Genomic DNA, 72,089 nt, shown 5'->3' on the forward strand with positions numbered 1-72,089 from the left:
TTTTTTGCCTGACCTGTGGTGGCACAGTGGATAAAGCATCAACCTGGAACACTTGAGGTCACCTGTTTGAAATCCTGGGTTTGCCTGGTCAAGGCACAAACGGGAGTTGATGCTTCCTGCTCCTCACCCGTATCTCTCTTTCTCTCCCTCCCCTCTCTAAAATGAGTAAAAATAAAAATTTTATTATTATTTTTTACTAGCAAGTATTTTACTCTGCTAACTCAATAACAGAAGTTAATTTTTGCTGCCTTAATACAGTATTTCCTTTGAACCATAAAGCAGCTTAACATCATGAACCAATATGCTAGTAAAACAACAAAAAATACTGAAATCTTTTGCTATTTTACCTTAAATACTCACTTTTTAAATTTTTTATCAAAAAATAAAGAATACAATTGTACTTAGAACTAAAAGTCTATTAGAATCCGGTGTATTTACATTGTAATTCTGATTGATAAATTTTATACACCCATGGATAATAAATTCAAGATACTATTGACCAATCTTCTAAAAACATATTTTCTACAACACAGTTGTTTATGAAACTTTTTTTCCAAAGGAATAAATATCAACTGTTTCTGTAATTTAAATGAAATTTGTGTTATTCCTGCTATCATTTTAGTCATTCATAAATCTCTACTCAGCTTTTCTCTTTGATAATTTAAGACAATATATTTTATCAAGAATATTATTTTAAACACCTTCTTGTTTTCCATGGAGAAGAGTAAGAAAGAAATGTACTTAAAGTAGAGATATTTTACTTGAAATTTAAATGTTGCTGAGAGTTTTGGTTCGGTATTCTTATTCAACAAAAATAAGCCACATATAGCAATAGATAAAATAATAAGGCAGCTAAATATAAGTTATACTTGAGTATTAAGGGTATTTTCATTTCCCCTTCCCCCAGGTGCCTAGAAATTTTTTCCAAAGACAAAATGCTGATTAAACTATAATATCCTAGGTGGAACTAACAGTAGCAATGGCTGAAAGATAAATGATGACACTTTACCCATTATATTTTCATTGAACCTGAAAGATATGAACTAATTAGTTAATTGTGAACATTTTAAAGGCATCAAATATAGTATTTCCTTGTTAATTATTTGATTTTAATGAAGCATGTTTCTGTACTTAAAGTTTTACTAGAAAGAAAAAAGAAAAATACTAGATATCTAACCTAAAAGGATCAGCAACGGACATGTTTAAAACTGCATGTACTATATGTTAACAGCTTTCTTTTAAAACCACCAATATTATGAAAGTCTCTAGAATTATTCATGCACATGCCTTTGGTCAGTTACCTATTGCTGGCACAACTGCTGACCATCAGAGAACCTAAAAGCTAGCCAATTGGTCAGCCTTATATGAGCAAATTGTGAAAAGAAATTGAGCCCCCCCCAAAAAAAAAAAATGTGCTGTGTAAGTTCAGGAAAAGTCCTCCACCTCAATTTGTGTGCTCTAGGACTCAGTTCCCATGCCAGGGAACTACAGACCTTTGCACTTAAACAGACCATTAAAAACTTTTTAAATTAAATTTTTGGGGGTGACATAGGCTAATAAAATTATATAGGTCTCAGGGGTACAATTCTATAATACGGTATCTGTTTATTGCATTGTGTGTTCACCACCCCAAGTCAAGTCTCCTTCCATCACCATTTACGCCTCCTTTATCCTCTCCTACCTCTCCCCACCCCCTTTCCTTCTCGTAGTTGCCATACTATTGTAATGCGGTTAAAATTTTTTAAAACCAGAATTTAAACCAAAGAGAGGCAAACACTTTAAGACAGATATTTGTTGTAAAGTTTTTTAAATCTACTCTCTCACAATTACCTAAATAGTGAAAAAGTTCTGGATGACTGGAATACATAATAGAAAGTTTCAACTAGCAGAGCTAAGCATGACTTATGCTAAATTTATGGCTGACAAGTAGCAGCAATATATATTTGCCACCTGGATATTATCATTTTTCAAAAGCTCTCAAGTTGGAGTTTTAATTTCCTCTTGGTTCTCATTAGGGTAGATGTACCTTTTAATGGACATTAACAAAAATCAGAGATTACTATACTTTACTTTAAAACACAAATTTTCAAATTTTTATAATTTCTCTCTTTACAACATCAGAATCTATTAACACATCAAAATTACCTGCTAAGAAGGGGATAAATATATTCTTTATTTCTTAAGAACCAGAAATAAAAGTAATCTATGAGGAGTATTTGCCCCATGTAAACCCACAAATTGAAAAATATAAGCAAAACAAGGGAACATTAACTCAATATAGGGAGAAAAGGCAATACCCAATGACAAATTCTCAAAAGCATTTAGGACACAGTTTAAAATTTAGCAAAAAAGAAAGTTCAATTCTTTCATTAGACTGAATTAATGACTGAGTTACATACTCAACAGCTTAAAAATATATTGTAGTGCCTGACTGGTGGTGACACAGTAGATAGAACATTGACCTGGGACGCTGAGAACCTAGATTCAAAACCCCAAGGTTGCCGGCTTGAGTATGGAATTATTAACATGATCCCCTGGTCACTGGCTTGAGCCCAAAGGTCACTGACTTGAAGCCCAAGGTCTCTGGCTTGAGCAAGGGGTCACTGGATCGGCTGCAGTCCACCAGTCAAGGCACATATGAGAAGCAATCAATGAACAATTAAAGTGATGCAACTACGAGTTGATGTTTCTCATCTCTCTCCCTTCCTGTCTGTCTCTCTCTGTCTCTCTATCTCTTGTCTCTCTCTCCCCGTCTTTCTCTCTCCCTAAATATACAATAACATAGAAAATGGTAAATTGATGATTTGATTGCTACTTAGAAGTACAAAACACTTTCTTAAAGATAAGAACTTCAGCTGCATTGTGATAAGCAAGCCAGTTTAATTATTTCCTTTTCTCTGCTATAAACTACCAGATTAGCTAGTGGCTAGAAATAATTGACAGATGTGGAATATCTTTTTGTAAAACACTTTTGTAAACAGAATGTTTGTGCTGAAAATGAAATAGGTAGTAACTACGACTGACTATGAACACAGCAACTTCTAAATAGTATTTCTTTGCCTTTAAGATTAAAAATAAAGTTCTTTCTGCCCTATGAACTAACAGGATTTTTATATTGTTTGTTTCTTAAATTAAAACTACAGCCATCAGCTCAATGGGGAATAGTTTATAGGAGGAAAGTAAAAATCTCATATTTTTCACCACTTAGGTATTTCCACATCTTTCAGGATCTGACCATGAATTTATTCATTTATGCAACAAATATTTTTTGAGCACCTACTATGAATGAGATAAATAAGAATAAGAAATAAGTAAAAAAATATGTTTTAATGGACTTTTTACCTTTAAAAACTCACTAAGATTTATTTATTTATTTTGAAAGATGTAAGGAAATTAGTTTGGAGAAAAAAAGAAAGAGTTATATTATTCTACATTAGAGAACTAGTTCATAAATATTTTATATTCATATCTATTTCCATTTATGGGAAAAATTATTTGTAGAGTACATTGTTTAATGTCTGTGTCAACCACTTGCCTGGAAGAATCAAGGGATCAGGAAGGTCTGTGTCTGTCCTGTCCATCAGTGTGTCCCCAGTGCCTGTCACAGCACTTGGCACATAGCAGGTGCTCAACAAATAGCTACTGAGTGAATATCCACAGACCATCTTTTTTTATTACGTTTCTGTCAGAAGAAAGTGTCCACTACTAAAAACAGTTCTATCTATAGACTCTTTCTCTTAGCGGGAGAAGAATCTTAGTGCTACAGCTTTTTCCTTCCCTTCAGAAGGGTTTTAGACTTTACCTTCTTAAAAGCCTGGCTGTCAAGGGAAGACCAAATTTATGGGGAGAAATTTAATTAACCTAGTTGAAGCAGTACCTGTCTCATTTGCCACTCCACCAGGATTTCCCATTGTGTTGTCTCTTAGGAAGCTTTTTTGATCTCCTATTATATACTCTTTAGAAAGTCCTAAACAGTTCTAAATCCCTAGGTTGTACACTATCTACCAAAGTCAAGTCATTTGAATTTAGATGTGAATTATGATAGAAACCACTGTGAGCCTTCCTCAGTAATAATAAGCCCTTATCACTGTGGCTTTTGGTTTGTTTGTTTGTTTAAATTTTTGTTTGTTTGCATTTCATATGCTCCTTACAATTTATGCTCTATAAATTTATTAGGTTATCTAAGATTTATTTATTGCTTTACATTTTATAAACATCTCTGCCTGACCTGTGGTGGCACAGTGGATAAAGCGTCGAACTGGAATTCTGAGGTTGACGATTTGAAATCCTAGGCTTGCCTGGTCAAGGCACACACTTGAAGCAACTACTACAAGTTGATGCTTCTGGCTTCTCCCCCAACTCTTTCTCTCTCTTCTCTCTCTAAAATCAATAAATAAAATCTTTTTAAAAAATAATATTTTATTATTGTTAAATATAAGGACTTTCTAGTTACCTTCTCTGTTCCTGATTTCTAAAAAGCAACAAAAATCTCTGATACAGTATTTCATTTGATAATCACAATGACACTCTAAGTTAATCAGAGAAGGTGTTATCTTTATTTTCTAAATTAAAAATAAAAGTCATAAAACAGTCACAATACCAGTAAGTAGCAGAGTTGAGTCTTTTAACTCTAAGCTCAGATGTTTTTAAAAAGAAGATGTAATGTGAGGATCTCAAACTAACAATTTTCATAAATGTCCTGACACATTTTTAAAACCAAAATTAATTTGAATGCACATAAGTAAGGTATGTCACAGACGTATCATTCTCTATTGTATTTTATTGGGCCCCTTCCCACATTTCTTTTACACTTGGTCACCAAAGTTACTTTTATTGAAATCAAAAGAACAGCTATTCATTTATTTATTAATCTATTTATTTGTTTTTAAAACACAGTACAGTTATTATCTGAGGCAGTAGTAATCTCAAGCTCTGTAAGACATGGTCACTGTCCTCAAAGAGTTGTTAAGCTAGTGAGGAAGTCAGATAAGTCCATCAGGACAACAAGGTAGCAGATTGAGGAATGTACAAAGTGCTAGCCAAATACTGAGGTCAAGTCTTTAAATCAGAATGAGAGATCAGATTATGGAAATAACCACCATATGGCTATTATGTCACACCATTACCTTTCTCACTTTGGTTTTCAGATGGGATTTCAGAGTGCAGCTTTCAACGTTTAAATTCTGAATTCACCTGACCAGACAGTGGTGCAGTGGAAGGAGCACTGGCCTGGGATGCTGAGAACCCAGGTTCAAAACCTCAAGGTCATCTGGCTTGAGCTCAGGGTCACCCCGCTTTAGTGTGGGATCATAGACATGACCCCATGGTCCCTGGCTTGAGTTCAATAGTCACTGGCATGAAGCCCAAGGTCCATGGCTTGAGCAAGGGGTCACTGGCTCAGCTGGAACCTCCCAGTCAAGGCACATGTAAGAAAGCAATCAATGAACAACTTAAGGTGCCACAACGAAGAATTGATGCTTCTTATCTCTCTCTTTTCCTGTCTGTCCCTGTCTGTCTGTCTCTCTGCTAAAAATAAAAAATAAAAATATAATAGATATAACAAAATAAATTCTGAGTTCTTATTGACATTCCCTAAAATGGAATGAAAACTACAGACTTAGCTTCAGGTTAAGCACAAATCATTACAAATTTGTGTTAAAAATTGGTAGTTATATTTTGGAGCACAACTAAGGCTACAATTCTACCACAGATTTAAAATTTTCAAATAGATCTTCAGCTGACCAGGTGGTGGCATAGTGGATAGAGAGTTGGACTGGGATGCCAAGGATCCAGGTTTGAGACCCCGATGTCGCCAGCTTGAGCGCGGGCTCATCTGGTTTGAGCAAAAGCTCACCAACTTGGACCCAAGGTTGCTGGCTCGAGCAAGAGCTTACTCGGTCTGCTGAAGGCCCATGGTCAAGGCATATATGAGAAAGCAATCAATGAACAACTAAGGTGTCGCAATGTGCAACGAAAAACTAATGATTAATTCTTCTCATTTCTCTGTTCCTGTCTGTCTGTCCCTGTCTATCCTTCTCTCTGACTCTCTCTCTGTCTCTGTAAAAAAACAAACAAAAACCAAATAGATCTTCAATTTATAACAAAAGGTAGATAGAAGAGATACCTTTTTTCTGATCAATAAATAAATGTATATCTTATATTTTAACTAGATTGAAGCCACTTCAAATGTTTTATTTAGAACTATGCATAACATGCATTTTAATAAACATGTACTTGTTATATGAAATTTAAGGAAGGTAAAAAACTACATAACCAAAATTTACCTAAAAAGAAGATATCCAGTTTTCTATGTATTACTGAGTACTCACTAAGGTTCTGGGTCTAGAAAAACAGAAATACACACACACACACACACACACACACACACACACACACATTTGAATTAAGTAAGAGCAAGGGAGGCAGAAAGATAGGCTCTGGTATGCACCTCCACCAAGGATTCACCCAGCAAGCCCTCTACGGAGGGACGCTCTGCCCGTCTGGGGCATTCCTCCATTCCTCGGCAACCAAGCTATTTTTACCAGCTGAAGCAGATGCTAAGAGGAGCCATCCTCAAGACCCAGGGCCAACTCCCTCGAATCAATCCAGCCTGTGGCTGTGGATGGGGATGGGGTGGGGGGCGGAGAAAGGGTAGGGGTAGAGAAGTAGATGGCCACTTCTTCTATGTGCCCTGACTGGGAATTGAACCCAGGACATCCACAGGCTGCGCAGACACCCTACTACTGAGCCAGTTGGCTAGGGCCCAGATTTATATTTTTGAACTACTTTTTGATTTGTTAAAGGGGCTTTCACAAAACCACAGCATGAAAACAGTTTAGATTTCACAAGTTTGGCGTTTTTACCAAAAAATCCTAATGTAGTCAAAGAGTGTCATGTGGTTGTTTGTATTCAAGTCTTTACACTCTTAACTTCAAGAAACACTATGGGAGAACTAATAACTTGTTCTTTGTTATAAATTTTGAAACGTTCTCAGTATATCATTTGGAATGCTGTTGGTTGATCTGAAAAATCTAATTCAAGATAGTTGAAACCATCGAGGTAATATAGAGGTACAGGTTAACACAGAGGCTCTGCTTCTCACTCATTTTCTTAGCTTTACCTTCCTCAATCTTCCTTGTTGCAGTTTCACCCTTGGGCATTTCTTTCATGGCCAAAAGATGGATACATTTGCTTACATGCTTCCTAGGTTATAGCTAGAGAAAACAAGGACTCTCCAACATTCTGAGGATCAAATAAAATTCCCCAGAATCATTTTGATCAGACAATCTTGCTTCATTCATTCTTTCAACTAATATTTATTTTTCGCCTATTGTATATCAGGTACTATTCTCAGCACTGGAAACACAGCCATGAACAAAACAGATTCCCTATCTCCATGGAGCTTAAGTTCGTATAACCATGCCTGAATCAACCACAGTGAGGATATGTATTATTCCTCCATTAGTTCGCCACTCCTGGAGAGTGGGTCAGCGTCAATCCTAATCAAACAACATGGCTACTATACAATGGTGTAAGGCAGGGGTCCCCAAACTTTTTACACAGGGGGCCAGTTCACTGTCCCTCAGACCATTGGAGGGCCGGACTATAAAAAAAACTATGAACAAATCCCTATGCACACTGCACATATCTTATTTTAAAGTAAAAAAACAAAACGGGAACAAATACAATCTTTAAAATAAAGAACTAGTAAATTTAAATCAACAAACTGACCAGTATTTCAATGGGAACTATGAGCCTGCTTTTGGCTAATGAGATGGTCAATGTGCTCCTCTCACTGACCACCAAAGAAAGAGGTGCGGCAGGGGCCCGATAAATGGCCTCAGGGGGCCACATGCGGGGCGGGCCATAGTTTGAGGACCCCTGGTGTAAGGTCTAGAGTAGAAGTTGATAAGGCAATTGTAATGTTTATCACTCTCACCTATTAATATATTGGTGTTGAGCAAATGAGTTTGTAAAATTTGTATTTTTTGAGTTTGCTCACTTTTATTGTTAGAAAATGGCACTAGGCAGCACCAGGTATATGTCTGTGAAATTGCAAATTACCTTCCTGCTTGGGGAGGGCCATTGTTTGCTAATGTTTGCTGGAGGAGAGGTTTTCACATCAGAAAGTTTTGTAAGAGAGAGAAGACGTGTTTTGCAGAGGAGGCAGAAAGAAGCCAGTTGGTGCAGAGAGAAGCCATATTTGAAGAGTGAGAGCAGAGAAAGAAGAAGGTGTGCAGATGGGGAACCAGAGCTGAGGGGCTTTTGTGAGCTCCACTGAGACTGGTGAAGCCTTTGATGCTAGGAAGAACCAGAGAAGATTCTCCTGGTTCTGGAACCAGAGGGAAGTGTTTTCCCTGTGTGTTTGCTCATTGGCCAGTGCAAGACTTTAATAAAAGGAATGGCCCACTATTTTTTGGCTCCACTGTTTCTTTACCGTCTGTCCAAATTCGATGGGAACTATCATGATGGTGATGGTAGTGACTACTGGCCATACAATTGGCAATGGACACTGATAATCAATTAGATCAATTTACACACAATTCTATATGAGTTAAATATATATAAATCTATATATATTTACAGAATTATTTTATATGGAAAAAATTCTATATCTTGTGGAGAAAGTTAAAGTAATTCCTTGTGGTTATCAAATGGGGGCTGCAGATCCCAGCCAGAGAGGATAACAAAATTTTCTGTTCCCCCCAGCTGTTCTTGAGATGTCAACCTCCTAAGAGAAATAACACCATGCTGATGTTTTTTACCACCATGCTTTTTTTAAAAGCATGTATTTTTGGAAAGTAAAATATTATCATGCTCCAGATAAAGCCTACAGTGTCCTACTTCCCTTAAAATCTCTTTCAGGCACAAAGTCTTCATCCTTGACTTTAGTCCACTACCCTGAAAATATTCACTAAGAGGACATGAATAGAGAGGATGACCATTGCAATCTAAATTCCTTATTACTACAAGGGGGAAATGCCATACTCATAATGGGTGATAAGTCTTCTTGAAGTAAAGTAAAATATATTTAGCTTACTAACAAATTACCTATTAGCATGTTACCAATTTCCAGCACTGCTTCATCCATGTCATTAGTGGAGTTTATTTAACAGCAAACTCTAAGGCTGAATCACCAAAAATAAGATACCAGTTCCAGCATTGGGTGAATCACATTCAGCCACGCCTACAATAGGTTCTAACCAATTAACCTAGCAACTGCCCTATTCAATGAATATGGTTACTCTAAGGAAAGAGGAATTATCTCCAGCTTGAATGAAAATGCTTAAGGACAAGGCAGCATTTAAGCTAGGCTTTAAAGGTTGAGGAAGGAGACTTAGAAGAATTGGGAAACCTATTTGGGAATTTCTCATTTTGTTAGCTTTAGATTCACACTGTAGACTGGAGTCAGAGTAACCTCTCTTAAGATAATTTTGTCTAGCTTTGGAGAAGGAACGGCTGCTGGATAGAAACCAGAGCAAGTCTCAACTTGATTTCAGCAAATAAACTATGATGTGGTGGTATTCTTAAACAGCGTTATAACCTGAAGAAAAGTTTCCTTTTGAAGGAATGTCATAACTAAGATTTCAAAGCTGGCTTGAGAAAAGCTCTTGAAAATCTGTGAACAGTGATTTCCCATTAAAAGTGGGAAGATTTTTTAATTATAACTTATTCTGATGACCCTTATCTACCTGCCCCCCAAATGGAGAAACTGAGTCTTGAAAAGTTATGTAATTTCCCTAAGATAATCACATAGGTAAAAATCAAAGAAGCCAAAACTGAAATACAGGTCAGCAGACTCCAACTGTAAGTAAGAGCTTTCACTTCAACATTCTGCCTTTCTAAAAAGCAAGGGGTTAAGGAAAATGGAAAATGTCAAAAGTGAAATGTGTGACAACAGCCAGTAGAAATCAATTGATCACATAAACTGATCTGTGATTATGGTGAGGCAAAATGAAATGCAATATTCTCTAAAATTAAAAAGGAAGAAGAATGCAGACAAAAAAAAATTATTAGCCAGAAGAAATTAAAATGCAATGTTTCCTCGAGGGTAAAAAGCATTCAAATAATTCAATCAAATAATTGCTCCTTTCTATCCTGATATTTTTCATTAATGTATATTTTAAAAGTACACTTTAACCTCTAAAAATATTAGAAACAGTGTAATTCTTGATAGTGCTGAAGAAACTTTACATCCACATTTTTTACTCTAAATTCCCAACAAAACTTTCAGTAAACAAAAACATTCAACTTTTTTTAAAGAGTCTGTTAACAATCCCTAATTTGTTTGTATGAAAAATAAACTCAGCCTTGTAGTTTTGGGATGATTAATTCCTAAAGCTAGCCAGTACATGTTAGGAAGGCAGCAAATACTATCTTCAGTCATCCATTTTCTTAAATGATAGTTTTTGTAGACTCCTCCCATCTACCAATTAATTATCTATAAAAATTTTCAGTCATAAAATATAAAATTATTTAGTAGAATAGAAAGGGATAATGCGAGAGGAAAAGATTAGTTTCAGATTTTAAAATTAAACAATTCTAAAAAATTTTCTAGCTCTACTACAGCGCCTCACCACTAATCTTTCAAAAGATTCTACAACAGACCAAAGGAGTAACTGTGATGCATGATTCAAACTAACTGAGCAGATGTTTCAGAGACAGCATAATACTGTTCCCTTCTCACAACTGAAAAAGTACAGAAAGTGTAGGTTATCTCAAAAGCCATACAGTCTTCTAGGAGTAGTTCACTTTTGTTCCATATAAATGAGAGCCTTTAAACATTTAAAAACATATAGAAAGTATTATGATGAGTTCATTTGATACTTTATCAATTCAAAGCCCAAGGAGTAGAACAAAACCATTACAGAACTGCAGGAATGAGCTAGTTGCATTTTTGCCAGTCTCCTTAATAGACTGAGAATTTTTTGAGAGCAAGGATCACCCATGTCTTATTCTTCTTTGTATCCTCAGCACTGGGACATTGTAGGTTCTTAATGAATTGAACTCATAAAGATGTATACAGTTTTCTTTCAGTTATCATCAACACTCATTTAGAGACCATCTTCCTTTTATACTGATACAACTGCAAAATGTTTCTTTTAATAAAATTTATCTAGGCCCTGGCCTGTTGGTTCAGTGGTAGAGCATTGTCCCAGGGTATGGATGTCCTGGGTTCCCAGTCAGGGCACTAAGGAGAAGCAACCATCTACTTCTCCACCCTTACCCTTACCCTTTCTCTCTCTCTCTCTCTCTCTCTCTCACTCTCTCTCTCCCTCCCCCGCTCCAGTAGCCATGGCTCGATTGGCAAGTTGGCCTCATGCACTGAGGATGGCTCCATGCCCTTCACCTCAGACGCTAAAAAAAAAATAAAAAATAAAAAAATCACTGGGGTTGAACATGGCCCCAGATGGGCAAAGCATCGCCCCCTAGTGGGCTTGCCAGGTGGATCCCAGTTGGGGCACATAACAGGAGTCTGTCTGCCTCTCCTCCTCTCACTAAAATAAAATAAAAAAATAAGATAAAAAAGAAAATGCATCTAGTTAATTATTTCATTAATCTCAGGCTTTACATGAATATGACTGAACTAAACATATAGAGAAAGGTACTAGACCTTACAAAGGCACATAGAAAATTGGTGCAGAACTCCAGATTGACTAAATCAGGTTTATTATTTTATCCATTAAATAGTCTAAGCAGATTAATTGGAACCAGACATGTGAAGATTCATAAGGTTTACTTTTATAAGATCAGTTATTAAAAGAGAAATTTATAGCTTACATTTCAGCACATCTAAATTAACAGTTTGAGGAAAATATAGATCAATTACCCACATTACTATAGATACATTTTATTTAAAAATTAAATACACCAAAACAGAGATTAGGTTTCTTAAAGTAACAAAGAGAAAGAGACTATATATCCTTAAGTAGTTATCTAATGGACACAATAGCATCTGCAATAAAAGCAGTCTGCCCGCCCAAGTAACAACTGAAAGAATATGACAACCTGTTCTTGGCAGAACTCATTCAAAGGAAACTTCTTTGTCAATTGAAGAATACTGATTTCCAGGAATGAATGTCAGAAGGTTATTAACCCAAGTGTCAAGGTTCATATTTCCGAGCTTATAAATAAAATATCATGGAAAATTGTTATTTCAAGTCTTTACACTGAGGTACACACACTGCATATAAACAAAATAAGTCAATATATCAACAGGGGTGTTGTGCCCTATAACAGATATTTGAAAACATATAGCCAGTATAGACTTTTTGGGTCAATTCCAGCCTGTAGTCATGCCACTATTAGATAGATATGCTTAGACTTCATTTACAGATATTTGAATTTTTTTTAAATTGTCACAAATAGCTCTACTTCTTAAGAGCTCAGAAGTAGGAAACATTACTTGCTAGCTTTTGAAAATACAGTGGAAAACCTTTATGAGTGGCCACAAGGAAAAAAAAAAACCACTTTAGTTAGGCTTAATGATTAAGTTCATCTGTATTACATTTAATACATATTTGATACAGTCACATTACAATATTATTCTACTTTATTATTTTTTATAGCCAGTTGTTACACACTTGGAAATAATGTCAAAAACATAAATTCCTAATTTTAATACACGCAATGAAGAAATACATAAATCATCAGAACTACACATTAATTTCCAATAGCCACATCCAAATTCTTGTGTTTGTATGTTGGGGGGGGAGTGTTGTAACAGTTGGTTATTTGGATAATTATTTTAATTTAACAGTTTTGTTTCCAAATGTTTTTCTTTTTTTTTTTTGTTTAACATCTTTACTATTTTAATATTGTTCCTCCCATCCAACATTTATCTAATCTCCTGTTGACCTGGGCAAATGTGTTTCTGATGTCTGTCAACAAGTATAAAAGCATAATTTCATTAAAGTATATGATATACGCTCAGGACTGAGAGAACATTATAAAATGAAAAAGTTTGGCTGAAGTTCAACTGGGCATCAAATAGCACTGGCAAGAATTTTCTTAAACAGATGGTGTAAAATCTTGCTAACACAATAGTGTGTGCTTAACACAGGAACAATATCAGAAGCAGATGTGCTGCAAATGACCAAAGCACCAAGCAGAAACAATAAACATGGGCTGTACATTTAAAATGATGCCCTTGCCAACTGAAAAAAAAAGAAAAGTAAAGTAAAAGAAAGAACAAATGTATTTCCTTGTCAAATAGATATGCTATTGATACTGTTCCAGACCAAGGTTGGCATTCAAGTGTTTTCCCTTTGGCTTTCTCTTACATGTTGCTATTTAAAACTTTATCAGTATGGCCAAAATTAAGAATATAATTTTTATGCACATTAAAAATAATTAATTTTTATTAAATTAATTATTAAAATAAATATATAAGCAAAATAAGCCCTCAATTTAGAAATTTAGGAGATCTAAAGGCCACTATGCGTCATTTGGAACTGAAAATATTGTCATTAGCCCGGAAAAGCATCTCCCTCCTTCACTCTGCCTCCTTCTTCTCTCTTCCTCTCTTTCACACACACACACTCACCTCTTTTAGGAGAGCTGTATACAAGTACCTGGTCAGCTACAAGTATTTGCCCAAGCATTGCATAACATTATTAAAAGTACCAAAGATCAAACGACCATGGCTGGCACAGAAACTAAGGCCAACTAGAAAGAAACTGGAAGCCCTGGAGAGGCCTCGCTGAGGCTGTCACCTTGCTCCTGGGCCTGACAGGTCGGGCCGGACGCCCCCAGGCCCGGGCCTCCCGGGGCGGGCCTGCTGTGTGGACGCTGCGCACCGGAGGGGGGCCTGGCCCTGCCGGGGTCCCGCGCCAGCCGGCATTGCCCACTCGGGCGTCCTGAGCCTTTGCACTCAGCGAACAGCTCAGTCCTCGCCATAGCTCCCATAGCCTTTGTCGCTGGCTTGGGTTTGTGGTTATGCACTCTGGGACTTGGAAGGCTTGAGCAAGATGACCAACCTATGTATGGTGGAGACCGCTGAGGGGAAGAAGACGTTGGGCCTTGGGGCGCCCTTGGGCGCTTACTTTGTCAGGAAAGAAGTCTTCCCAAGCTCTGGAGGCAGATCTGGTTCCACCCATTCAAAATTTTGCATTTGAAATCCTAGCCTCCTCGCTAGCGTCGGCCTCAAGAAAAGGGGCTGGAGGAGGGCGGTGGTCAGCCCAGCGGGGCGACAGCCTCAGAGCCTGGCCGAGGGCAGGTCTGCGGGCGCGGGCACCCTCGGACCCCTCCCTGCCTTCTGCCGCGTTGGGGTCAGTGACGTGGGGAGCACGCGGTCTCCATCCTGCTTGGAGCCACAGCACGTTTCCCCGCGTGAACGCCCCTCGTCGGCGTGGCGCCCACGCTCGTCCGCGCCTCCCGGGAGTGCACCGAGCGCGCTGGGGACGCTCCGGGACTGTCCCCCCGACTGTCGCCGGCGGGACCTCGGTCTGGGGCCTGCAGCCCGGGGCCTGCACGCCGGCGGGACCGCCCCGGGCCTCCTCCGAGCCGCCCAGGCCGCCGCCAGCCCGGACGGGTCTCAGGCCCCCGCCCCGCCCCCGCCCAAGGCGTGCGGGTTACCAAGGAAATGCAACAATATTTATCACCAGCGGGAGATGAGAAAATGTTCATCCAGCCTGCGATCTGCCTCCTCCTGGCAGCTTCCCATCCCTTAGCCCATCCTCTCCTCGGGCTCTGCACAGGAGTCTGACCCCTACTTAACTGACAGCGCAGTCGAGTCCCTCAAGCCTCCCCCCCTTCCCACCCAGCCCCTCACCCTCCGTTCTGCCGCCCCCGCTCAGAGCTCCAGGGAGAACTCTTGCTTCTTGGACTTTCAGGAGAAACGAAAGAGCCACTCGTCCAACCAACCGGATGGTGGATGGAGCAAAGGCGGGAGCCCGGGGACAGCATATCTTTTATATAGAGCGCCATGGATAAGACTTTGGAATGGGTTTGCATCCAAGCTCTGTCGCCAAGTCTGTGAGCTTTTATATTCCCAATCTGTGAACCGGACAGAATAATACTTAGCTCATAGGTGATTGTAAGTAAAATAGGTGACAACATTTGAAATCTGGGCGATGCTAAGCAATAAATGGTATTTCTTATTAAAGGGTAGCTACATAAATGTACACATTCATCTCTAAAAATGTAAAACGCCTTTTTTTTTTTTTTTGGAAAAAAAAGGTATACCATCTTGAGGGTGTAGTTTAAAGAATCAAGAATTATGACTCAATATATCAACTTTTTTTTTCCCACCCTGACCTTTAAAAGACAATTTTAACTGGACTGATCCAGATATTTTTAATGTAAGAGGTTTTCCCCACGATATCACTAAAATTAATTATTGAAGCAGGGCAGAAGTATTCTGAGAAGAGGAGGAAGCAGTCATGAAAAAACATTGTACATTTATATTAAAAATTTCACAAAAGACTGCTGCTTATGGTTTCTGGTGACTTTAAACTCAAAAGCAATGAATAAAGACAAACTACAAAGCAATGAACCCAGTCAAGGTGCTATTCCTGAATGGTGGTGCAATATGGGGACATCCTTTTAGAAACTACTAGAGTCCCTCCAGAGGAAGGGAAGTCTATTTGAAAGAAATGGGTGGTATTAAACACTTTTAAAATAATTTTTGTCACCTTTGTATACCTGTAGCAGCTGTGGCTGAGTTTACAACCCTTCCTAGTACGTCAGCCAAGAGGCCAACGTCTTCAAGATAAAGCCTAGAATTTTCCTTGGTGTTGGGGTTAATTCAATGCCACAACAGCTGGTACAACCACCCCAGGTGGAGACCTCTTCCAGCCCTTTTCCAGGACCCTAACAGTAGAGTCTCAAGTCTACTATTCTTGATTGAGACCTGTTCCTGCTCAGTATGGACTGGATCTGGGTAGAGATGGGGTGGAACCACCGAGGCACCTAGCAAAGACTTAATCTACCGCCTGCTGGTCTCCACGTTCTTCTGCCGTTTTGCAGCCTGTAAAAAGTGATGCATCTCCTTTCTAGGCCTGGAAGGCCTGAGAGCACCAGAATCTAGCTCTGAGTGACCTCAGCTACCATCCTGATGCTCCCCCCCCCCTTTGCCTGCCCTGCGGCAAGTCAAAACTTATGTCAATTTATGTCTGGCCTTCACACACAGTATTTCTGCATGTGTAGTCAGAGTGGGTCCATGGAGGCTTACCCAGACTTCTGGAGTCCAACCTCTTCCTGTTCTGATTCCTGATAGCACCCCCCTCTGTGACTGAGGTTCCTTAGACACCCCGTAAGTCAGTTTTCAACTTGATTGTAAATAGCTAGGTCTAAAGAATTCTTCATAGGGGCTGTCAATGAGCCATAGCACTTGAAGATCCATTGGAGGTTACAAGTTTCTTGATTTAGAAAAAAAGTGGAGCCTGGGAATGTCCACAATTTAAATTGTCAGAATCTCCCGTGCCCTTCCTTGCCTAGCTCTTCTAGGGATTTAAAGATTCGGTTCCTGGCAAGAAGATACCAATGTACAAAAGTAGGAAGCTAGAACAAAGATACAAAGAAAGGCATGAAATCCTCTGTGTACTCTGAAAGCACATTCTTTCATTCAAAAATGCCATCCTTTATTGCCCTGTGTCAGGCACTGAACTAGGTTCCAGAGAGTAGGGACAGTATGATGTTCCCAGCCTACAGCTGCGGGAAGATCTGTTGGGGTCGATTTTATTCACCTCTTTGTGTCCATTAAACTATTCTAAAGATTTCTCCATAGTATTAATAGAAAGTGCAGCGAGAGAACCTGTGCACAGCCCAAGCTGGGCACCAAGTTTTCTTCAGACTCCACGCAGTGACCTGAACTTCTGTCGAAGTAGAAAGGGAAGTTTCGGAAGTGAGACAGACTTCTGAGCCACAAGAGGGATGGAAAGCTGTAGTCACTTGTTCAATCCAGGCTTTCAATGTACTCACTGATGATTAGTCAACGGATTCTGTAATTTGCCAAAGAAAGGATGGAGAAAGATTTTATCGCTGGGTTTAAACTCTCGACTCCTTTTTTCTCCTTTGTGGCTGTTTAATTTCACACACCAAACTGTTCTTTTGCATAGCAAGAGTAGAGGTGGGAAGGGGGAGCTCTTTCCCTCCAGGTAACAGATGTTTTGCAGCAGGGACTGAAGCCGGTGGGCAGGCAAGAAGCTGGTAGCTGGACCACCTGCACTACAGTCAAAACCCAGACCACCTGGACTGTATAAAGAACCATCCTGAGTTGGGGTAAATTAATCTATTCGTTGACAGTGTCTGTTTCTGAACTCACTGCAGAGGAGACAGCATAACAGAATGTTTAAAAGGTGGGCCTTTAAAAAAAGGAGTCAGGCCTCCGAATACCTGACCAGCCTGGTAAGCTGGCTTTAGGAAGTTATTGAAGTAGGGTGATATGCTTCAGTGCCAGCAGGGTGTTTGACAAGTAACAAGCAAACAGCTATGATCGCTGCCACTTTCACAATATGCAGATGTTTGCACAAACTGACAGAAGTCAAGGTACCAAGCATTTAAATGTGCCAGATTAACTTCTTAATAAACCAGTGACAAAAGGGGAGAAAACATTGTTCATTACGGGGGCCTGCACTGAGATGCCTTGGGGAGGTGGCTGCCAGCTGCACTCTCTACTCCAGGGCTTCTGCAGCCCTGAGAGCTGCTCGTGTGGTGCTGGACTCCAGATCTGGGGAGCTCCTATAAATGGTCAACTAATTTCAAGGCTGGAGCTGAGGGGCGCCGACCTGTCCTCTTTGGTGATGCTTCTGCATTCTGACCTTTCTGGGGCAACCAAGAAGGGCAGAGGAAGAACTGAAGAAGGCTGCGTTCATTGAGAACCTACTGTATATATGTGTGAACTCATTTCAACATCATTAGTGCTATCATCTCCATTTTACGGGTGAAATGTGAAGTGTTAAGTTGTTAAATAAATTGCTTGAAAATCTATTACAGGTTTGACTAGCTTCGAATCTTGTACTTACTGTAATAACACCTCTTAGACACTGAGCTCCCCTGAAGGAAGGCATGCAAGCAGGGAATGGGTAAAGGAAGAAGGGAGAGGGGGAGGAGAGAAAGGGAAGAAAGAAAACACTGCCGCCTTTACCAAAATCAGTCTCTTGTAGCAGAAATTCAAATAAAAAGTTATTTAACTTTTACAAAGTTATGTCTCAAGATCATTCAGCAAATAGCATCATTTTACTAGTTTCACCGGATAAGCAACAATTGGATGTGATATTGTTGCAAGGGAGAAAGGAGGACACCAAGGTTGTGTGTGGGACAACCTGGGCTCGTGTGGGGTGCGCTCACATGGCTGCCAGCCGCAGCTGCGCGTTCCTTTATCACAACCGGATTGAAGCCTGCAAACAGGAGGCCCACACAGCTAGCTCCGTGCTACCACTCTTCCTCCCCACTCCATCCAAGAAACAGAGTCTGGCGCCCTTGTCTTCTCACTCAGATCAAATGTGGTTGTCTTGCCTCCCTGGCCGGGTTTTAGTTGCCTCACAGGGGTCCCTGGGAGAAAGGGGTCTGGAGGAGGGGAGCCTATCTGCGGCTGGAGTGAGTGTCCTCTCTCTCGGTTACTGAGCTCCAGGCTAAATCTCCCCGAGATCTCAGGATCTGTAGGAAAACTCGAGGCAGGGGAAGGAAGTTACAAAACTGTGGAAGTTTTGTTTTCGGGGTTTTTTTGTGTGTGTTGTTTTTCCCCCCTTTCTCCACCTCGTAGTTTAGTTTTTACAGAGTCGTGTGGGCAGAGATCTGTAGAAACAGGTTAGAATCAGGTTTCGGCTGATCCTGCCGTGTTGCTCATTCTGAACGACAAAATACCTATAAAATCAGCAGCTTTAAACCACAAGCGTGCTTAAGGAGAGACTGTCGGCTTGGAGCTGTCACAATGAGTAAACGGTGTAATGGACTTCCGAGCTCTGCGCTGTAGCCTTTGGCCCAGGAGCGTCCCAGACTGCCTGCCCCTGACTAATTTCTGCCTCGATAGGCTCCAATTCCCTCCTGTTGCCCATCCTATCAGGCAAGAAACCCTTCAGAATCTCTTTCCTCAGTGGGCCAGGCGAGTTTACTCCTACGCTGGGGCAGGCGGTGGAGGGGGGAGGTCAGCACAGTCGCTGAAAAAAAAAACAACCCCACAAAACACCAGGTCCATCGGTAAACCTTCTCCAGCGCAAAACTTGGTTTTCTGATGTTGGGTGTCTGGAACCACTGGAGACAAAAACAGCCCAGAGGGCGCATCAGACTGCAGTTAGCGAAACAAACGTCGGGTGTGTGTGTGTGGGGGGGGAGGGTGCAGATATCCGAGTCCCAGTGTGCGCGCCACTGCATCCTAACTGTCCGGGGCCCAGCACGGTAGCCTCGCCCGGAGTCCAGCCAGCCTAGGCCTTGGTGCACAGCGGGGCGAGGCAGTGGGTCCCGGACTGAAGCCCTCGCCGCCTTTGTCTGGGCAACCTCCACTGGCGTGAATAAATGCTCGCCTCCCTTTCCTTCGGATACTGGGTGACAAAGTCTGAGAAGAGCCCTGGGACCGGTAAGTCCCAAGGTGAGCGTGTTTCCCGCTTGGGGATCACTGAGGGTTGACACGGGTTCTGGGCTGCTCATGTTTGTGCAAAAAAACCCCAACAAACCAAACAACCCCCCCCCCCCGAAAAAAAAAACCGTCTGGAAGCTATCTCCTTCAGTCACTTGCCCGTCAATATTAATAATGGTTAGATCGATGGGCAAAAATCCAGGAATACTCTCTTAACTCTGAACCAAGTGAGACCGCAGCAGTTTCAGAGCGCGCTCGGCTCTGAGCTTCTACTTTCGTGGGTAAAGAAGTCGCCACAGAACCAGCCAGAAGCCGTGCTTTCTTAACAGTGCAAAGGTCTCCCCCAACTCCACCCTCCGGCAGTCCTTGGCAGGCCCCTGGCATGGATACCCGGGGGGCGGTCAGCGAGGGTAGTTGGCCCAGAAAAGCGCACACTTCAAAGGCCGGCGCTGCCCCTGAGCGCGCTGGCCGACCAGTCCTGGGCGCACCTCTCCTGTGACCGCGTTTTCCAGCCAGGCCCAGCTGCGCCTCGCCCAGGTCTGCACACGTCTGACTCAGGCACATCCCCGAAGGCTGGTGAAGCCTGGTGAAGCCTGGTGAAGCCTGGTAGGAGAGCTGGGAACAGGTCTGGAAGCGATATTACCAAAGTTGTTTGAGTACCGCTAAAAGCCCAGGTTAAGTTCCCTCAAACCTGTGGTTACTCATTGCCAAGGAGCTCAGAGGCAATGGGTTCAGTAGTCAAGTTGGTGGGGACTTTCCCTACTTAAAGTAATAATTTGCTAATTCGGATCTATTGCTTTTAAATATCAAGTTGCGGAGACTTCTGTCAATGCAGGCTTAATTTCATCCCACTGATGAAGGATGTTTATAAACGGCTCCTGTGGTGCAAGCCGAGTGTGAAAACATCAGTTTTATGCCTTTTGATAAGAATTACCGAGGTGGAAGGCTTATTAGGCGATTACAAATTTCACAGCTGCTCGCCGCCCAATTAGGCAGCTCTTCGAGGTGAGTGGGAACCGTGGGGGTCAGGGCGGGCTGGTGTCCCTGCTCTCCAGCCCCGGACCTCCAATCAAGGCCTTGGCCCTACGGAACCCAGACTCTTCCTCCGGCCACTCGGGCTTGAGGGAGACACACCCCCTGCCCTGGCGGGACAGGACGCGCAGTCTCCTCGGCTTTCTCTGCCCAGGCTTTGCAGAGAGCCCTGCTGTCCAGGGCTGCTGGCTGTCCCACCTGGATGGACTTGCGATCTCCGATTTTTTTAATTTTTCATTGAAGAAAGAGGTGGCTGTCCAGAAAATTCGTTAGTATGAGCAATCGCCCCAAAGCGGGTGATTCCTCTCCCTCTGCAAAAACGTAGGATGTTTTTTGGTCTGTTTTTCATTCAACCAAAATTGTTCTCAGTTGGAGTTTGAGCTAAAAACCCTCCCTACGAAGAACCCCCACACACAAAAAAGAAAAGAAGAAGAAAGAGAGAAAGAAAGAAAGAGAAAAGAAAGCCCTTCTAAGCCCGAACGCTGGAAATGGTTCTCTGCAAAGCAGCAGTCGAACTTTTCCTTGGCCTGAGCCAGCGGGGAGGAGCGTGGGTAAGAGATGACACTAGTTCCAAGAACCTGGGCCACGGTGCAGGAGAAAGCCCTCTCCCGTGTTTCACCCCTGCCAAGTGCTCAGGAGTTCTTTGGGCCCAGGACCCGCTGGACACTCAGCCCCAACATTCGTGCAAATACCTACACTTCCCCCCCACCCCCACCCCCGTTCCCACCTTCACACACGACCCACTGCCGATGGCTTGCAGACCGCTCGGGACGCGTAGACAGACTCACCGCCCAGAGGCCTACACAGTGAGACCGGGTGAGCGCAGTTTCCCCGCGGGAAAGGTCTGTGTCCGGCGGGGCTCCGGGAGTAAAACGGCCGCCAGGCCAGCGTTTAGGTCTTCTTTTTATGTCTGAAGACCATTCTTCTCTTCCAAGCCCAGAAGCCTCTAAAAATGAATCATTTCCTCCACTTATGCACTGATAGGAGCTCTTAGATCAAGATTAGTATTTTGAAAACCTGATTGAGAGCCGCCTGATTAGACGAGGGTGGGTGGAAAGACCGCATACACGCCCGCGCCCCCGCCCCACTTCCCAAAACAGCTCCAGCGCTCTCCGGATCTCCAAATGACCCACGCGATTAATTCTTCCCATAGTAGCCAAACAGCACCCCAGATTCATTTTGCAGACCCTAACCAATAGAAGCAGTAACGAAGTCTCTGAACTGGTCTTTATTTTAATTCCACTTTCACTCCTACTCGATACATGGCGTGACAGAGCCAACGTTCAGAAAGACTCTATTCGGAAGAGCCATCTCCAGACCGACGCTATTTTATGGAAAATGCATTGTGTAAAATTTTCCAAAATACTGACTTTTTGCACTTAATGAAAAACACTAGTCTCTCTGTTCTCTATGTACAGTTTAGCTTTTAGAGAACTTGGTCGACCCCAAGCCTTCATTTCAACTCTGTAAGAGGGCACAGTTTCAGCAGAGCATCCCCAGCCCCCTACTCAATAAATTTAAGCAAGATTTCCCAGAGAGGACCCGCAGGGGTGGGGTGTCCAATATTAACGTGTGACAGCTGAGCGAAGAAGAAAACAATGGTGATAGGAAAGTGCTCTAGGGACTCTCGTTTTTTACAGGAACAAAAATGTAATTGAGATAAAAGTCGATTTGCTGTCCCTGCTGGGTCCCGGGCTGTTGGACCCGCTCACTTCAGCACGGGAATCTACATCTCTCCGCTCCCTGCTCCTCCTCCAGCCTCCTGCTGGCTGATCTGGAAGGGAGCACTCCGATCTTCTTTACCAGACAAAAAGGCAAGGAAATAAGACTGCATGTACATGTATATCCGTGTAATTGAAGCAACATCACATGATTTTGTTAAAGACCTTTAGGAAACAGATTCCAGGTGTTCTTATATTAATTATGGCTCATAATTTTTTTTCTTATAAAGGGAAAATTGAAAATTAAAAAAATTTTAAATTATTGTTAAATAGTCTCTTACCAAATTCCTCTCCACATATTAAATAATAAAGTAAAATTTATACCACAGAGAAGCTATTTAAACAAATACATCCTCTAGCCCTAATGAAAATTAAGGTATTGTGAAGACCACCCTCTCCCTCCGCAAACACGGACCCCAAAATTGAGGCAGAACCTGGCTGCTTATAGGACTTAAATTTTGTCTAGGATGAAATGAGATGAAAGTAATACTATTAGCAACATGCTGTTCAAATGTTTCTTCTTTATCTTAATCAGAAAACCTGCAAAGGGAGCGCCTACCGCTAGATAATTCAGTCCCCGGCTGGCTGTCAGGGAGTGCTGGCGTTCCTCGGCTTAGACAGAGGAGAATTGCGCGTTTTGGAAGGATGACTATAACGTCCAAATTGCCCAGACCTCGGCTTCCCCTTCGGCTTGCTGCAGAAAGAAATGTAACCTGAATCTTTGTTTAGGTTTTGGTTGGGAAGCGAGAATTTAAAAGCCACGGCAAATGCAGGGAGCTGGGTTTTTTTTTGTTTTTTTTTTAAGTCAAAAGTTAACAGGGCCCTTCCCAATGGGGTTTCCCCCCGTTTAATACTAAATCTGGAGTAAGTTGGCTTGTCCTGATAAAGATCTTAACATGTAGAGAAGGCGGGTTTACTTGAAGGAGGCATTCCCTCCAGGAAAAGCCTTTCCCCCTCCACACACACCCCTCCCTCCCTTTATGTCAAGTTCCACCCTCTGGAAAACAAACTTTTTTTCTTTTTTAATTTTCCTGGAGGGACAGATCTCGGCAAAGTTGGGAGAAACATCTAAGAAGAGTCCACCCGAGAACGGTTCTGGCCACAGCGGCCTCTCTGGACGGAGACTTACTCGGGGCATTCTGACCCTGCTCGGTGTCGGCTTTTATTGGTGCAGTGGGACGGGGGAGGGGGACCGGCGGGCACGGACAGCCTCTGACCCTCTGCAGCTGGTATGAGATAGGCAGCCCTCGCAGGGCCATGTATTGGAAAAGCGATCAGATGTTTGTGTGTAAACTGGAAGACAAGGACGTGCCGGAGCGGGCGGTTCCCCCTGAGAAGGTGAGCGAGCCGACGCCTGGCCAACCCGCTGGATCGCAGTTCCTTTGAAACGCGAGCTGTTTGGGCTCCTAAACGAGGCTCAGAAATTACCTGTAACGGCCTCATCTTCAGACCTGGCAATTTTTTTTTCCTTGTTACGTAGTAGCGTTAGTAATCATTGCCTCCCCTCCCCACAAGCTCACTTAACCTGAGGCATGGATTCGGAGACTGTAATTTGGGAGACGAAGCTTGGAGCCTAAGGCGCTCTCGGGGACATGTGAGTCGTACTTTTGTACTCTTTGCCGAGGCGATCGGGGCGGTCGGGGAGAGAGAGTCGGGCGGCCCGGAAGGCTGCCGGGCGGACCCGACCCCGGGAGCGGTGCCCAGCGCCCCGCCGCGGGCGGACCCCGAGGCGCGCTCCGGCTGCTGTGCCACCCGCGCCGGCCGGCCCGCCGCGAAAACCGAAAGTCCCGCGGCTTCCGGAAGGCTTCGGAGGACCCCAGGGAAGCCAGGAGCGTTAGTTTACTTAAAATTTCAGAAGAAGCAAACCCCAGGGTACGCGAGTCACACCGTTTGTCGAGAAAATGGGGACAGCTGACCAGCTCTTTCCTCCCTCTGGAGGCAGGACCCGCGGGTGTCTCGTATTTTAAAATTGAAAATCCACCGGAGCCTGTTTGAGAGCCTCACAGGACCTGCGCCCGGCACCGCCGAGTGTGCCTGGCTCCGACGGCGGCGGGAGCGCCCGAGGACGCGGGGCTCAAACGCCGCAACTCCCTTTGTGCCGGCGAGGACGCGGCCTCCGTGCGCAGGGAGCGTTCCCGCGGGTCCGCGCAGAGGCCTGGGCGACCCCGGCTTCGGACTCGGTCTCGCCGCGGCTGCTGGGGGGGTGGGGTGGGGGTGCGCAAAGTCTGAAACGCAGGGGAGCGGGCCGCCCGGGCGTGCTCTCCCAGCACCGCGCGAGAGGTTTCGAAAACCGAGGCAGACAACGCCCAGAGGCTGCGTTTCCGTTTAGGAACAAAACTCCAGCAAAGGCTTGGAAACACTTGAGTAATGCGCGTTGTTGCTTTAAAACATTTTGACCGAGGTTGGGTGAGGTATTTTTTTTTTTTAATGGCACAAATTAAATTCAGCTGGATATTTTCCATTATTCGATACGCTTTTTGCGCTGGTTAAAAATAATCCTTTAGTAGCTGAAATGTTGACTTATTGAGCAATAAGTGGCAATTTACACCTTAAAGAAACGAGTGTAAATCACTCGCAGCTCTAATTGCTGCAAGTTTACGAAAGAGCTGCTGGCTTGGTTTAATCTGAAGCATTTTCATTCAAATTGTCATCGGAACAAGCACCAGGCTTCTTAAATCCCGCAGTAATTAGCTTTCAAGTATCCTATTAAACCTCTTCACCTTTCGGGCTATCCAATTCAAAAAGCTCCCTTTAAAAATATGTCTAGCTCTTTTAATTGAGGTTATTAAAGAAATCAAGTTTCTTCCCCCGTCCCCTCCTCAACCCTCTTTTCTTCTCTCCCATCCTGCCTCTTCTCCCTCGTGCACCCCCTTGAGCCCGGTGATCCCGGCACCGTCTTGATTGACATCTAGAAAGAACGTGCTTTGTGCCGGGATGATTGTTATTAACTTGTTACCCCCGGCAGGAGGGCAGAGAACGGACACGCACGGGTGAAAGCCGCGGAGCCGGAGCCCCGAGAGCCCTCGGCCTGGCAGCGCGCTGGGTCTGCGCCGCCGCGGTCCCCGGCGCGTGGGCCCGGGAGCCTGAGCGCTGCACGCGCCGCGGGCGCGCGGGGCCTTCATTAGTCCGCCCCGCGTGCGCAGGGGCCGACGCTCGGGGCCGCGCGGGCTGGCTCTGAACTTCTCGTCTGTTTCCTCCACCCGCAGCGCCGGGGGCCCATGTCGGACGAGTGCGGGCGGACGGCAGCCCTGGCGGCTGGGAGAGCTCGGAGAGGCGCTGGGGAAGAGGGACTGGTGAGTGGGGGGGACGCAGGTGCTGGCACGGCCGGCCCCGGTGGGGAGGCGGCCCCGGACCAAGGGCCGCCGGCTCGCGCTCCTTCCCGGGCCCAGCGGGCCCTCGGGGACCGGGGCGGGGAGGGACGGGGGCGGGACGGGGTGCAGAGCCGAGCTGGCACGGCGAGCGGGGCAGGCTTTAAAGGCGCCCGGCTCCTGGAGGTCGGGGGTCGCAGTCCCAACGGGCAGTGGCTGGAGCTTGGACTCTGGACTTGGGGTGAGGGCAGGAAGGGGGGGCGCTGGAGAGAGGGAGGGAGGCGGCGGGGGAGCCCCCGGGAACCCTGGGTGGAGGAGGGGAGGAGGGGTCTAGAACCCACAGCGACGCAGCCCCGCTGCTTCCTGCAGGTGAGCCCCGAGGGCGCGGGGGACGAGGACTCGTGCTCCTCCTCGGCCCCTCTGTCCCCGTCGTCCTCGCCTCGGTCCATGGCCTCGGGCTCCGTCTGTCCCCCTGGAAAGTGTGTGTGCAACAGCTGCGGCCTGGAGATCGTGGACAAGTACCTCCTGAAGGTAGGGCGCGCCGCGAGGTCCAGGGGGGCGGCTCCCCTCAGAGCGCCGGGAGAGAGAGAAGTTCTTCCCCCCTTTTCCATTTAAGTTCTCGCTTAAGGTTTAGGCTTTCAAAGCAAAACGGCCCACTGCAAGGGCAACTCTTGGGATTGCAAATAGTGGGGGAAGAAATCGTAGAATTTCCAGAGTTGTTCCTGAACAGTTCGTGTGTGACACATCCTGGTCTAGAAGAGCCGATACCTGGGTGGATGTAGCGGAGTCAGCCACCAACCAGGAACGGGAATGGGGAAACCATTTCACCCAGTCTGAAAGGGGGCCCTGCCTGACTGGTTTTACCGAGCCCCGGGTTACGTGGGGTCTCGCCACCCCCAGTAACACCCACACGCCGGCCTCCTTCTGAGAGTTCTAAGTCTAGTTGACTGATTCACCTTCCCGGTGTCTCCTTTGGTGAGAATCACCCTAAAGTGCCGTAAAAGCTCTTTTCTGGACAGATTTTTTTACGTAGTTTTGTATTTATTTAAAATTACCTGTGGCTTTTCCAAAGTAGAAGTTCCTAGGAGCATTTAAATACAAACCATTTCCTCTCGTTAAGGTTTACTACTTCAAGGCCATCCAGTACTTTTGGTGGTTGTTTTAATGTTATCTTCAGTGCTTGACGGGGCGGGGAAGGGGAGAGTATGGAAATTGATGTAAAGTTAGGAAGAAAAAAAAGACTCCGATGGAAGGGCTTCACATGGTGGTTTGAGAGTAGACTGTCTGTCTTAATTTATTTTACTTCTCTTAAAATATTGTGGAGGAGTTTTGGAGTATAAATTCTGGCAGGCCACGGTTATTCCTGTCATTGCCTGCAGGATCATGGTCCCATGTGTCTTAATCCTAATGCTATGGGTCTTCAACTTCAATAGCTCTTTAAAACCACTATTTAAAGTAATGATATCTCCTAACTGAATTAGTAGCAAACCAGTTCACTTTCTACTCCCTCTCCACCAGCCCCCCACCCCCAGTTTTTCAAAACAGAATTAATTATGGAGGGTATGCTTTTTTTTGAGCATACCCTCCATATGCTCAAAAAAAGCAAGTTACTGGAGTTCTTGAAATTTTTATCTCAATGTACAAAGCTGCATCATCTATAAAGTGGAAATGATGCCCTATAAATACAGGCCAGAAAAAGCAATAACAGAAGTTTTAGTGAAAACATTAAAAAGTGACTTACTTAATCTTTATTGGTGGTTAATTCTTAAAGCTGACAAATTGACATGGCTGTATTCTTAAGATTCCCCTTTCAGTGTTTTTAGACCTGAGCCTTTTTGGATATTTCAGAATCATCTTTTGGATAAAAACTGGCTTCTTATTTTCAATGAACCCTCTCAAAAATCAGCATAATGTTTAAGAATGTTTCTGAACAGTTCTACAAAGGTTTTAACACTTCATAGCAGAGAAGATATAGAAAAAGTATATTACAAAGTGACTCAACACACCCTCTAAAATACAGCAGTTTCTAGCATTTATCTTTTGTATGTTAAAAATATGTTTATATATAGGGTGGTGCAAAAGTAAGGTTACAGTTGTGAGTATGTGAAACAGTTTATCCTTGTATTATTACTTCTTATTATATTGCTTTCCATATAGGCAACTGTAAATCTACTTTTGCCCCTTCTTGAATTATTATATACTTATACTACATGAAATATCTAAGATATCTAAGCTTTCCATTGTAATAGGACTGGAGTCCTCCCAATGAGTCTTCTAAGTAGTCTTATTCTGTCCTTGTACACATTAGTATATTAGCTATAACCAAAGTTCAATACTATATGATTATATAAAAGCTGAATTCTTAACTTTTTTTTCCTTTTAAGTTCTTATTCATCCAAATAAGTTTGAATTCAATTCAAATTACTGGTAAAAAATAATAGTTAGGCCTGGTAGAATATTGAAGGATGTAAATTGTTTAAAATAGAAAAATATCATATTGTGAGACAACTAAAATAGATTAGAACAAAAAAATACAAGAGGAGGTAGATTCATCTGTTGCACCATCAAACACTTCAGTGCCCTGCTGTTTGGGTGGATTTTCTGGCTTGGTCTTACATACATACATATATATATATATATATATACATATACAGATTGGTTCAATACTGACCATCAGGGAAGGTTTATATTCTCCATAATGTTCTCTTTTCACCTTACTTTTCTCCCTGGAAAAGAAATAAAAGATTTAAAAAAATTTTTTAAAGTAAACTTTGAGGAAAGAGGAAAATCAGGCCTTAGGTCTGACTTTAGAGATTTAGAGCGTGGCCATAACTCTGCCCTGAAGCCTGAATCTACCTTTGCTTTAACAACAACAACAACATTTATAAAAGAGGCTGGGTAAGATCTAAATGCAGAAGAAGACCTTGAACAGTGGATTGTGAAAGGAAATCCATACTTCTAAGCTTTAACATTTATTTGGGATCATTTTAGAAAAAACTAGAAGGGAAAGGTATCTTTATTTTCAGGACAATATTCACAATTGTTAATATTTTTTATTCTTTGCTATTTTCCTTGTACAGTAAATGTGTATGTCTTTTATAGCAAAACCAAAACTTAAAACTTTAAAAATTTAACCAAAATGATACTCTCATTACTGCTCTAGAAAGAGGCACATAATTATAATTAGAAGAGAGTGAAATTTTTTAATCAGCTTTGAGGTACCTTTTATAGTTCATGAACAGTAGTACTAATCTGATAGAATCTTTGGACAGTAATCTTTATTATGCAGTAGTGTAGCAAAAGGTATATTTCACAATCTCCCATTTTTCCAAATTACTCAATTCCTATTTTAGACATTTGATCTGTTTGTAGGGTGTAACTTTTGTTTTTGCAGCACTACTGTTCTTTTATATGAAATTTAACTAAGCATAAATCTAGTTCTCATGTTCATTTTACAAGAGCAAGCTTTAGGAGCCTGCATTACAGGGAAGTTCAATCTAATACACATGTTTATTCTTGAAGGCTAAATTGTGGTGCTTATAGTATGATGGTGACAGTTTATGGTGAGGGTAATTATGATTTGATCCCTGAACTAATAATATTTCATGTTCCTACTTTGAAAATATAAGGAGTTATAAGAAGTGCTGTGAATTATTAAATCACCATTTTCTGCTTCACTTCTTGAAGTATAAATGGCAAACAATGCTTGGGTGCCTTTTTAGAACTACTTATAATTAGATTAATTTTCCCTCTGGTAACCAAATCATTAAGTAGGGTTAGCAATACTTGACTTCTTGGTTCTAGTATTTAATGTTAAAAGGGAGCCAGGGTTTCTGCCATATCAACATTTAAATCGAACTTAACATTTCTGTTTCATAAGCAGATTGCTTGACTTCTTAACAAGGGTAAGTATTTATCTATAAAAACCTCTTTTTCATTGTCTTTCTTTCTCCTTTTAACCAGTGCACAGTTTATAATAATTTGGTCTCCTCCCAAAAAAAGTACATTGGAAAGATATGTGGTTTGACTTCTTTAGCTAACATGTTTCGTGGTAGGAAGTATTTAGTAAAAGAAAAAATAAACCAGTTATATGACTTTAAAGTGTTCAAGAATTTTCCCTGTGTTCATAGAAGTTTCATTTAAAACTGTCCAATATACAAAACCAGTGAAAATCCTTTTAAGTATCAGTGACTTCTCACCGGCCGTTCTCCTCCATAGGTGAATGACCTGTGCTGGCATGTTCGCTGTCTCTCCTGCAGTGTCTGCAGAACCTCCCTAGGAAGGCACACCAGCTGTTATATTAAAGACAAAGACATTTTCTGCAAACTTGATTATTTCAGGTATACTGTGACTTTTTTTTTTTTTTTTTTTTTTTTTTTTAGTAAATAGATATCCCAAGAAATTATTACACAAAGAGAATTTTATAAATAGGCTTTTTTGTCCAGTTTTATTTATTGAAGCACAGTTTTTCTTATAAATATATAGATTTTAAAATGAGAAAGCTTATATTTTTGAGGTATAATGTGTATAAAAACAAACTAAGCATGTTTATATGTTTTAGGAATTCAGGATAAAAAAAACACCCTAATTTTAAATAATTATTTCCACTTTTGGCCAGTAAAAATTTTAGGTATTAAAAATAAGGAAACTTTTGTGCTGTGCATAGGTATAAAATATGAAATACAAGATGACTGTGATTGGGGGAGTGATAAAATGAAATAATTATGGGGGGGAATATCAAGGTTTTGTTTAAACTTTTGGCTGTTTACTACAGAATTTCCCTAATTATGCACCTATAAAATGCAAGCAGTTTGGAGACTGTGATGAACCAAATTAATCAGAATTGACTATTTCAGTATTAGGAATACAACAAATCTAATTATTCTGCCTAAAATGTTTCTTTTGTTTGTTCTTTGACTTTTATTTTGTGAGATTATATATATTTTCTTAAGATATTAAATGTAACATTTTCTCTCTGTGATCTTTTTGTAATTATTTAAATTTATAGTTTCTCCTAGGATATAATTCAGTTCTTAATGGATAGCTATCTAGAATTGAAATCATCCTTAAGTATAACTTTTAAAAATTACCATATTTTTTCTTTATTTGCATTTCCAAATGAAGAAGAATGTTTATTGTTAAATTAGGAAGTTAATACTGTATAATGAAATTTGTAATACTAATTATGTTGTTTATACTCAATTTCAAAAACTGATTTCAGGGAGTTTAATGGTTGATTTGAATAAATTGCTAGGTAATTTAAAGCACTTCATGAAATCCAGAGTCCTTTATTTTATAAAGCCACAGAATTTATAATTACCAAAAATATATATTTCTCATCAGGTATACTCTCTATTTCCTCAAAAATAGTAGTAATTTGCCTTGTCTTTCACTTAGGATATACTAATCTTGATTTTCTATGGTAATATAAAGACTTTTAAAAGATTTTGTTTTAGAGGCTTATTGAAGGTCTAGTTCTTCAGGACATTTTTATACTTTATATTTTATTATATTCTAAAATGTATTTTAGGATTCAGTTTTTCAGATTAATTTTTTTTAAAAATAGCAATACCTCTAAAGATATACTAGTGAATAGACACAGACATAAACTTACCTAGTTTGATGTGATATGCCAAGCCATGACTCCGACTGAGAGAGACAAGACAAAGAGTATCCAGTCCCTTGGACTGAGAGAAAAAAAAGATATATTTGCACCTGGCATTTTGTTAATATTAACCTACATTTAATGTTCAGATGTGTCTGGAAGTTTTAGGTAATATTTCCCCTCTTCCCATGGTTAGCATTGCAGTATATAGTTTATTCACCAAAGAAAATATTTCTGAGTTTTCCTTCCTCTCATTCTTCCCAGGATGAACAATTTCTGTTCTCCTCATTCTTTGATAATTCAATTTCAAATGTTTAGATGTTGTAACTTTTTTAAAGAAAATGATATTTAAAGCATTTTCAAATTATCTCAACTGTTTTTTTTTAACTTGGTTTTAAGAAGTTAATATATGTTCATTGGTATGTTTTTGTGCCTTTAGATTTCAATCCAAAGTGCGTGGGTGCATGGTGTATGTTTGTGTGTGTGTATTTGTATTATATCTTGGGTTTCCAGGTAATTTAAAATGCACTGATATTTGTTACGAGATATCGAAACTCATAGTTTATTTTAAAAGATAAAATATCCAATCTTTTTTTAAAGTAACAATGAGAAATTTTTGTTTTATAAGTAGGTTTTAATTATGACCATATCTCATCTTGATTGTTTACCATACTGACTTTTTAAATTATTTATGTATGTATGTATATATGTATGTGTGTATGTATTTATATGTATATATATAGAGAAACATTGATCTATTGTTCCACTTATTTACACATTTATTGGTTGATTCTTGTATGTGCCCTGTCCAGGGGATCAAACTGCAACCTTGGCATATTGGGACGATGCTCTAACCAACTGAGCTACCCAGCCAGGGCTACCATACGGATTTTAAGAAAAATAATTGATTCATGTTTTATTTTCAAAAGATTTAAATACTTAGCTTAATCCATGAGTAGTATAATGCATTAGTTTAATCTCAAATTGATGAATACCTCACCAAGCATTAAAATCTTCACCTCCTACCCTTCTATTTATGTAGAAGGTATGGAACTCGCTGCTCTCGTTGTGGGAGGCACATCCATTCTACTGACTGGGTCCGGAGGGCCAAGGGCAATGTCTATCACTTGGCGTGCTTTGCCTGCTTTTCTTGCAAAAGGCAACTTTCCACGGGAGAGGAGTTTGCTTTGGTGGAAGAGAAAGTCCTCTGCAGAGTGCATTATGACTGCATGCTGGATAATTTAAAAAGAGAAGTGGAAAATGGTAACTATATACTTAAAATACTTTTGAGTCTTTTGGAACCGTGAATACAGGAATGAAAACAATTTTTCTTTAAGGTCATTTTTATGTATTATTTTGTGCAGTATAATTGTGGTAAAACTCATTAAGCACTTTACTGTTAGTGATGGTCTCCATCTGTTTGTTTACAGGATAAGCCATGACATGTGTATTAGCTTTGTGCCATAGTCTCAGCAGCCTTGAGTTTAAGATTCTGTTTTGCTTTTGTTAACTAGTCGTTACCCTGTCTTTGCCCTCCTAAGGATGAGCTTAGATATTTCCCTCTAACTTTTTGCTCTTGTGACTAAATATTCAAGCCTACAAATTGAATGTTGTTTTTACAGTATATCTCTAGTGTGTTTAAAAACTTAACTCAAGGGGTTTTGCAATCTGGAAGATGTATACAGTTTCACTCCAAGCCAAGAGATGCAAAAATGCTATTATTGTATGACTGATGAACTCATCTTTGTTACCAACATGTGTGGTGTGTTTTTTAAATGTAGGTAATGGGATTAGTGTTGAAGGCGCCCTCCTCACAGAGCAAGATGTTAATCATCCAAAACCAGCAAAAAGGGCTCGGACCAGCTTTACGGCAGATCAGCTCCAGGTAGACGTGACAATGAATTGATGATTTTTGAAGCCTTTCCCTACCACAAAACAAACAAATATTTATGCTGTCTAAAATAATTTGTATGTTTCTAAAAAGACTAGCCTATGCTTTTTGTGAAAAATAACTTGGTGAATGTATGAAAATACACTTTTGCCCTAAAATATTTATTAATATTCCCAGAGTTAATGATATGCACAAACCAGTCATTCAAGCTGGTGTGTTGGCATTGACATCCAAGTGGAAAAGAACTATTAGTCTGTCCTGATTCCTGATAAAATCAATGTAACCTAGGCATTTACATTGCTACATATAATTGCAATAGAAGAAAAAATATTTTGGGACTCAACATGTAAGTCTATGGGACACTAATGTATTAGTCTTTTCAAGGAGTCTTTTAATGGACAAGATTATACATTTTCTGAGTAGGTTGATTATGTCCCCTGAAAAAGGGAAGGATTATTTTCAGTTTAGTTGCCCTAAATATAATTGTCATAGATTTGAGTTATGTAAATTGTTAAGGAAATTATTAAATAATTGCTCCTTGCTTTTTTTTTTTTTTTTTTTTTGGTATTTTTCCGAAGCTGGAAACGGGGAGAGACAGTCAGACAGACTCCCGCATGCGCCTGACCGGGATCCATCCGGCATGCCCACCAGGGGGCGACGCTTTGCCCACCAGGGGGTGATGCTCTGCCCCTCTGGGGCATCGCTCTGTCGCAACCAGAGCCACTCTAGCGCCTGGGGCAGAGGCCAAGGAGCCATCCCCAGCACCCAGGCCATCTTGGCTCCAATGGAGCCTTGGCTGCGGGAGGGGAAGAGAGAGACAGAGAGGAAGGAGAGGGGCAGGGGTGGAGAAGCAGATGGATGCTTCTCCTGTGTGCCCTGGCCGGGAATCGAACCCGGGACCCCTGCACGCCAGGCCGACGCTCTACCACTCAGCCAACCAGCCAGGGCTGCTCCTTGCTTTAAAAAAAGTCATGTTCTCTAAAAGATTAATATGACTGAAGTATTTTATGTTAAGGTAAAGTAACATTTATTGAGCACCTACCTACTGTGCTTGACACATTGTATTCATCTTAGCTCAGATTTGAAATGACATTTACACAATATTAACAAATGAGTGAAAGTAATTTTTGAAAAATTACATGTAATATTCTAAGACTTTCCAGTATTTAAGATTAAAACAATACAGTGTTTTCAAGGAGAGAATTTTTATTTTGAGAAGGAAACCATGATGTGGCCTGACCTGTGGTGGCACATTGGATAAGGTGTCAACCTGGAATGCGGAGGTCTCCAGTTGGAAATCCTGGGCTTGTCCCTTAAGGCACATATGAGAAGCAACTACTATGAGTTGATGCTTCCCACTCTTTCCCTTACTTTCTCCCCCTTCTCTCTCTGCCTTCCCCTCCCCCTCCCTCTCTCTAAAATCAAGAAATAAACTCTAAAAAAAATAAAAAAGAAAAAACCTTGATGTGGTAATGGAAGGAAACTTGACTTAGGGTGGTGAACACACAAATATACAGATGATGTATTATTAATATTTGGAATGTACACCTGAGACCTGTATAATTTTATATACAATGTCACCCCAATAAATTCAATAAAAAGTAAAAAAATAACCACTTGATGTGACACAAATATTTCAAGGTAACTTAATGGTATTGGAAAGGAATCCAGTATTAAAATCTAAAGCCAATCTGAAAAATTTTCAAATGATGGTTTTGAATTTCTTAGACATAGAAAATATGGTCAGTAAGTAATAAAGGAGAGATAACATCAGTGTTTGAACCTTGCTTTTCTGAGTGCCTCTCTGGGTTGCAATGATCACACAAAGCCCTAAGTCAGAAGTATGCATACCTGTGGGAGAACTGGCAGCACTATGTGTGGTAGCTGAAAGGTATGTGAGAAAAAATCAAGGTGTGCAAAAAACTAGAATCTCTAATATAAGTATGTTCTGTTTTTAAAACTGGCTATTTTCATAGGGCTGTCTATAGTTTTAATTATAATACTGATAACTCTTATTTGATATATAAATTTATTATTACAATTACAGTTATGAAAATATGAAACCACTTCAGGTATATAGGCAATCTCATATAGGAAGATAAATACTAATTTTAAAAAAGGGAAATACTATTTGTGGAGGACTTAGTGTGCCAAGTCCTATGACAGGCATTTTCTCTACCTTATCTCCTTGAACTCTTACAAATCCTTGATGTAGGGAGCCTCATCCGAGAGGTGCAGGAACTTTCCTCGGGGCAAATCGCTGAGGGAATGGCAGAGAGTAGGTTTGGACCCTGTTCCCAAACCTCTGATCTTTTCATTCTGATTGGCCTCCAAGGATACCAAGGCACAAGGGTGAGTTGGTGCCTAATAAAATTTCACTAGCAGCAGCAGCAGCAGCAGCAGCTAAAACAAAAGAGTATGATTCTGAATCTTGTAGATAGCCTTATAGTTTTAATTGCAAATGTGCACAAACTATTTAATCATGATTTATATGAAAATGTGATGTGAATCATGTTTTTAAAAATTTTGTATCAGAATCATAAGTTGTGAAAATTAAAAGCAGGAATGATATGCTTTCAAAGCATGTACTCATTTATTCAATATGTATTAGCACCTATCTATGTCAGGGATGATTGAAACAAATAAGACACAATTCTTGTCCTCAAGCGGTTCTTTATAATTTAGGAATCTGGGATAGCTGTAAATTTCTTCTTAACAACTTGGATGATTATATTTTGTTAGAACCTCTAATAAATCAGGTGATGTACTTTCATTGTCAAATTGTCCTACCTTGCCATAAAATAATAAAATATCAGTAGGTCAAAACTATTCATGAAGTACCTGCTTTAAACAGAGTAGAGTTAAAATGAGAATAATAAACAAAATAATTTTCCAAAATGCTTCTTTAGAAGCTTATGGGGAGAAAAAATAGTTTCAGACTTATGAAATAAAATATTGTTTTGTGTTGGCATAAATATTTCAAATATTGTCTTATTTGTAGAAATGATATTTGAGAAGTTTCAGCCAATATTATGGTTTGCTTATTATAGTTAGATGTAGTCACTCAATGTTTATTAATGTTAAATATAATAAGGTTAGAATCCTCTTTAATCTACTTCCACATAGAGTTGGTCAGATGTTACTATGCAGAATCCTGACATTTCTGGCCGTAAAATGATAAATGTCTCTAGATGCTTACTCCTTGATCATGTTAAAAGAGCTCAAAAAAAGAGTAGGGTGGATTTTGGCATTATTAGTGACTAGAGAATAATAAAATTAAGTCAAAATTAAGAAGATTTGTGTGTGTGTGTGTGTGTGTGAGAGAGAGAGAGAGAGAGAGAGAGACTAAACACTGCTAAGTACAGTTTACCTTTCCTTTAGCATAATTCAATCTTAAACCATCAATGTTGATTTAAATTTTGCTTTATCCCTTGAAGAGAAATTGCTTTATTAAATGTAATTTGGTTCCGTTATTAAACCTGTGAATTTGAAATGCATTTGAGAAAAGCATGCTGTTTTCATTCTGTAAATTATCAGTAGTGGCTTTGAAAGCAAATGCTTTCCTCCTTCAAAATTAAAAAACGAAGACTATTAGTTTTTTCATTCTTTTTTCTCTTTTGGGATTTACAAGCTCAGACTCCTATAAACACAACTGCATTTGCATTGGAAATAACACATTTGAAGTAGGAAAGGAAGAATGAAGTGAACTAAGTGAGATTATAGGCTTTTAGGCTGGTTCTACCCATTTTTAAAATTAATTAATTTTTAATTGAATTTATTAAGGTGACACTGGTTAACAAAATTATACAGGTTTCAGGTGCATGAGTCTACAGCCCATCTCTGTCCACTGTATTGTGTGTTCACCCCCCAGGTCAAGCCCTCGTCCATCACCACTTATCCCCCATACTGTCCCCACTCCCTTCAGCCCCCTGGCAATCACCGCACTCTTGTCCATGTCCACGAGTTTATTCTGTCTTTTTTTTTTTTTTTTGGTCCTCCTTTGCTCAATCCCTTAAAGCAAAAATACACATGTTGTTTACAGTGACTGTGGGCAGAGTTGCACAGGAAGCCAGAAATACTCTATTCTAGAAGAGTCACTAATCAGAGAAAACTTAAATGGGAGAAAATATTTATATAATTTGTAAATCTTAAGATTTGTCAGAACAACGTTCATCCTTTTCATCACATTATCTTCAGTTTTTCCTCACATTGTCAAGGTTCATTCTGTCACAATCCCTTATGCACAAACACTGTTGACAAGAAGGAGGATATGAAGAATATGAAGAAGACATTCCCTTTGCCCTTAAAAGTCTAACTATCTCCTTGGGACACCTAGCCTTGCCAATAAATTATTTAGCTATACTGTGAAAAGTGCAGTGGCAAAGATAGTATTATAGGAGGATCATAGTGGATGGAGAATGTAATTAATATTGCCTGTTGCAAATGGTGTGGAGGCCCGCAGAGTTTTAGTGAAGTTGATACCCTATCCCCATCCCAGGCCCAGACCCAGACCCAGACCCGTGCTCATGGACATGCACAATCATGTTGGACACCAGATTCCCTCTCCTATTTTTTATAATAATACTTTCTTTATATTTTATAGTACTTTCCTCAATTGATTGACTTTTAACTAATAAAATACAAATATCCCACTTGATTCCCATGGTTAGCTTTTTCTTTTCTTTTTTTGTGACAGAGACAGAGAGAGGGACAGGCTGACAGGAAGGGAGACAGATGAGAAGCATCAATTCTTTGTTGTGGCTCCTTAGTTGTTCATTGATTGCTTTCTCATATGTGCCTGGACATGGGGCTACAGCAGACCGAGTGACCCCTTGCTCAAGTCAGTGACCTTGGGCTCAAGCTGGTGACCCTTGCTCAAACTGGCGACCTCAGGGTTTCAAACTTGGGTCCTCCACATCCCAGTTTGACACTCTATCCACTGTGCCACCACCGCCTGGTCAGGCTCCCTTAGTTAGCTTTATCTGAAAGAATCCAAAAGCCCTTAGCTTATGGCTTTATTCTGGTTACTCCCTCCTTCTGTCCACCTTCTCTCTCTCTCTCTCTCTCTCTCTCTCTCTCTCTCTCTCTCTCTCATATTTAAGAGTTTTTATAAAATTTTTATTTGAGCCAAACTGACAACATATGCCAGGAAGCAAGATTTCAAATGCTTTCCACTCTTCTCTTTTAACTAGTGGTGGGATTCAGCTGGTTCATACCGGTTCGGCAGAACTAATACCTAATTTTTTGATGAGTTCAGCAAAGCGGTTGTTAAAATGGCACTTGTAATCAGGGTTCTCTCTAAGAGGTATGCCTGGGCAGCTGCCCAATGTGGAAATCACAAATTTTCATTCCTTACTCTTTTTTAACATTTATTTGTGCAGCGGCATATACTAAGTGCCCGTAGTAATGTTCATTCCATCCATAGGTGAAAAAAATTGCAAGGGAGGATGCCAATCAAGAAGCCATATAGAAATATCTTAACAGTTTTTATTGTTTTTTGTCAGGTATTATTTAATATTTTTTCATTGATATTATAAAACTCTTTCTTATAACAATCTAGTTTTGTGTATATCTACTTAACTATTAAATGCATGAAATAATAAACTACCTTTCAGTATATCATTTTTTGATACTTAAAATAGTCATTAGGGCAGAGAACCAGTTGTTAAATTATTTGAATCCCACCACTGCTCTTAACCTCATACTGTTGGTAGTTATTGGCATGTCTGTCTCTTTCTCCCTGGAAGTTGAGATCAGGGAGAATTTTTTCATGTGTCACTATCTCATAGTACTTAGCACAGTGGTTCCAATCCAAAGATTCACTTCAGAATCACCTGGAGACTTTTTCAACATATAGATATTTAGATCCTGAGAAATTCTTATTTATTGAGTTGATGGGTGTCTTCCTTTTAAGATCTTAGATATTCCTTTACATAGAGCAAGTGCTTAAACAATTAATGATGGAATGGTTATAATTAAGTGGAATACATTTGTTGTTTTACGTACTATTTGCAGACTAATTAAAATTGTAGTAGGGGCCTTGAACCTGTTTAGCTCAGTAGAAGGTGGAAATAATTGTGATATAATTTTTGTATTGATATTTTCAAAATTTTTCTAATGCTAGTACTTTTTAACAAAAATGAAAAAGCAGTAAATAGACACTATTTATATATTTCATTTGTGGGTTGCAAGAATGGAAAAAAAAGAAAAGGTAAGCTTATTTTAAACAGCATAGTTGAGAGACAAGTTTTTGTGTTAAAACTGATTATTTTTTGAAAGATCTCTGCATAGCAATTTGTGTTTAAATTTACAGAATGTGCATTCTTTTCACATATACATCCTTCCCCATATTTATTTTCAAGTAATAAAATATAAATGTTCCTTTTTTTTGTGTACATGTTTTTCTCTCCCATCATCAAAATGCATAAGGTTGATGATTTTTATCTATTTACTGCTTACATTTTCTAAACAACAGGTTATGCAAGCACAATTTGCTCAGGACAACAACCCAGATGCACAGACCCTTCAAAAACTGGCAGAAAGGACAGGCTTGAGCAGACGTGTGATACAGGTGATTGTTTTAAGTGTTAATCAAGAGATACTAAACTTTCTATTGTAGGTGTTTATTAGTGTGCAGTGTTTAGTGAAAAAATGTCAAAGCATTAGCTCCTCATTTTACCTCTCTTTACACTTTGAATCAATTTTTTTTTTAATCTGATAATTAGCCTGCTTGGATGGGGCTACCATCTGTTAAATGACTTCCGTGCACAAGTTACTTCATTCAGTGCTCGTAGCAATCCTAACATCCTCAGCCTAAAAACGACAACTGGGGTTCCGTGCTAGATCTGCTTCTGAGCTCAGTATTCTTTCTATCATTCTATGATTGTGTGTGTGAGTGTGTATGTGTGCAGGGGGTGTGGATGGCCTTTGTTAAAGATCCAGGTAGAAGGAGTAGTGAACAAAACTAGGGAAGGATGAGTTTGAGAAGATTTATTGGAATATAAGATCTGTGTTTGCAGATTGTGGAAGGAGAAATTGCTGGAGCTGAGCCTGGAGAGTCTTGTAGACGCCGAGTTCTTTCCTGAGCTGAAGAAAGCCGTGATAGGTGATTTTTAGGAAGAAAAGGTTGGTGACAGTACATGGGAAGAATTAGAGTTGGGAGAGGCTAGATAGAGATAGGCAGATTAGTTAGAATGTCCAGGAAAGCAGTAACTTTTTTTAAAAAGGAGCTTAGCTGGTATAGTGGCCTAGAATTCAACAAGAAACATTTATTGACTGTACACTGATGGCAGGTGATGGATGCTAGAGAGTTAAGAACAGGACAAGATAGTGTACAGTGGTACCTTGAGATACGAACAGACCAACATATGAATTTTTTAAGATATGAGCTACAAATCAGTCCGTATTTTTATTTGAGAACCAAGTGAAATTCCCAGATACGAGTCGTGATTGGGAAGCTGCTGCTAGTTGACACATTGGCACACGGGTTCAGTATTGGCAGTTTGATATATGTGTTGACTGACTTACGAACTTGGTTACAGAACAAATTAAATTCATATCTCAAGGTACCACTGTAATAGAGAAGCAGAAAGAAGCCAAAGATGATTCTTAAATGTAAAGTCAAAGTATTCTTGGAAAAGGTGCTGTTACCAGGAATATTAAGGTCAAAAGAAAACTCATTTGTTTGATAGGAGGGACTTGAATTCCCTTTTCTCTCTGCTAATTATGCAATGATGGTGTCATTGGGCATGTAAACAGGGATTTTCAAGGATAAACGGAACTCAAGCAAAAACATCTAATGCTATGAACTTAGGTAAGACCCTTTAGAAGTAGATTATAGACAGTAAAATATGAAGAATGGATTTTAGGGAGAGAGCAGGCTAAGAGGTGCTGTTTGAGTGGCACCTAGTAACAGCTAGAATGAATGAGTGAGTCTGGTGTACAGAGGCAGATTTAACGGCGGGCGCATGCCCTGGGCCCCAACTTCTGAAGGACCCTGCAAAATCCCAACTTGACACTTTTTTCTAATGTAAGAAGCCCAATATTTTCTTCTGCACCCGGGGCCTCAACCGACCTTGATCTGCCTCTGCTGGTATGTAAGCATCATGGAGGTAAAGGAGGGAGGTGGGTTCAAGACGGAAGTGGTCAACTATGTCAAGTTCGTATAGAGAGATCAGGGAAATGGAAAATAATTTTAATGAACATTCAAAGTTCAGAGAAGATTTAAGGAATTAATGCAAGCAGAATCAGGTTTCTGCAAGGGAATTCAGGAAAAGGTCGTTCTCACTCCTGATGTAGAACTTTCTCAGGAGGAAAGCCTGCAAAATTGGCATAGGCTACTATTGGATGTAGTGAGTTTCCTATGCCTGGAAGCTTCCTTTGTTGAGGTCATTAGACACAGTGGGCTGAGGGCCCCTTTAAACCTGAGACTATATTCTGCAGTAGCTGTCAGATTTATGGCTACCATGTTTTAGATTATTTTGAAGTTGGAAGCCAAGTAAAATGAAAAGTTTTCTGGGATCTATTCTAATTATTTGAGAATTATTTGAGACAGATTTCTCATGTAATTTCCAGGTATTTTAGTCACCAGCATTATGAGCAAATTAACTGGTTTCCACACACTAGAAATTAGAGTATATATTGTTGGATAGGGGTTTTAATATGTGAGAATTGAATTTAAATATTTTTGATAAGATGACAAAGGAAGGAGTACTAGCATGTAAATAAATATGTATATATAAGCACAGGGTGGGGGAAAAGTAGGTTTACAGTTGTTCATATGGAAAATAATGCAATAATTAGTAAATAATAATATAAGAATAGTCCTGGCTGGTTGGCTCAGCAGTAGAGCATGTGGAAGTCCTGGGTTTGATTCCTGGCCAGGACACACAGAAGAAGCACCCATCTGCTTCTCCACCCCTCCCCCTCTCCTTCCTCTCTGTCTCTCTCTTCCCCTCCCACAGCCACGGCTCCATTGGAGCAAAGTTGGCCCAGGCGCTGAGGATGGCTCCATGGCCTCCTCAAGTGCTACAATGGCTCCAGCTGCAACAGAGCAATGCCCCACATGGGCAGAGCATCACCCCCGATGGGTATGCTGGGTGGATCTTGGTTGGGCGCATGCAGGAGTCTGTCTGACTGCCTCCCTGCTTCTGACTTTGGAAAAATACCCCCCAAAATATTATAAGAATAAACTCTCTTTTGCATACTCACAACTATAAGCTTACTTTTGCCCCACCTTATATATTTGTGTATATGTGCATGTATATATGTAATTTAAATATATAGACCTTCACAGTATTTTAAAGTTAATTACTGTGATCTCAAATAGTAATCATGATCTGTTTGCTCAGCCTACTTTCTAGCATTTTAGAAAAGTTAAAGAAGAATTTTAATTACTAGGCCTTGATTCTAATATGCAAACTGGGTTATATGCAAAGATTAGGTAAAAACAATGGTCTGATACAATGACAATTTCATCTTTTCTAGCCAAAGTCTACTTAGAGGGTCATTAGTAACAGAGCAGGTTCACATTGTATTTAAAACAATAGAATAAAGATGAATGATTTTATTTTTAACATTTGGCATCTAGATATAATCACTGTTCACATACCCTTTCTGAGAGCTGAATTATGAGTTGTGTGCCCTACAGATAAAGGTTAAACAGTGTTATTTCTTTCAGTCAGTGTAGTGAAAATACCTTTTCATATCGAGAGTTACATGAATTTTATTGCGGCACATATTGAACACAGGAGAATTTATTTTCATTTTTTTTATTATCATATAAATGCTTCAATGAACAGCATAGTATATATCCTTGTAGACTTGTTCAGTCATTTTGATAGGATAAATTTATAGAAGTAAGATTGTTGAGTCAAAAGATAAAACATTTTTAGGGCTTTTAACTGATAGCAGAAAAATCACCTTCCAGAAAGTTCATAGCAATTTATTCTGCCAGGAGTTACTTATGAAAGTTCCTATTCCCCAACCCACACAAATTCTAATTGCTGTCATTCTTTAACATTCTTTCCAGTCTAATAGTCAGAAAAATCTCATTGTTTATACTTATATTTAATATCAATGAACTTTAACATAGTTGCTTAGTTTGTCATTTTTAAACTTGTTTTTAGCCCACTTTTCTTTGTGTTATTTTCTTGCCAACTTTTATTGATTTCTACTGATCATGTTCACTTTTCATAGTTCATCAATTTTCTTTTCATTTTTCCCCCACGTAGAACTTTTTGTACATTTAAATAGTATTCAAACCTCTCAATATCTTTTTCTCATAGCTTTGGGGGTTTTTGTTTTCCTATTTGTAGAGCATTATCAATTTGGCTTTTGTTTTTTAAATATTCTGATTCCACTTATTTACACCTATACTTTATCTGGAATTGACTTTCTTTTACGTGGGAGGTAGAGATTTCTTTTTTTCTCCCAAATGATTACCCATATTTCTTAAGTCAGTATTGTGCCATACTTTCCCAATAATTAAAAAAAATCCATCTTTTTAATACACTAAATTCTTATATTGGATTCTTTGGGGTTTTCAAAGAGATTCATTTATGCATTAGTCTTATGTTCTGCAGAATGTTTACATGGCCTGCTTCTAGCTTATGTAGTTTACAATACATATAGAACTAAAAAATAATTTTTAAGCATATTGCTCAAAAAGAAATTTCAACTCTTGTTAGAGATTTGCAAAGCAAAAGGATAAAATTATAAAGCCCATGATGAGAGTTAGAAGGACTTATATTTGAATTCTGAAGGTGGGTATCCCTCATGTCAGAAATTATTTCCTGAAGTCTAGTAGCCTCCGTTAAATCTTGCTGTGCACATTACATGAAATTATGTGTTTGCAAACCTCTTTCTGCTGTGGATCATCTTTCCAAGGAACTGTTTGAATAAGCATTAAGGTAGTTATTCTGCAGTTTATGTCATGCCTTTTTAAAATTTTCAAAGGCTGGGATTTTTTTTTCTAAACAATTGAGGAGATTCCATCCAGTATATACTCTATTGGAGATAAAACATACATTGAAGAAACTCTGGGAACCACAGTGTCATGTGTATTAGGTTATATGTAGTGTTCTGGGGTGTATGTCTTCTGGGCACTGTCCAGGAAAAGACAGGGGGCAGCAGTTCCCTTTGATAAGTTGGAGAATGAGTGTGTGTCCTCGGTGGGGTGGATGGCTGTCCTGGCACCTGTTGTTAAGGAGCCTGTGGAGAGAACGTGACTGGAGGCTTTGGGCATGGTCTCTATACAGGTACCTAAGTGGCTGACTAACACTCCAGGAGACGAGGGGGAAGGCTGTGATTCCCCATCCTTTTCTTTGATATGTGCCTGTCTTGTTCCTGAAACATTCCTTGGGTACTCTCTTTCAGCCACCTGCTCAGGGTTGCACACCCTGTTATGCTATTCATTTGTATTTCTTTAGTTTTAAGCCCTGGAGTTTATACTTTGTGAACCCTTTATTTTTGAGTGCCAAGGGCAGGTTGTGTCTTAGCAAACAGCCAATTTTTTCATGTAAATCTTTTTGCAGCTTCCTTCTTTTCCACATCATTTAGCCCCAATTCCCTTTGCCAGCCCAGAGCAGAGACTTATGGCCCAACCTTTCCCTGGCCCAAACCCCAAATTTTCTTAGTTTCCTTTAAGATTTTATCCCCCCCCCCCACTTCTCTTTCTCCTTGTGACAGAAGTGTTTGTCGTGATGGCACATAAATGCTATAATGTTTAATAGCACAACACTCTGTAGTGAAGTTTTATCTAATGGCAGGGAGTTCAAACACAGGCCCGCTTATTGCTGAAAGCACTCTGGGCAGTCTTACCTTACTCAGCTACCTGGATGTCACACTGCCCTTGCCCTGAATTTTCTTCCTTTATTGCTGTGAAAGAGTGGACAACAGGGTACTTAGCTCTTGATTTTTTGTGAACTGTTTCACCAGTGGTTGTGTCTGTATTTTATTCTACTTAAATATTACTAGTTTATGATGATGATGATGATTAGCCTGACCTTAACAGGCTTTTTAGGGAATAGGCTGTGTCTTCACTTGGAGAAATGGAAGCTAGCATGTTCTAATGTGCCTGGAATAACAGAATCAAGGAGTTTGTCAAAAGCTTTAAGTTCTCAGTAGGCATTTTAGTCATTTGAAAATAGATTTGAAATAAGTCCAGAAGATGTTTAAGAACACATTTAGTAGTTTTTGTTTGTTTGTTTGTTTGTTTGTTTGAAGTTCAGATTAAAAGGCTTTTTTTTTCCTTCTGTTTCTCTTTTTGCCCCAAATGCTGGTAGTAAAACCACAGAAACTTTTTCTGGAATTTTTGGGCCCTCAGCTCATTTTTATTCTGGAATATGCTGATTTAGTATAGAATTGGCTTTTCAGTAAATCTTCAAAGAGTTATTATATGAGTGAAGAAAATGACCGTTGATAGTTGTGCAAAAGTCTTTCTCTTCTGTCTACAGAACTTTTCAAAAACGTATTTAGATTTATACAGTGCTTCTATGGGAGAGTAATTGAAGTTACATCCCTTTTTTTTATTATTATTTTTATCACGTGAGAGGCAGAGAAGTGGAGAGACAGACTCCCACATGTGCCCCAACCGGATGGACTCAGCCACCCCCATCTAGGGCTGATTTTCTGTGCATGGGGGGGGGGGGGGGTTGCTGCTTCCGTTGCTCAGCAACAGAGATATTCCAATGCCTGAGGTGGCCTTGGAGCCATCCTCAGTGCCCTGGGCCAACTTGCGAGGGAAGGGGAAGAGAGACAGAGAGAGAGAGAGAGAGAAAAATTGGAGGGGGAGGGGTAGAGAAGCAGATGATGGCTTCTCCTGCGTGCCCTGACCTCAGAATCAAACCTGAGACTTCTACACACCTGGCAGACGCTCTACCATGGAGCCAACCGGCCAGGGGCAGAGGTTGCATCCCTTTTTAAACTGAGTTGTAATGTACTCAGAGCTGATACGTGACATAGCTGCTACATTGCTTTTCTCCCTCAGGTATGGTTTCAGAATTGTAGAGCGCGCCACAAGAAACACGTCAGCCCTAACCACTCCTCCTCCGCCCCAGTCACGGCTGTCCCGCCCTCCCGGCTGTCTCCGCCCATGTTAGAAGAAATGACTTACTCTGCCTACGTGCCCCAAGACGGGACCATGTTAACTGCGCTGCACAGTTACATGGATGGTAGGTATCCGAACATCTAACAACTGGCTCCCAAGCAATCAATAACTGACAACTTCTAATGTTAGATTATTGATGAAACTCACATTTTGAAATATTACCTCAGTAGTAGCTGAAAAATATTAAGTAGAGAGAAAAACTACCCAAACATTCTTATTTCTGTGACTAAATTTTAAGGGACAAGATTAACACTCACTATACTGCTAAAATACAAATACTAATAATGACTCTTCATGCTTGATTTCTACTTAGGAAAGGTTTGTTTTTGTTTGTTTTCACCTGATATTTATTTAAATAATTTATTTTCCTATGGTCAGAGAAAGTATTCACACTCAAATTTTTAGATTGGAGTTTACTTAGTTTTGTTAAAGAAACTTTATTGGAAAATAACCCATACATATAGCAAAGTGCAGACATATGTCCACAACTTGATAAATTAATGAAATAAACATGTACATATTCCCCAGATGAAGTAGTATTACATAATTAACACCCAAGAAGCCTGTCTATGTCTGATCCCAATCATTGTCCTTTTCCTCCAAAATGACATTACCTTGACTTCTACAATCAAGCTTTAGTTTTGCCTTTTTGTGAGCTTTATAGAAATTGAACCGTACAGAATGTATTCCTGTGTGTTGTACTTCTTTCAACTACATTGTTTGTGAGATTCATTGGTATCGTTGTAAGAACCAGCGATTTGTTTGTTTTCCTTGTTATAGAGAATTCTCTGGTAGAAATATACCACAATTTATCTACTCTGTGGTTGATAGACATTTGTGCTATTTCCAATTTGGGCTTTTATGAATATGCTGCTATGGATTTATTGTACATGCCTTTTGATGCACATTGATTGACAGTTCTATTTGGTATGTACCTGGGAGTAGAACATAGGATCATAAGCTATACATATATTCAAATTTAGTTGATTCTGCCAAACAATTTCTAATAAGGTTGAAGCAGTTTACACTTGGACCAATAGTATATGAGAGTTCAAGGTGCTCCTCATTTTCGCTAACACTTGGTAGGGTGTACCTTTTTAATTTTAGCCAATCTGATGGTTGTGCAGAACTATCTCATGATTTTTATTGCTTTTCCCTCAGTGACTGATGGAACTGAGCATTTTTTTTCATTGGGCATCTGTATATTTTGTATGTGTATAAAGAGCCTATTTATGTCATTTGCCTATTGATCTATTGGATTATTTGTTTTTTAAATTTGTTTTTGTTCCTGCTATATTCTGCATATAAAGTTTTTTTGATGATTATATGTCTTGCAAATATTTCCTCTTATTCAGTGGCTTGCTTTTTTCTACTCTGTTAAGCTTATGTTCTGTTGAGCACCAATTCCTAATTTTAATGTAGTTTGTTTCACCAGTTTTTCCCTTCACAGGAAGTGCTTTATTGTCACCTGATCAAGAAATTGTTCTTACTCAGAGATAATGATGATATTCCTCCAATGTTATCCTCTAGAATCTTTATTCTATCTTTGACACTGAGATTTACAGTCCATCTGGAATTGAATTTTGTACGTGATGTGAGATAGGAAACAAAGCTTATTTTTATACTGATGAAAATACTAATTTCCCAGCTGCTTTGTAGCACCACATTTGATATAAATCAAGTGTCCACATAATGTATATCAGTTTTATTAGTCTATTTATTTTCATATTAATACTTGTTTTAATTATGCTAGGCCTGTAATTCTTGATATCCAGTAATACAAGTCTTCTTATTTCATTGTTATTCAAGTTTGTGTTGCATATTCTTGACCCTTTATATTTCCATAAATTTTACCAGATTGTCAATTTCTACCCCAGAAAGGAAAACAATTGAGATTTTGATATACTCTATTGTAGGAAACTACCATCTTGGTAATATTATCTTTTTTTTCCTCAGCATTTCTTTTTATGTTTAGTTTTCAGTTTCATTATTATAATATGCCTAGATATGCTTCTTTAATATGTTGTTTGATGTACTTCATTATGAAAAAGTCTCAGCTTTTGTCTCTTAAAATAATGTTTCTGCCCTTATGAAAACTTTTTATATTTTCCAACCTGTTGACCTTCCATGCTTCAATCTAGATATTTTCTTCTGACTTATCTTCTAGTTCACTAATTCACTCTCTATTTAATATAATGTGGAACTAGTCCATTGAGATCTTAATATTGGTTATACCTTCAGTTTTAGAATTTCTATTTCATTCTTTTATTATAGTTTCTACTTCTATTCTGAAATAATCTATTTTTTTCATTTTGTTCCTTAATAAAATTATTGTTATATTAGTTATAAATAATGTCCATGTCTGGTAACTTCAATATGTGGAGTTTTTTTGGGTCTGTTCTACTTTTTTCCTCTTTGTTTTCAATCCAGATATGTCTTCTTATTTGCCTTGTTATTTTTTTATTGCACTTCAGATGTTGGGTGTAAAACACTAGAAATAATTTGAGGCTCTAGGTAATAACTTCTACCAGAGAGAATTTAGTTTTGCCTTTGGCAAGAGCTAGCCTAGGAAAGATCAACTTAATTCACTCAGGCATCAGTCCTAAGGAGGAATGATGTATTTCTGGGTCTATAACTTGGATTTAGCCTGTTGAGATCTAAAACAAAACCTGTGTTTTGTTTTATTTTGTTTCTGTTGTTTTTAACTAGGACTTTTCTTCAGTGGGTCTCTGACTTTTTTTCATATTTGTTTTCTACCACCCAAAGTCTCTCCTGAAAATTCTGCTCAACTTCTCAGCCTCTCAATCATTTATTTTAAAATTGTCACTAACTTGGGGAAAATAGCTTATTTTACTTCTCTCTTCCTCTGCAAGTCGATGCCTTGGTCGCTTTCCTGTGCCTTCAGGCAGATCTTTAAAATTTTGCCCAGCTTTCCTAGTTGCTCTCAGAAGAGGTTGTGTTTGAAGCAATGTAGCCTTGCTGAGAGTAGAATCCTCCTTTTAAGTTTTGGGTAAAAATAAAATAAAATAAAATAAATAAAATCAGAGCCTGTATTATTGTAATCATTTACTTACACTAGCATCAAAATTGGGTGTGCTCGCATGAATGACTGTTGTTTTGCTTGAGTCAAATGTGTTTTGATGTATGTTTAGAGAAGAGGCAGTTAAGCATTCATAAATGAGAATTTGGGAGGTCGTCTTATATATAGCCCCCTTTGTATGAAAGATGGCAACATCTCAGCAGACAAACTCATGAGTCTTTCTAGCTGCAAGGTCAAGTGCAGTGAATGGGGTTTGGATGGAGGACATTAAAGTGGTAAAAGCTTGTGGCCAAAAATAAAGATCTGGGGGGGTGAACTGTTCCTAGATTCTCATTTAATAATATGCGATGTTGAATAAGTTAATGCTTCTGCTGAGGTGGGTGGATTAAGTGTAGCTTGGTGCCCTCAGCTATAATGAGCCGTGAATGCACATTGCCTTGGATTGTTTTTGTTTTAAAATTAGTTTTAATCACCCTACAAAACTGATGCACAAATTTCTTTCTATTTTGTAGCTCATTCACCAACAACTCTTGGACTCCAGCCTTTGTTACCCCATTCAATGACACAACTGCCAATAAATCATACCTAATTTCTTTTTTCAGGGATAGAAATGATTAAGGATATAACCTTGTCACTTATTATGTATAAAATAACCTTTAAACAGATTAATGTTAAATTTTTATTTAACACCCAAAGCATTTCCAATATCACTTTGCTGCCCAGGTTTGTATCTATTGTTGGCCTGCAAGACACTTTTATTGATTTTTTCATTTTTTGTAAAACTTATGTTTACAAGAAAAAAACAAATCAAAACTTTTTCTGTATTGTCTGGAAATAGTTCACTCTAGTGTGTATCTGTTAATTTATTTGTCACCAAAAGAGCACTTTGCCTAAAAGAAAGGACTGACAAGTGTGCAAAATGTTTACAATTCTTTGTGAAATTGTAGTTTATCATTAGTTTGTACCTGTAAGTTATTGTTATAAATATTATCTGTATTTTTTTGTTACATACAACTTTATACTTTGAGGCTTGTATCTGTGAATTTGCAACTGAAATTTATTTTGCCATTGGTTTCTGAATGAACTGAATAAAGCTTCTGTTGTAGCATGCCATGCAAACACATTATTGTGTTTGTGGTTGATGAATTATGGCTGTAAATAATACTGGAGTTTAATAAGCCCACCATTCTAAGTTTATTAAATATTTTCCATTATTGTGAAAGTTATAAGCAATTTGTCCTTTTTGTGTGTGTTTTCCGCAGTAAGTTGACTTTAATGTCTTTTAAATATTAACAACTCTTAATTTTAAAAATTAATTTTGTTTTGTGCCATTGTGAGTACATTGTAATAGGAAACTTATTTGTTGATGACTGCACTTGCTCAACAAAAGAACACATGAAAACATCTAATTTGGCGAATTATCTCTTTTTGGACTTGCTAATAAAATTCATGTGAAAGAAAAGGCAGAGCGCTTTTCAAAACAATCTTTTGGGGTATCCCAGGTCAGAAATGAAAAATGGGCCATGAGAAAGTATTTCTTCAGGGCTGAAAAATGAGAGCTAGAAATCTTTGCAGTTTCTGAGCAGCATTTCTAGAGCAGAGACTCCACTTTTTCTTCTTGGTGAAAACTCTTTAGGGCCTGTGTCTGAGAGCTGAAATCTAAACTTGCAAGACTTGATCCTAAGTAGCAGTGGTCGCTTGTCTCAGAATTACAAAAGTAAGTAGTACCACCCTCACTCATTTTGGGGTTTAAAGAACTTAATCACTCCTGACTGGTTGACTGAGTAGTAGAGCATCAGCCCAGTGTGTGTATAACCTGAGTTTGATTGCTGGTCGGGGCACACAGAAGCAACCATCTACTTCTCTACCCCTCCCCCTTCTTTCTTTCTCTTCCTCTCTGGCAGCCATGGCTTAATTGGTTTGAGCACATTGCCCCAGGCACTGAGAATGGCGCTTGAAGCCTCTGTCTCAGGTGCTAAAACTAGCTCAGTTGTGATCATGGCCCAAGATGGGCAGAGCATGGCCCCAGATGAGAGTTGCTGGGTGGATCCTGGTCCAAGTCCATGCAGGAATCTGGTCTTTATCTTCCCCTCCTCTCACTTGGAAGAAGAAGAAGAAAAAAAAGAATTTAATCAGTACTCACTTTTTGTCTTTTGTATACCAGTCAGGGAAAATAAAAAGGTAATGAGAAAAAAATCCTAAGAATCTTAGGTTTAGGTTTTTAAGACTTTGTTTAACTTATCAGATTTACATCTGGCTGGGGACTGGAATTAGTAGTGGAGTATTTGTAATTCTATTCTGATAATCGTAAATGCAACCAGAAAGCAATCGTGGCTATAAGTAACTTACTATCTGCCTCAAACCAGAGAAGCAACAAACCTACATTTTGTAAAGGGAAAAAGAAAAAAAAAATTTTTTTTTTAAACTTGCTATTACAGTTAGAATCCACTTGACCCAAAACCAAGAGCATAGTCAATAGTCACTCTATCTAATCTTGTGAAATTGACGCTAATCTTGGGTTTTGGTCTACCTGTCCCAGGCACCAGTGGTGAGGTCAGCTCTACCTGTACCAGATGTCCAGGAAAGCTCTTGTAGTCTAGCCAAGCTCTGCACTGTTAGCGGCTAATAGCATTTCCCAGCTGGATATAATTGGCATCATTTAACTCAGGAGGTGCTTGATTGTGTTAGTTCTCTCTCTTTTGTCTTTTTCCTCTCCTTACCACCCTCTGACTGTTTGGAGAGTTTTTATAAACCACATCACTAACCTTTTTAGTTCCAAATATAAATGCCCAAAGTGGATGTCAATCTTTCACAACAGAGAGATTCAAAGCTGTTAAAATAAATTAAATATGAAAGCACTAAAAAATTATGTGATGTAAACCTATGACTATATTTTCCTTTTTATTGATGAAAATCAGAAATCCTAATTTTAGGACTTTAAATGAGGAAAGAACTGTAGTGTTCCTAAATTAATAGCACTCAATAGAAGCATGTGGGTAACAGTATTTATTTGCTTAAAATTGGGAGTGATCATGCAACTTTTTTGAGTACTGGAGTCAGACTTATGTTGGACTAGCTAAAACCTGGGTAATGAGTAGTTATCTTTAAGTCATTCAGAGATTTGTGAGCTGAAAGAGGCTAAACATAATGTCTTTTGCTACATAAATCAATTGAATCACCAATTCAAATATTGAAACTAAAGTTATACTAAGTCAGTACTTTTAAGTGATTCTTCTTAATAGATAGCATTAACATTTAGCAATAATTTTACATTATGCAAACATCATTCTTTACAAGTCCACATTACTTTTTGAAATGATAAGTACATTTGTTTTGAGTATCTCCTAATAAACATTGTTAGAATCATAGTTCATGCTTTAAAAATTGTTACAGTCTTTTGAAAGCTGATAACTGTAGCATTTCTTGACTAGGTAAATTGCCTATATAATTACTCTAGTAGCATTATAAGACTAGGTAGGATCTTTGGACTTTACTATGACATGGAGGATTTTATCTGTCAGCTCAAGAAATGCTTCTGTTTTATTATTTAGAACAGCAGTCATTTGAATTGCAATACACTAAGTATTGAAAGTATATTAGCTCAGGAAAAACTCAGTGACCCACACCCCAGCAGATAAAAGAAATGACTAAAATTAACAAGATTTTAATTTTTGCTCTTTTGAAATACAACTAAATTTTAGAAGAGAAAAATAAATTTAGATTCAAAACAATTTCAAGTTCACTAAATAAGTTCAAAAAAACATCAGCTTGAATTCAGTGACATAGTAAATACTCTTTTATACTGTTTTTCCCTGTAATATAGTAAACATTTTTTCAAGTCAAATACATATTAATCGACATTTTAATTGATATATAGCACTACATTGCTGGAATGAAACAGTTTATAGGATATGTAGATTGTTTCTAAATTTTTATTATAATAAGCATAATCTAACATTGTAAACATTTTCATTATTCTCTCTGAGTGTCTTAGATGTATTTTATTAAATAGTCATATCCACCACATGAAACAGGTTCTATTATTAATCACCATTATTTTACAAACATGTAAATTGAAAGGAGTATGTCCCACATCTCAGTAGCAGTAACAAAACCAAGCTTTGAATCTAGCAGCTCAGTGACTGCAGATATCATATTCTTCTGTTCTTTAAACACTCTATTTTAAATAACACTGTGTGAGCATCTTCATAGGTACCTTTTTATTCACATCTGATTTCCCAAGTACACAAATTCTTAGAAGTAGGATGGACCAGGATGCAAACTTCTCATATTCCATTAATTGCACCCAGAATGCTGCACTAAATTATTTCTCTACCCACAGTGTTGGACTGTTTGGAGGGTTTTTATAAACCACATCATTCATTTATATTTCAGAGAAATACAGTGTGTCTGTAAAGTCATGGTGCACTTTTGACCGGTCACAGGAAAGCAACAAAAGACGATAGAAATGTGAAATCTGCACCAAATAAAAGGAAAACCCTCCCAGTTTCTGTAGGATGCTATGGCAGCATGTGCACATGCGCAGATGATGACATAACCGTGTATACAGCGGAGCAACCCACAGCCATGCCAGTCGAGATGTGGATGGTACAGAGGAAAGTTCAGTGTGTTCTGTGGCTCGATAAATTCGAATCCGTGATCAAAGTGCAACGTGAATATCGGCGCATTTATAATGAAGCGCCACCACATAGGAATAACATTACTCAGTGGAATAAGCAGTTGAAGGAAACCGGCAGTTTGGTGGAGAAACCCCGTTCTGGTAGGCCATCAGTCAGTGACGAGTCTGTAGAGGCTATACGGGATAGCTACCTAAGGAGCCCTAAAAATCTGTGCGTGAGCCCACATCGAACTGCACTGAATAGTATAAAACTGGGAGAGTTTTCCTTTTATTTGGTGCAGATTTCACATTTCTATCGTCTTTTGTTGCTTTCCTGTGACCGGTCAAAAGTGCACCATGAGTTTACGGACACTCTGTAGTTTCTTGTAAAAGGGGTAAAGAATCAGAAGCTACCGCTTTTGTGATCTTTCTTCCTTCAATCATCTTCATATGTGATTAAATGAAATTCTTAGGATTTGCACAGATGAGGTATCATTTACTTGATATCAGACATTTCATTTCTGTACCTGTCACTTTTTATACTATCATATTTTACTAGCTTTGTTGATAATTTTATTGGCAACTTTATTACACGGCCCCTCAAACATTTCACACGCATTTCTTGACATCCTAGTATCCCCATGTGAAATATGGGGGAACTGAAGTTTAAGAAACTTTGATTAACACAATTAAGTCTTTGGGTTTTTTTTGTTTGTGGGTGGGTTTTTTGTTTGTTTGATTTGAGAGAGAGACACACACACACAGACAGGAAGGGAGAGAGATGAGAAGCATCAACTCGTAGTTGCAGCACTTTAGTTGTTCATCAATAGCTTCTTATACATGCTGTGACTGGGGGGCTCCAGCTGCGCCAGTGACCCCTTGCTCAAGCCAGAGACCTTTGGGCTCAAGCTGGTGACCATGGGATAATGTCATTGATTCCATGCTCAAGCCAGTGACCCTGCACTCAAGCTGGTGAGCCCACGCTCAAGCCAGCAACCTTGGGGTTGCAAACCTGGGACCTCAGTGTCTCAGGTTGATGCTCTATCCATTGCGCCACCAACAGTCAGGCAGGTTTTTGGTTTTAACACATGAGAGTTCTCCAGAGCACCAGATTATTTTTATAAATCTGTAGGGATGTCAGGAGTATAAAGTCAATTACTTGAGTTTCATCAGCAACTTAAAAAAAGCCAGACTTCCTTCCATAGGCTCAGAGGATGTGGAGACTCCTGCAGGAAACACTCTTCTCCTTTTCTAAATTGTATTGAGATGTACAGTACTTACCAAGAATCTACGAAGGATCTGTACTTGGTGGGGGCTGACAGCAGAGTTAGGTGTGGACCATGTATGTGTGTGGGTAGGGAGACATCACAGGAAGAAAGAAAGCTGTTAAGAAGTAAGAGAAGAGAGAGAGAGTCCTGGGAAGAGCTTGCTTTCCTTCACATTCCATGGTGTATTGTGGTAAACACTGTTGACTGAATGATGTTGATCAGAAAATAATCAGAATAAAGCACATGCTTGAGCATCCTAGGATAACTTCAAATTCCAAAAAAGCTCTCCTTAAATTCTTAAAATATTCTTCCTCCCTTCCTTCAGCCAATATCTTTTATATATCTTTGATGTGATATATAGCATGGGATTCAGACACTTGGGTTTTAGCACATTCTCTGACACCAATGAACTATACAACAAGGACACAGCCTCCTTGAATCCCAACTTTCTTAACATTAAAAAGAAGGACCTTTTATGAAACTGAAGTGAGATGATGGAAAGAAAAAACATGGTAAAAATATAATATATTAATTTAGGAGGATTGTGCCAGGAGATCTGGCAAGCTGAGGCCGCACTGTTAGAGCACTGTAGTCTGGCCAGCGCTGCCCCACCGCAGGCAGCCAGGGAGGACAGTGCTAATCCGGTTTTAAATAAATGGATTACTTAAAGGTTAGAGCATCGTAGAGGTTAGAGCATCTATGTTGGTAATCAGTTTCATGTTCTCTAATGAAGTTCTTTTCTTATCCCAACCTCAAAACAAATAGAAAACATATTTGCTGCCTACATACACTTCCTTCTTGATCTTAAAGAATTTTGCAGGCAAGTGGCAGTGTCGCCTTCTGTAAGCTGGTTGTAGGAAATCTCTATGTAATTTAACTTGCAGAAATGATTTGAATGTTTGCAAAAATATTTCTTTAAATTCAAAGGAATTATGATATTATATTTGAAAAATGAAACCATTGTTATAAATTCAATTTCAAAATATTTACTTCCTGGAACCAGAGTGACGTCTCTGGAGAACTGATACTAGTTATTAGCTCATTTCTTTCAGATGCACTAGAATGAGTTTGTTACTTAGCCAGTATGGTTCTGACCACAAAATTTCATCTTTGGTTGAAACTCTCCCAAGCAAGACCATATGTAATTCTTCTAGTTTATCATTCATCTTTTGGAATATAGCGTGGTACAATTCATGACAATAGTTAAAACCAGTGGTGGGATTCAAATAATTTAACAATCAGTTCTCTGCCCTAATGACTGTTTTTAAGTTTAAAAAAATAATATACTGAAAGGTAGTTTATTATTTTGTGCATATAATACTTAAATAAGAACAATAAAAGAGGTACACAAAACTAGATTATATTGTAAGAAAATTTAAAAATATTAATGAAAAAATATTAAATAATACCTGACAAAAACAATAAAACTATTATTTAAGATATTTTCATATTGCTTCTTGATTGGTATCCTCTCTTGCAATTTTTTTTGCCTATGCCCAGAATGCACATTACTAAGGGCACTTAGATAATGCTGTAGTGCAGAGGAATGTTAAAAAGAGGAAGAAATGTAAATTTGTGATTTCCACATTGGGTGGCTGTCCAGGCACGCACCTTATTTTATTTATTTATTTATTTTGGTTTTATTTATTTATTTTTAGAATGAGAGGAGTGAGAGAGAGAAAGAGAAGGAGGGAGGAGCAGGAAACATCAACTCCCATAGGTGCCTTGACTGGGCAAGCCCAAGGTTTTGAAGTGGTGACCTCAGTGTTCTAGGTTGACGGTTTATCCACTGCACCACCACAGGTCAGGTCAGGTGCCCCGCTTAGAGAGAACCCTGATTACAAGTGTCATTTTAACAACCGCTGCGCTGAACTCAACAGAAAATTAGATATCAGTTCTGCCAAACTGGTGCAAAGTGGCTGCATCCCACCACTGGTTAAAACGCCTCAGGAGTCTTGGTGTGTAAAACCAGCTCTGCCGTAGGGTCCTGCAGGAGCTTGCAGAAGATCAGTAATAAAGGAAGGTGGGAGAGGGATTGAGAAAGTTCTCACAAAGACATGGACCCCACCCTCTGACAGGCTTGCATTCAAGTTAGGATAACCAGAAAGCGTGGGGAAAGTAGACGCAGCCAGAGTCTGCAGGGAATCCGTGGGTTCTGGGAGTCCTCTGAGCTCACTTAAGGCTGGGGAAAAAGGGGCAGACCCCAAAGAGGACAGGGTAGGTGGTGCTGAGCTGGTTCAGGAGCACACAGGTCAGAAGTGGAGCCGCTGCCCCTCCACTTGCTGGAGTGCTGTTCTGCGAGCAGACTTTGGGCCTCTGTGAAGCAGGGCTTGATTTTATTTGTCATGGTCATGTGTGGAAACTGTATGGCCGCACCCAGGGCTACAGAAGCCACATGACAGACAAAATCAAGACAGAAGAAGCATTGCAAAGACTTCAAAGTCATATAGTCTGAGGTCCTGGTTTTGCCATACCCCACTGGAGTGACTGTGGGCAAACTATTAAATTGTTCTTGTTCCTAGTTTTCTCATACACAAAATGGAATAATAATAACACCATTCCAAAAAGGTTCTTGTAAAGATGCAATAAGACAATTGCTATAAAATACTTAGTAAGGTGTCTGGTCCATAGGAAAGCCTGAATGTTATCTATTAATTAGTAACATCTGGTGAACTAACACTTATTACAAGAGGGAAAATGCCACTGGCTTTCACAGAATTTCCCTTCTCCCTTCCTCATCTCTCTTTTACTAACTAGTAACTACTCATCTTTTAGGACCCACCTCAGACATTACCTCCTCCAGGAAGCCTTCCTTGTCTGTTCACATTTCACCCCATCCCAGTGCCGCCTTTGTGTTCCCATTATTTCCTCAAAGAATATCTCTCTGCTTCACACATTTTATTATAATTTACTCTTTCTCAGGTTTGTCTCCACACTCAACTTTGAGGATCTCTAGAGCCTAGCAGAGGGCATTGACAGAGCAGGCTCTTACCAAGAGTAACGGCATCGTGACAGCTTGAACGCATTGCCCAGTGGCATCCTCTCCTACGCTGGCTCCTCGACCTGGGCTACACCATGGCCTGTGGAGGATCTCCGACTTGCACGGACCTGTTTCTTATTCTCTTTTGCTAAGCAAAACAGACAGTTGGGCCATTATCGAGTAATTCAAGCAAGAGAAGCAGCCAAGGCACATGCTTTTATCTGAGTTACCCAAATTGGCTGACTCCCCAGCCTGCAGTTACTGGGTAATTGCTCAATCTTCCATTTGGCTTTTTCCGTGTAAATGTGGTCACAGAGTCTTTTTATTTCTGTTGAGCGGCACCTCCCATTGTCTATCTAATACTGAAAACATAAAATTTACCTCTCACCATGTCCATGGTAGCTGTTCCAGGCTGTCAGCTGACTTTGCTCCATTAGTATTCCAAGAGGACTAAAATGTTTGGATAGGGGTAATCAGCAATTGTTTTCTCTGCTTTATCTGTGTTCTGAATAATCTGCAGTCAACTCTTCTCTTTTTTAGTATGAGAGAAGAGTCCATAGACAATAGGATACACAGATGCATGCGCGCGCGCGCGCGCGCGCACACACACACACACACACACACACACACACACACACTTCAGTCATAAGTTTTACATGCTGCAAACTTTCTGTATTTTGGCCTCAGGTTCTTACCATTCCTTTCTCACCATGGCTCATTGTAGTTAGGGAAAGATCACGGGGTTTGGTCTTGGATAGTAAGAGCCTCATTGTAACCACAGCCTAGTCCAGCCTTACTACCTCTGTGACCTGGGGCATATCACTTACCAATTCCTTACATGCTATTTGTTTTATCCTTGAAATGTCTCTATAATCAACCTACTTTCTCATATCTTTACCACTAATACCTACTGCAAAGCACCAACTCTTATCTGGACTATTAAAATAGCCACGCAACTGTTTTTTCCCTGCTTCTACCCCTTCTCTCCTAAAATATATTCACATAGCACTGTTTAAAAACCAGTACAGCATTTCTCTGCTCAAAACTCTGCAGTGGCTTCCCTTCGCATTCAGAAGAAAATCCCACATCCTTTGTGGCCTTGGAGGGCTCTTATTATTAGGTGGCCACCCCCACCCCTACCCCACCCTGTTACTTTTGACCACATCCCCTCCCCTTGACATCCCTCACTCCCTTGCTCACTTGCTCCCAACCATACTGGCCTCCTAGTCTACAGGAGAGTGGGCGAGATAAAATGTGCTTAGAGGTTTAGAACAAGACACATAAGACTGTCACTTTCTACATGATCCTGAGAAAATTGCTTAATTTCACGGAGCCTATTTTCTATAAGTGAGCATGTCCCTACCTACATTGTAGGGTTACCATGAGGTTAAAGGAGATAGGAAATATATATCTGTTAGCCCAGGATCTGGAATACTGTTGGCCCTAAATCAAGAAGTGATGGCACTGCCTGACCAGGTGGTGGTGCAGTGGATAGAGCATCAGACTGGGATGCAGAAGGACCCAGGTTAGAGACCCCAAGGTCGCCAGCTTGAGCGCGGGCTCATCTGGTTTGAGCAAAACTCACCAGTTGGACCCAAGGTCGCTGGCTCGAGCAAGGGGTTACTTGGTCTGCTGAAGGCCCGTGGTCAAGGCACATATGAGAAAGCAATCAATGAACAACTAAGGTGTGGCAATGAAAAACTGATAATTGATGCTTCTCATCTCTCTCTCTCCGTTCCTGTCTGTTTGTCCCTATCTATCCCTCTCTCTGACTCTCTCTCTGTCTCTGTAAAAAAAGAAGAAGAAGAAGAAGAAGAAGAAGAAGAAGAAGAAGAAGAAGAAGAAGAAGAAGAAGAAGAAGAAGAAGTGGTGGTGGTGGCTACTGAAGAGAGGGTGAGGGAGGAGGAGGTGGAAGGGAGCAGCAGGTGGGCTGAAGTGTGAAAGCAGCGAAAGAGTAAAACACTAACACAGAGTCACACTCTCCCTCACAACCGGGTCTTCAATGTTGAGCCTGATTTCTGCTGAAGTTCAGCCCAAGTTTTTTCTTTTGATGTTCCTAGCAGAAATATTTCTAGTTCTAACGATCACTTCGCCATCTAAATGCACTGTTAATCTCCCCTACACAGCCAGCCTTCCAGCCCACAGCTCTATGGCTGTGGTCTAAAGGAAGCCAATCCCTGGAAGAATTTATTCCTCTGAAGGCTGATTGATCTTGATTGCCTCTCATGGCCCCTCTCCAAGTTCTCTATATCACTACTCAGCTATGGGTTCCATTAAATAAAGGCTCCACTAATATAGAGGGGGAGTCTTTGCCAGTGAAATTGGCTTGCTTACTTTTCAGGCTTCATGGTGCCTCCCTGGTTTCACTATAAGTGAGCACTGGTAGCCCAACAGTTCTGCCAACTCCATTTTTTGCTTTTTCAGCAGATACCCCAGGGCCACACTTCTCCATTGCCAAAGAAGTGGCCAGTGTTTGCTGATCGGACTCTCATCTTTGTACTAACATGCATCCACACTAGCCCAGGTCTTATGCCTGCTGAATAATTTTCCTTTCTTCAACTGAAAGTTCAAAACTTCAGTGTTCCTGGTCAAGAGTTTATTTTTGGATATGAAATTCAAGAGCCTAGAAATATACACAGCTGATCATTCTATGTCTAAAAGATATTACAGCAGAAAAACCAAGATCTTCTCACAGAACTGCACAAACTTTATTCCGGAACAACTTCGATTACTGAAAGATGCATTTGAAAAGACCATGTACCCACATTGGGTTCACATGGCAGAACTTACTTCAGCTACTCAACTTGATGACTTAGTAGTAAAGGTATTTTAAGAACCAGTACATCAAAAGGAGAAAACAGCAGCTACAAACTTGGCCAAGTCTGGCACTAGATTCACTGAACCAAATCATTTTAAAGGAGAGAAAACTCCTTTATCCATAACTTTTACAAACACTCATCCCATGTGTCCCAGCATTGTGAATGCCTATGACCATGAACCACCTGGTATCAAGCTACCTGGAGGAGCTGGTAGCTCTGTGTGAAATGCATCATGGGATTCTCCAGCTCATGATCTCCCATAGGTATGTCTGGGTATCTCTGATCCTCCTTGGGCCTCCATTCACTATGACACAGATCAGTTTATACAGCTGTATGCCTTACGTGAAGTGATCACCCCAGCGGTCTACAGCAGTACCTCTTCCCAACATGCTCTGGTTTTGAGAGGGTATGGCTGGCACTGACCCTCAGTGTGATGACTAACACACCCACAGCTATTGGGAAAAGTCTGTGATCCAAATCGGGCCAACTTGAGAGACAATTCAAAAAACTTTTAATAGGTCAACTCCAGTCTCAACGTATCACTAATTTATCTTTTTCTATAAGAAGTAATCCTTCTACCTTTCATCTTTGCCTAAAATTACTGTCCTCTGAGTCTCCTGAGACAAGTTTCAGTATCAAGGACAGTCAGTCATCCATGCCTTTGGAGTAAGCAGAAGCCAGCTAGTTTTCCTTGGGTCCTAGCCTGTCTCAGTTGAGCTGAGCACCCCATGAAACACCCCAACTAAGGTCAATACCATGTAAAAATTCCTGTCTCCCATGCACAACCTTTATTTATTACATACCCCGAAAAAGAAAGAAACAAAAAATACTTAGGAGCATTACATTAACAATATCTGTGGACTAGGAGGTCCCAGCACCTGTATCTCCAGAAAAACAACGATTACAACTGCTTACTGATGAAAACAGCTCTGCAAGAGTTCTGGAGTCCAATGCAGGAGCTACAGTAACTCAGGGGAGCACAGAAACCAAAGAGGGACACACAGAAAAGCATAGGCAGCATTTTACCTGTGTCAACCCATCTTCTAGTCCCGCAAAGCTTGCCGCCAAAAGGAATCCCCTCAGCAGTGACCTCTGGAGGAAAAGAGGAGCAGAAGAACCCAGCACCTTTCACCACCACAGACCCAAGCAGATCTTGCGGCCATTAGGGACACCCAAAGCTTTTGCCACTAACAACTCCTTCAGTCTTTGCCTATGCTAACCTCAGTTTATGGAGCTTCCCAGAACTCATGCTGCAGAACCCCCCAGATCAGAAGCCAATGCCGGGGCCCCAACCACAATGCCCCTGGCCCAGCACATGAACGTCTGTACCCTTAAAGGTTAGGTATGAATAAAACCAACGTTCATGTGGTTCAAGCAAATGTTTTAATACCATCTTTCTCTGCCTGGTTTATTTCACTTAGCACACCTGAAACCTACATAATTTTATTAACAAATGACACTCCAGTAAATGAAATTTTAAAAAAATAGAGTTTGCCCTGGCTGGATAGCTCAGTTGGTTAGAGCATCGGCCCAAAACGCAGCGGTTGCCAGTTGGATTCACGGTCAGGGCACATATAGGGGCAGATCAATGTTCCTCTCTCTCTCTTTCTCTCTCTCTCTCTCAAATCAATACAATAAATATTAAAAAAAAAAGAGTTTCTTTTTGGATGATCAAATCTCAGAATAAGTAGATTTTAGATGAGGAATTATTATAGTAGTTGGAATTTTATTAAGCGAAATGAGCAAATAATGTAAAATTGTTTAATAGCCCAGGAAATTGGGTAAATATTGCCAATTGAATTTAAATAATAGCACAGAATTAGTTGGCCAGCAAGTCAAGCAAAAATTTAAAAAATAGCTTCCCTGTCTTCTATCCTGACTGGCTTCTTAAAATTCCCCAAACTGACTAGTTTGTCTAATCTTTCAGAGGCTCTGTGGACCGCAGGACTCAGAAATGGCAGAGTTGCTGAAGGCCCCGTTGGAAACCCTGAGGTCACCTGCTTGAGCACTGGCTGGCGTGCTTGAACACAGGTTTGCCAGTTTGAGTGCGGGGTCATCTACTTGAGGGTGGGATTATCAACATGATCCCAAGGTAGCTGGCTTGAGTCCAGAGGTCACTGGCTTGAAGCCCAAGGTTATTGGCATGAGCAAAGAGTGACTGGCTCAGTTTGAGTCCCCCCCACCCACCTCTGGTCAAGGCACATATGAGAAGCGATCAATAGAAACAACTAAAGTGAAGCAACTACAAGTTGATGCTGCTCATCTCTCTTCCCCGGCTTTCTGTCTTTCTCTAAAAAAATTATTAAAATATACAACTCATCTATTTCTTTACAAACCAATGACACAAAAAGTAATGTTTTAATGAGCACTTTAATTCAGTGGATCTGGAATTTTAAGATACGCAAAGTCATCTGGAGATTGGGGAGATGTTAGCAATTGTGATTTCCAGAGATCCTGATTTTCCACCTCTGGGATGGAGACTAGAAGTCTGTCTCTCATAAGCACCCCAAGGGATTCTGCAGCCAATGGTCAGAAGTTATGCTTTTGAGAAACTTTGGGAGAATAACAGGAACTTTAAATAGCAGTTTCATGATGAATGATTCTACCTCTGTGGGTGCTAATTCACATAGTGTTTGCCCTCATTAAGCTACTGTTCATTTATCAAGGGTCTTCTGTGAGCCTTTAAGCTGGGGGTTTAAACTGCATTATGTTAACTCCTTGCAATAATACCAGAGGGTAAGTTATTCTCAATCCTACTTTATAAATGATACAGTTGAGTTTCAGGGTGGCCAAAATTTTTTTCTAGTAGGCTTGAATTTGAACCCATGTCTATAGAGTTCTTTTTATTTGTTTTTTTGTTGTTGTTGTTGTTGTTTTTTACTGCATGTGCTACAGTGAAGGTTGAGAAAAGATGAGATAGGTGGCCTGGGAACAAACCAACAAAGGCACACTCAGAGCTAAACTAGACCTGAAAGTTCAGAAACTCATAACAAACATTTGGGTCTATTTTGTTTACAACAAGAATTCTTTTTTTTTTTTTTTATTCCATGAAAATCTTTGACCGAGATGCTATTTGGCATCACCCAGTTGCCAAAATGTGAGTCAGTCCTCTGGATGAGTGCCCTTGGTACCCTACACCCACATATTTTCAAGTATTCAGACATTTTGGCTAGTCACAGAGACACTGGCTTGAGCCTAGTTTTCTAATTTTAAGGTAGGAAATCTGAGTCACCAAAAGATGAGGCCAATTTTTTTTGGAGGAGGTATATATTTTCTTCACCTGGTATTCAAACCTACAGGGATGCAAACCCTTCTTCCAAAAACGATAAAGACTCAATATATTGGTACTGTCCAAAGTCATTGTCGTATGAGAATCTCTTTCCCAAAGTGGCCGATAGCTGGAGATAATGGGAATCAGTATTACCAGACATGTCCTGTGTGAAAGAAAGAAAGAAAGAAAGAAAGAAAGAAAGAAAGAAAGAAAGAAAGAAAGAAAGAAAGAAAGAAAGAAAGAAAAAGAAAATTGCCCAAGCTGGAGCTGTAACATTAATGCTTTACTTTTCTTTTTAAAATTGTGCTATGCTGTTAAGATGGTGAAGTTTAGGGAAAAACTGCCATCTTGTCTCAGATTTCAGTTGATGTCTTATAAAATTTGTCTTCCCTCCCTTTTTTTTCCTCCAAAGAAAGAATGATAAGCAGGGTGACAGCAGCCATCTTAGAGACTGAATGGAGCATGTAAATCTGAGGCCTTGTTGATGGACCAAATACAGTGGCTTCAGCTCCTACCTTGAATGTTGAGCCAACATCTTGGCAGAATGATTGGTGTTTGTGTGAGACAAGGGATTCTAGGCTGGAAACTGCAGGGATGCTTTGGCAGAATAATGGCAAAGAGATTTGTATAGCAGCTGCTTGTCTCATCCTTGGACTTTTCAGGCTTCCCCATCTTTCATCTCTTAAAGCACAAGAATTCCTCTGTTGTAACAATATTTTAATGCCATTTTAATGTCCTTATCCATCAAATAGAGTTTACAGTCTAATTTGATGAGCTTATAGCACACAAATACTGCATAGCACAACTATTTGGACTGCTTCATAAAGACATGTGGGGCCATTACATTAGATCTGAGATCTTTGGACAGCTACACTTGAATATAAGTCATAAATTATTTTACCCTTATAAGTCTGGGCCTAATCCCCATTACTCAAACAGGAGATATCAAAAGAAAATACGGATAATTTGATTGCAGCCACTGTTGAACTTGTCCATCCAAATCCTTTGAAAGCTTCCTTAACACAACGTCTACCCATGGTGAAGGGAAGATCAGCTAGATAGAGAAATTTATCTCTCAGCCAGGGTAAAATTTCCCCTAGCACCATATGCTTCATCTGATTTTCCATCACTCTGGGTCTGAAGCACATCATCTCCCTTTCTGGGCTGTTCTAAAGCTCAGCAGCAATTTGGTTGGGACATATTTCCCTGAGCACTGCCTCAGTTCTCCTGCCTTAAATATTCTAAAACCTCTCTCTGTTTAGTCATACTCCCAGATTCGGTGCCTTGCAGAATGCTGGAGCAGTCTTTAGAGATCATTTCCATCAATGCCCTCACTTAAATTCTGAATCCAAGTTTCCCTCCCTTTCAGCTTCTCCTTAGAAATGAAAACAAAAATGATCCCATTTGGGCTCCTCTCCTGAACCCCTAAGGAACACCCAGGTTCTACCATGAGATTTGCTGGCCAATGATGTCCCTATGACTTCACCAGACTGCTCCCAAGTCCTCATGAGACTTTCACCTCAAAGTGACTCTCCACTAGAAACCTGCACCACAAACTCTGAATTCTGGCATTCTGTTTCTTTGCCGCTCAGTCTCTTTCTTTTGAAGGAAGAGCTCCATCATTAAGACTTGATTGTGACCAGTGCCATGAGGACTTTTCCTGGATGTAGACTTTTCCTGGACTCTTGCTCCTTGTGACAGCTCCTAACAGACTGAACTGGGGTTGGGTTGCATTTTTCAGGGATTTGGCATGGTGTTGGGGCCAACTTGGACTTGGTGAACACGTTAAGGACACTACTCTTTTATAGATTCTTGCTGTAATGGCCAAGAGTTTGCTTAAAGGCTTTAATCACTCTAAAAAAAATAGAAGACTGGATAAAGAAGATGTGGCACATATACACCATGGTATACTATTCAGCCATAAGAAATGATGACATCGGATCACTTACAACAAAATGGTGGAATCTTGATAACATTATACGGAGTGAAATAAGTAAATCAGAAAAAAACAAGAACTGCAGGATTCCATACATTGGTGGGACATAAAAATGAGACTAAGAGACATGGACAAGAGTGTGGTGGTTACAGGGGTGGGGGGGAGGGAAGGAGGGAGAGGGGGAGGGGAAAGGGGAGGGGCACAAAGAAAACTAGATAGAAGGTGACGGAGGACAATCTGACTTTGGGTGATGGGTATGCAACAGAATTGAATGACAAGATAACCTGGATATGTTTTCTTTGAATATATGTACCCTGATTTATTGATGTCACCCCATTAAAATTAATAAAAATTTATTTATTAAAAAAAGAAATAAATAGGCGTTAAAAAAAAAGACTTGCTTGTGAGCATGTTCAGCCTCGTCTGGGAACCTTTTGGGAGTCCCTGTTTGCCTAGGAGGGGAACCAAGACAATGGTACTACCTGACATATGGTATACACCTATTATGTGCCAGGCACTATGCTGAGTGCTCACATGAGTTAACTTTTTTTTTTTTTTTTAGAGAGAGAGAGAGAGAGACAGAGACAGGAGGAGAGAGTTGAGAAGCATCAACTCATAGTTGCAGCACTTTAGTTGATTATAGATTGCTTTCTCATATGTGTCTTGACTGGGGGCTACATCTGATCCAGTGACCCCTTGCTTAATCAAGCCAGTGAACTTAGGCTCAAGCCAGCGACAACCCCACGCTTAAGCGGGTAAACCTGTGGCTCAAACCAGCAACCTCGAGGTTTCAAACCTGGGTCCTCAACGTCCCTGGTGGAGGCTCTATCCACTGCGCCACCACCTGGTCTGGCTACATGAGTTGACTTTGTATAATCCTTCCTACATCCCATGAGTTAGTTATTGCCATTCCTCTTTAACATTTGAGGAGATTGAGTATAGGTCACAAAGCTTGTAAGTGGCAGAGCAGGGATTTAAATCCAGACAGTTTAGCTTCAGAATGTATGTATATTCTTAATTGTTATGCTATCCTGTCTCCCAGAAAACTAAGGTGTAAACAAGAAATCATCTTATGATGCCAACTCAGGTAATAAAAAAAGGACCTGACCTTTTACATATTTCAATGAAATAACTCTGAGACCTCATCCTAACAGCAAGTTTATCCTTTTGCTTCCTAGCTTGCTAGATTCTAGGATCTCATTTATACTTCCTCAGTATAGGGAGGTCTATTAATATGTCTATTAATAGACAAATTGAACCACTCAGTCACAGGTGACATGGGAAAGCCATAGCCTCTCCTCCATGTGGGGCTGACACCTGTACACTTGCTATATGGGGGCAGCAAAGCTATAGTTGTTATTCATCAAAAGTGTCCCCACAACTTGTAAACTATCTCATTCAATCCTCAAAACATCCCCACAAAGAAAATTCGAGTTTAGATTAGTCAAGTGATTTACCAAGGTATAGAGTTAGTGTGTTAGCCCAGGTCTTCAGAAAACAAAAGTTAGACAAGACTTATGTACCAATACTTTATGGGGCAGGGGGCATTAAATTCCGTGGAACTATGATATAAATGAAGGAAAAGGAGAAGGGAGGCAATGAAGGAAAGAAAACAAATTCACAGTGGAGCTTCACTGCGAGCTTGTCTCCACAGCTCCGTGCTTGGTTACACAGGCTTCTCTAGACAGTCTGGGCATCCAGCTGGAACCACGGCATCTGAGAACAACTGTCACGGAAAAGGGGAGCACACAGTCTCTCTGCTGGCCTCTTTCTGTCTCCTGTCTCTCTTTGTAGTGCCTGTCCCACGTGCTATTAATTTTCCTGCACTTTCAGTTTATGTCACCTGTCCCCTCTTGGCAACCATTTTGGGAAGACAGCATCTCCATGGATCCTGTCACTTGGTCTTAGGTGTTGAAGTCATTGTGACTTCTGCCACAAAGGGCTCAATGAGGGGAAAGACCGCAAGCAGTGTCACAGGGAGAGACCTGAACTTTATGTGGCTGACTTGCCATGAAGCCCAGAGGGTTGAGCGCAAAAGATGAGCCTGATACAGACAGTAACTGGCAGAACAGAGTTACACCCATGACAGTGCTTTTTTTCAGGCCTTCAAATGATTGGATGGAGCAGCCAGATTGAAACCAGACAACGGGACACCATAACTTAGTCAGGTTGACACATAATACTATCCCTCACAGGATCCGTCCTTCATCGGGTAATGATGATATTGAGAATTACTCCCTGGGGGCATTAAGAGACTGAGGTAACTGCAGTTTCCAAGCAGAATCTATAGCAGTTATTAACTCTTTTATCTTAACAAAGCACCCTTCCAATGCCTTGTGGCAGTCTGGATTCAAGTTGGTGAAGACATGTCTGAGTTCTCCAATGATGAGGTTGGCTCATGTCTCTGCCCAGATGGGCTCTTTGTGCCTGTTCTCATGATAAAAGACTCTAAAGAAACTCTGACAAGTTTAACCTTCTCACCTAAAGAGTAGGAGAAGAAAATGGTTTCCCCTGTGATGTTCCCTTTGCACAGGTACCATGAGAGCAAAGTTCTTAAAACTGATGACATAGTAAAGCACAGTTCCTGGGAATGTTGCTCATTAACTTCCAGGGCAGCTTTAAAATGCCAGAGAGCTGTGATTTCCTGAATACCAACAATGATTGTGACATTATGAATTCAAAACAATACTACCATATAAGTTTTTACCAGATGAGAATATTGAAATATACAAAATTTCAGTAACTCACCCAAGTTCCTCAAGTGAGTAATGGCTGACCTATAAAGAGCTATTTTATAAGCCTTGGCCAGATAACTTGGTTGGTTGGAGTGTCATTTCAAAGTGCAAAGATTTCCAGTTTGATTCTCTGGTCTGGGCACATACAGGAGAAGCTCCATTTTTTATCTTTCTCTCTCTCAAAAAAAAATTAAAAAAAAAATAGCCTGACTACGTGGTAATGCAGTGGATAGAGCCTTGAACTGGGATGCGGAGGACCCAGGTTCAAGACCCCGAGTTCATCAGCTTGAGCACGGGCTCATCTTGTTTGAGCAAAAGCTCACCAGCTTGAACCCAAGGTCGCTGGCTTGAGCAAGGGGTTACTCAGTCTGCTGAAGGCCCACGGTCAAGGCACATGAGAAAGCAGTCAATGAACAACTAAAGTGTCGCAAGGAAAAACTGATGATTGATGCTTCTCATCTCTCTCTGTTCCTGTCTGTCCCTATCTATCCTTCTCTCTGACTCTCTCTCTGTCTCTGTAAAAATAAATAAATAAAATAGCTATTTTTTTCCCAGTGGAATTGGAATTGGAAAGTGTTGCTTAGCTGTGATACAGGTCTGAGCACCTAGGATCAGGTGAACCTGCCGAGACTGGTATCTTGCTCAGAGTACAGGCACATGAGTGAGTGGTCATCAGACAAGATGTTTTACTGGGCAAGAAGCCTTTTATTTGGCAGCATGACCCTATTTTAATAAAATTTTATATAACTCCAGCTGATGCCAGAGTGGAGTAGCAATAAAACCCACGTGAGACATCCCTCCTGTCGCCACCAATAAGCCCTGGGGCACTGTCATAAAATGGCAAAACAAGGTCAAAGTAAAGTTTGAAAATGCCAACTGACCCCAGCCCCCAACTCAGCATAATGAATGGTGTACTATGTATATGAAAAAGCCCTCCCTTGGGAAATAAGGTATTAACATGAAACTCTTATTTCAGTTTCTGTTCACAATAAATGCCAAATTCCAAAATTAATTGTGTGACAGACTGCCATGGATCAGAAATTGTTAGAAGGCTTGTTTACAGCATAGGTTATAAAACTGCCAAGTTGTTGGAGACTGAAAATGGTCTTGTGGGGAAAAGATTAGAAAGTGCCTCCCCTTCTATCATCTCAATTCAAGGGAAAGCGACTTCAATGGGTTCACTTGGAGAGCAGGACACCTGCTTCCTCTAGTTGTTAGGCACAGGGAACCTAGGGAGGAGGAAGAGAGAAAGGCTTGGTCACCCGCTTTGCCAGGGGAGCAGAGGAGGAATGCTGCGTTGGGAAGGACCTGCACTTTCAGACTGCGTGTGTGTGGAAGCAAGCCATAGTGGTTTTGAGTTTTTTGAATATCTTCTTTAATGGCCACCCAAAGGGCACTCAGTAGAAGAGAAGCTGGAGGAGGATTCCTAGGGGCAGAGGGGAAAAGAGAAACAAGCAGGTTGGATTGCATTCAGCCAGGTGGAGGGAACTGTGGACATAAGACCATGTGGCAAAGCAGCCCAGTACATCCTCTCCTGCCCCTTATCTCTCCTCCATCCCTGTTTCTGCCTGGAAGGGTCAGAAATCGTAGTGATGAAGCTAGGGGAAGAGAAGCAGCAAGAGGCAGGGAAAGAGAGAAGGGCCATGCTCCTTTTGACACCCTTGTCATTTTTAACTACTGATTAGAGCTGTGTTTTTGTTTTACGTAGCTATAGAACCCTCTTTTATGTAAAAGGGACCAAAAAGTCATGGGCTTATCCAACCTTTCATCCAGGGTAGGGAAAGACTACTCTCAAAGCAGATTTAAAGAGACAGTGTGGGATGAAAATCAGCTTTCATTTATGTCTATACCTACCCACTCTTTATCTAATATACTAGATTTTTTTATGTGATTAAGTGTATACTCTGTGACTTCTTCTTATGGATTCTAGCCAAATTTCAGACTCACAGATTAAGACTTTCTCTATGACAATTCTTGAAATAGTTGATGGAGGCGTGCCCTGTCTCTCCTGAATTTCTATGGACCACGGCTTCACAATTCCCTCTCCTCTGGGCTCCCTCCTCTGCCACTGCTGCCTTTGGTCTTGATGCTCATCCATATGGAGCCCAACACTCCATCTGTAGCAGCTCTGTTCTCTTTGGTACCTGCAAGAAGAATTCTTAATGTTCTTCAGCGGTAAAATGACCTAGCTCTGAGCACACGAGGACTCTGACCTTTGCTTTCTCTTCCCTCAATCATCAAACTGAGGTCCCTAACCTCTGTTACAAAAACACCTGCTAAACTCTGGGTACCAGTGAATGTGGCCATAGCTTTCAGCTTTCAGTCCCATTATTAGACAGTTTTACCAATCCCCCTCTCAACACACTCTGTGGACATTGCTTGCTTTTAACCATCTTATGAACCTTTTTTTCCATCCTTCAAAGAGGATTTTATATTCCTCCCTACTTCTTTTGCATTGACTTTGGCATGTATCAGTGCTAACCAGTCCTGACATTTTGGCCTGTTCTTTAGAAAAACCCTTCTACAACATTTCAACAGGAACTACCCCCTACAAATGGTATCAGATAGCATCTGCCATTATAGACAGCACCATTGCTATTTCCCAAGATATCTTTATGGGAAACAGCTGGCTCCTGCCTGCACCATCTGACAGATAAATGGCATTATCAAAATATAAGCAGTTTTCTTTTTTCTTGGGATGAAGGAAAACAAAATACAAGTAAACAAAATTACGATGCTTCCTTTTCTCTTGTTTTTCTGTATTTAATCAAACCATTTTCTTTCTTTCTTTCTTTCTTTCTTTCTTTCTTTCTTTCTTTCTTTCTTCTTTCTTTCTTTCTTTTTTTCAGCAAGAGAGAGAGAGACAGACAGATAGGGACAGACAGACAGGAAGAAAGAGAGATAAGAAGCATCAACTTGTTGCGGCACCTTAATTGTTCATTTATTGCTTTCTCATATGTGCCTTGACCGGGGGGCTACATCAGAGCGAGTGACCCCTTGCTCAAGCCAGTGATTTTAGGCTTCAAGCCAGTGACCTTTGGGCTCAAGCCAGCGACCATGAGGTCATGTCTATGATCCCACACTCAAAACAGCAACCCCACGCTCAAGCTGGATGAGACTGCACTCAAGCCAGCGACCTCTGGGTTTTGAACCTGAGTCCCCAGTGTCCTAAGTCGGCTCTCTATTCACTGCACCACTGCCTGCTCAGGCAATGAAACCATTTTCTAAAGAGAAAGTTTAC

General features: G+C 40.2%; 1 protein-coding gene across 1 annotated transcript; it reads left to right on the forward strand.

Moving 5' to 3' along the window:
* Nucleotides 1-23,539: 23,539 nt before the first annotated feature.
* Nucleotides 23,540-50,158, forward strand: LHX8 (LIM homeobox 8). Its single transcript, XM_066372203.1, has 10 exons — nucleotides 23,540-23,607; nucleotides 23,785-23,863; nucleotides 25,476-25,562; nucleotides 25,947-26,108; nucleotides 29,796-29,917; nucleotides 32,225-32,445; nucleotides 32,964-33,067; nucleotides 39,549-39,644; nucleotides 46,062-46,245; nucleotides 49,734-50,158. The coding sequence occupies exons 3-10, from the start codon at nucleotides 25,488-25,490 to the stop codon at nucleotides 49,808-49,810; spliced, it is 1,041 nt and encodes a 346-aa protein (XP_066228300.1). The 5' UTR covers nucleotides 23,540-23,607; nucleotides 23,785-23,863; nucleotides 25,476-25,487; the 3' UTR covers nucleotides 49,811-50,158.
* Nucleotides 50,159-72,089: the final 21,931 nt, after the last annotated feature.

This window comes from Saccopteryx leptura, chromosome 3, assembly GCF_036850995.1.
Source record: "Saccopteryx leptura isolate mSacLep1 chromosome 3, mSacLep1_pri_phased_curated, whole genome shotgun sequence".
NCBI lineage: Eukaryota > Metazoa > Chordata > Mammalia > Chiroptera > Emballonuridae > Saccopteryx > Saccopteryx leptura.

Bases quoted from the DNA above. Each gene is read 5' to 3' on its own strand.
- LHX8 (XM_066372203.1), top strand. From the start codon at position 25,488: ATGTCGGACGAGTGCGGGCGGACGGCAGCCCTGGCGGCTGGGAGAGCT. The intron at 39,645-46,061 runs GTGATTGTTTTA...TTTCTCCCTCAG, and splicing joins TGAGCAGACGTGTGATACAG to GTATGGTTTCAGAATTGTAG. The intron at 46,246-49,733 runs GTAGGTATCCGA...TCTATTTTGTAG, and splicing joins GCTGCACAGTTACATGGATG to CTCATTCACCAACAACTCTT.